A 62,476-nucleotide genomic window follows, 5' to 3' on the forward strand; every position below is an offset into this window, starting at 1 on the left:
AGAGAAGCACGTGAGATCATATATTAGCTTTTATCTTATTAAGGAATGGAATAAGGAAAACTGTACTGACCAGGGTTTAGTGGTCTGACAAAATATTTATTATGATGGAAGTAAAACTTTCTTTATTTTGGAACCAAAAAAGTATATACTGGTATTTAGCAATATGCAAAGTCATTTAAAGGGCTTCCACAAATTCATGGTAAAATGTCCATTTTGTTTATCAAGTAAGAAATATATTCATTAACAAAGGGAAAGGGCTCCCGCATACAAGAAGTATACACAAATATAAATAAATAGAGAACCATGATAAAATGTCCATTAAAAATTCTACTTCATTCTTTGTAAAGAAACTTTAGTTACAGAGGGAAATCAAAAGATCTCGAAATATTTTAATAATAACTATTAGAAGCACTAGACCCTACTTGTGGGATTACACACTAAGTATGTTGTTGTTGTACTAAGTATTATAAACATAAACTTTGGTAGTTGGAATGAAATTGCTTCTGGAAATTAATGACTCGTCGAGGCATTTTTCTCTTTTTCTGAAATGTATAAACGCTGTAACTACACCAGATTGCATGCACTTCGGCTGATTTACCTAATACCTACAATTTCCAGCCAGGATAACTCCACTCACCTCTTGGTTGGTTCCCAAGGTTGTTGTTCCAGCTCCTAGCCGCAAGGCCATCTTTTTGGAGATCAGTAACTAAAACAATTATGAGGTACTACATATACACATGCTCTCAATATTTTCTTCTCACAATGTAATAAGTGACATCCCGGATTAGGATGGGAAAGTTGGACTCTTGGTTAAATCTTTCTAAAATAGAGGAGACAGAGAAGACATGAGACAACATTTTTCCATTCTTCGTATGTAACATAGAACACCTGAAAGAGTTTGCTTCTTCGATAAGTTATCAACACAGGGGCCCTGCTATCTCCCACCCCATCTATCCACAAGACTTGGAATCAGGTTTATCAAAAGCAAAAAGTGCAAGAAAGCTCTAAGGTCCGTTGGAGCTTTAAGCGAAAAGCGCAAATAAGGCGTGGGCTTTAATGAAAAAAGGCGCAAAGGGAGGAAAAGTACAAATAATAATTTATAAGCATGAATGACAAATATATGAACAAAGAAATTGAAAAATAATTATGATAAAGTGAAATATCAATTGTTTAGTATTGTCTCTTCAGAAGAGATCCATTAGCGAGGAAAAGTATGTCTTAGAACCTTGATGACAACACTGAAGCGCACGTTAAGCGAGGCGAAGTGTTCAACACGTTTTGAGCCTCGCTTCAGGGCTTAAGCAGCTTAAAGCATGCCTTTGATAACACTGCTTCGAATAGATAAGAAGAAATCATCTAGTGTTTTTGCCTTCACTGAGAATTGAACCTAAAACCTCATGATTCTCAACCCACTTCATTGACCACTAGCCACACCCCTAGGTGCGAACACCTATTTATTTACCCCTTTTTTGCTAAATCATTTGGCTGGATGCTACTCTGGACCATCAAATAACAACCACATTTAGGAGTACCTGAACTAAATTTGAGAATTCCATATCGAGAACACGCGAATTGGCTCCACAATGCAAATTTTCTACCTTGAAACCAGCAGCAGAATCACTTTTATTATAAAAGGGAGATTAAAGGAAGATGAGTCTGGTGGACTGATGGAGCCTAACTTTGAGATATATTTGAAGGTTGAAATCATTACTAAGCTGTTGCAGTGGAGATTAATTTAGTGGTTCATAAATGTGAATAAAGAAAAAAAAAAGATGTAAAATGAGTACCATTAAAAATCAATATTTTAGTGATGGTCAATCAAGAACTCGCACATCCAGAAGATGAAAGAAGTGGAAGAGGACGATGTGACTTGTGATGGATGTGTGGGCATATTAGGAGAGATAGGATTATGAACGGGAATATTTTGAACAACGTGAGAGTAGCCCCCCGGTGGACAAGATGAAGAAGGCGAGACTGGGATAGTTGGACATATGAAGAGAAGATGCTCTGATGCCCCAGCGAGGAGATGTGAGAGGTTAAATATGGTGGGTCTGAGAAGAAGTAGAGGTACACCGAAGAAGTATTGGTGAAAGGTGATTAGACAGGACATGGCACACCTGTACCTTGTCGAGTATGAACTTAGATAGGAGAATATGGAGGTCGAGATTAGGGTGGAAGATAGTAGGTATTCAAGACGTTATCTAGTTGTCCATATCAATAGTATTATTATTACTCTCCTACTATCTTGTTGTTTGATTTTTTTTAATTACATGTTGTTTTTATTACCTTTTGTTTAAGTTGTCATATTATTTGTTACTGCTAATTTGCTTTTCTCCCCTTCACTATTGTATTCTCTTTTCTCCATTAGTGAGACTAAATTGGGTATGTTGTTTCTTGTTTATTTTAGTACATAAGCGAAGCAACTGAGCACAACTAACAAGTTGATTGAGATTTTAAACGTGACATTCATCCATCAAACAATTCCATTGAGGCAAGATAGGAGTGCAATTGATGATGGATCAACAGATTAACTTATTCCTAAAGCGGCTAAAGAACATAAAGGAGGATTTCAGCGACTACTCTACACCGTACCTTACGAACTATTGGAGGAATCATTTGGCCTTCTTGGAAGCTTATTCCTTAACGAGAATCATATACTTGCAAAACAAAATAAAATCCCAACCTTACAAGTTACAACTACTTTCTAAACATTCAAACCACTGGAAACCTTGTTTGTCAAAGTGGCATCATTGTAATTCCTTGTATCCGACTTATGGTGTCAAGGGACTTCGACTACTATACTTAGGGTGTACTTGGTAAGAAGGATTTTTTTTTTCTAGAAACTATTTTCTTGAGAAATAAGTGATTTTCTAATTTATTTTCTAGTGTTTGGTTAGTACAAAGAAATGCAAGGTAAGACTGCGTACTATAGACCCTTGTGGTCAGGCCCTTCCCCGGACCCCGCGCATAGCGGGAGCTTTAGTGCACCGAGCTGCCCTTTTTTTTATTTTCTTGAGAAATAAGTGATTTTCTAATTTATTTTCTAGTGTTTGGTTAGTACAAAGAAAATATTACCCAAGAATATTTAGGTATAATCTGGACAAATACTATGGCACAGACCCGAATCCCCACCCTTTAACACGGACCTAGACACTTTCTCAACCCAGACCGATAGGAAGCCAACATATATTCGAGACATGACTCTAACTTGAAACTCAACCCCTGAATCTGACCTCAACCTCACCTCAAAACTTGATCCTGGTCTAACCCTAACTCGGGACCCGACAACCAACACCAACCACGACATGAGATCCGAAGCTGACCCAAGACCCAACCTAACCCCGATCCCGAACCGAAACAAGACACTCGACTCTAAGCCGGGACCTGACCTTCACCCTAAGTTGGGGTCGAGGTCTGGTCAAGCTCTAAGTCAGGGTGAATCTCGGGTTGACAGTCAGGTAGTTAGGTCCTGGATCGGAGTCGTGTCTCGGCTCGAGGTTGGAAGTCGAGTCATGGGTTGAGGTCGGAAGTTGAGCCAACTGAACATGAGAAAATTACGAAAAAATGTCCTTCGTACCAAATACACCCTTAGTGTCCTCCCTTTAATAGTGTCTTTCCATCAAAGAAAACTATTTTGGTTCATCCAAGTAAATAGGGTAGTGTTTGCGACTGCGAGGTTTTTAAGCAAGTTATTAAAGGAGAGCAGTCCATATCCCTTTTCGTTCTAGTATACACGGAGAAATGGCAAAGAAAGTTTTTTACCTGTGATTATTCTAAAAAATCTCAATACAACAGAAACTCAAAATTCAATTGCCTTATTCGCTCAATATAAGGTATACTTTCTCATGCTTAACTTTGGCTAGTCAAAATCAATAAACTAGCAAAGGAAAACAACACTCAGACAAACAAAAGGGGAAAGAGTAAATTTAGAAATATTAAATTCGCATGAAGAAGGATGAATTTAAGAGGCTTGCCACATATCCAACGTTTATCACTTGTCCAAACTGAGTCATCTTTCTCCACACATGCAGGGTGATAAGCTTTCAAACATTTCCTGCAAAATCGAAAATATATTATTTAGTAGATGTCCATGTAGAGAAAGAATCACCAAGTCACAGAGTGAACGTCAGCAGCAAAGGTAATCAGTCACAGTGTACAGTGAACTTCTTTCATTCCTTTGAGTTACGAAAAAGAAAGGAAAGTAAATGCGAGTTAATGAACCCCACCAAACTGAATTGCATTTCGTATAAGGACTGTGTAGTGAAAATTACTCACATTTGTTAAATTAGAGGGCTTGCTTGTCATTACTTAATTATAGACTTTTTTATGCTTCATATAAGTCAAGTTGACATTAGTGAATCTATAGATTCGGGTTTCATAGAAGTCAAGTTGACACTAGTGAATCTATAAACTTTGTGTTCCATCAAAGTAAATGTCCCCACAATTCCAGGTGAAACGACCAAGGAGAGGGGAAATTTTGACCTAAAGTTGGAAAATGCGCCCTTTTCAAGCCAGAAAAAGAAATTAAAATGTTTCCAAATGATGTGCACGTTGTCTAGTTTATTCCATCAAATATACCAAAAATAAAATTGATTTTTTAGCGAAAGGACTTGCCCATAGTCACAAATCACGAGCTCTCCTCCATCTTTACATTCAAAACACCAATCTTCTGCCATTTCTTCTTTGTTGAAAATCTCCTTGCCCCTCTTCTTCGCCATTTCTAGCAGATGAGTTTTTTGAAATTGAATTACCAGAGACCCACTTCACTGTAATCAAGAAAATCCCCTTGATTAGTTCAGATGATCAAAACTAAAATGCAGATATGGCGATTCTTGGTGTAATTTTTTTTCCTTTTCAGAAAAAAGTAGCAGAAAAAATATATACATTAACAGATAAAGAAAATCAAAGCTTGATGATGAGCCGGAGAATGAAATACCAATTAGCAAAACACAGCAGAAAACCAGGTTCTCTTAACACAAAATTCTGAAGATATCCCAAGAATCAAAACAAAATTACAGATTTTCAAACACTTCTAGCACCCATTGACCTAAGAAACATAAATGTCGTTTTGATCAACTAAAAGATGTCATAAAAATCAAAACAAGGAAAAAATCAGCTTTACTGGTCCAACAAAATAGACGTAAATCACTACCTTCTTCAACAGAAAGCTGAAAATTTTTGCTCAGCTATAGCATCAGCCATTGAAGAGAGAATTGGGGGTAACGAGAAAAGGGAAAATTGGGGGTAACGAAAAAAAGAGAGAATAGGGGGTAACGAAAAAAAGAGATAATAGTGGGTAACGAAAAAAGAGAGAATGGGGGTAACCAAAAAAAGAGAAATCTTTCTAATAAGGTTTTTGAATAGAAGAGTCCAATTCAAGAAAGTTATACTTCTTGGATTGGAACAATCTATTCTTGGATTATAGCAATCAGTTACTTACGGATTTCTGACACACACTCAACAACTAAACAGAAGAATGGAAACACTTGTCAATTTGGAACTACGACGATCAAAACAATGTTTATTAGTAATTGCTTTAAAAAATGTTATACTTCAAGAAGGTTATGCTTCTTGGATTGGAGCAATCTATTCTTGGATTACAACAATCAGTTACTTGTGAATTGCTGACACACACTCAACAACTAGACAAAAGATGGAAAAATTTGCCAATTTGGAACTACGACGATCAAAAAAAATGTTTAGTAGTATTTACTTAAAAAATGTTATACTTCAAGAAAGTTATACTTCTTGGATCAACAATCTATTACTTATGAATTGCTGACACAGTCAACAACTAGACAGAAGAATGAAAACACTTGTCAGTTTGGACGTACAACGATCAAAACAATGTTCAGTAGTAATTGCTTAAAAAAAATTTATACTTCAAGAAAGTTATACTACTTGGATTGGATTAATCTACTCTTGTATTACAACACTCAATTACTTATGAATTGTGGACGCACACTCAACAACTAGACAGAAGAATGGAAACATTTGTCAGTTTGGAACTACGACAATCAAAACAATGTTTAGTAGTAATTGGTTAATAAGATGTTTGAGTTAATACCTCAAAATCCCTTTAAATTATTCACATTTTATCAGTTTAATACTTAAATAATTATTCTCTTTTTTGTTTGGTTCAGGTGTTCCTGCTTTTTGAAGTTGATGGAAATTGGTTATGCAGTTATACTTTTATCTCTCTTTTATTTATTAGACGGGACCATAAATCTCCATTCGTTCTCTTACATCTATTTATAGACAGATTAATGCTACTGTCTGATGGAAATTACTAATTTTGCGGGTTTTCCGAGTTTGTGCTCATTCTTTTTTGGGTCAAAATAAAGTGATGTTGTCCCAAGAAATTAATCAAATAAAAACAGAAAGAACCACAACTGTAAGTAGAGGAGCCAAGTCAAACAAAATAGAGTGCAAAGTACAAGGCAGCAATTGCAGCTCCAATAAATGGCTCCACCCAAAAGATCCACTTCATTTTCAAAACAAAGAAAAAGGGGAAATCTTTTAGCTACTCATAAAAGTTAAAATAATAATGAACAAATCAAGAAAATAGCTCATAATCGATAACTACGCCTCAATCTCAAGCAAGTAGCCACCGGCTCCATGAATTCTTACTGTGCATGTTGTTCCATTAAAACTCGTCTTAATCATATAGTATAAATATATTTTTTAAGAAAAATTATACTCCATTCGAATAATATAACTACATACATTGATGCATAGAAGTAGAACTTACATGGTCATCCATGCATGTTCTCTGTTGTTGACAATGGTAGCACCTAGGCTTCTAGCAGGGTTAATGCAGTGCCTATAATAGGGATAGTGTCCAAATGAACCAAGAACACTGCAAATACAATTGGGAGAGGAGCCAAAACCTACAAAACACATCCATGAGTTAGTATACAAATCCATTTAATTAGCTCAACTGTAAAATCTAAAGCACAAACTGAGAAGTCAAATATAAGTACAGGGACATGGGAGTCTCTGGCATTTCTCCTGGCATCAGTAGCAGAGAAGACTGTGTAGAGAAGAACAAAAGTGCCAGTAATATCATCTCCCTTGGTGTAACCATGGCTCACAACATTGGCACCTCCACCCTTAATCTTAAACAATGATGGCTGGAACCCTTTGACAACACCAGCACCACAAATTGTACCAAGGCATTGCATCACAATGTAGAACACTGCCCTGGTTAGGTACAATTTCCTTGCTAGAAACAGACCAAACGTGGTGGCCACCTGATGATCAAAACCAAGAATTTTCTCAAGTTCAGAACACAAAGAATAAATTTAAAAGTATTTAAGTTATATGCACTGGCGGTATAAAGATTTCTTGCACTATTAGTGTAATTTAACCTATATTAGCAAGTTATTTACCATTTTTACCAGGTTACCATTTAATTTGTATCGAAGAAATTTACTTGTAACTTCCTTGTGAGTATCTGATCGAGTGATAAACTTAAAACTCAATTTAAAAACCAATTCTCAAGGATCAGTCCATCTTTGGCTAAGGTACTACTTAGAACTTGATCCAGTTCTTGCAGAAGGAAAAACTATCTAGTATATCAAAAAAGACCATAACAACATTGCATAAAAAAAGATACACCAAAAAAATAATCTTTTATTCTCCGAATGGTCCAAAAGGGAAGTGTTAATTTTGATGTACTGTGAAACTCCAGAGGAATACTGTAGACAAAGAAACTCAAAAAAACTGGTAAAGAATGCAACTTGAAAGATTTTCCTTATTCATTAGTCAGAAAAACACATTAAAGTTCTTATCTTTGAAGCAAAATATCACTAATGAACATGATAAAACACTTAACTTTGAAGCTAAACACACAACTTTAGGTGAATGCATAAACTATGGAGGTAACGAAGTATACCCGAGAAACAAAACACTAAAGCTCTCATCTTTGAAGCAAAATATCACTAATGAACATGATAAAAGACTAAAGCTTTGAAGATAAACACTCAACTTTAGACGAATACATAAACTATGGAGGTAACGAAGTATACCCGAGAAACAAAACACTAAAGCTCTCATCTTTGAAGCAAAATATCACTAATGAACATGATAAAAGACTAAAGCTTTGAAGATAAACACTCAACTTTAGACGAATACATAAACTATGGAGGTAAAAAGAGTCAGAAAGATGTATACCTGAGATTCCATCAGTGCAGTAAACAAGGGCAAAAATCATACCACCAAAACCCCAAGCAATGCCTTGTACACCAACAGCTCTACATTTGTTATTAGCCCTTTGGTAACCCATTGTGATGTAAAGGAACAAGAAAGTAGCGTATGAATTTATGAATATGTATTTGTAGAAAGTTTACTCAAGCGTCTTTTTGGTCTCTCTCTCTTTTTGCATTTCTTTATTCACTTTTGCTTTCTCTCTTTCCTATTAGTAAATAAAAATGGTGTCCTGCTTTTCGAACTTGTTGGACATTGGTTTATGCAGTTATATTTTATCTGTCTCTTTTTATTAATGATTTTTTGAAATCTGAATTTGACTACTATTATTATTTTATATAGTTATTTAATACTACGAATAGTCTGACAAGAAGTAATAATTTCTTTTGTAATTTGATATAATGGACAAGTAAAATAAAATATTTATTTTTGATAGAACGATCGAGTAAAATGAAACGAACAGATTAAACATGAGCATAAATCTCCATTGTTCTCTTTCATCTAGTTATAGGCAGATTTATGCTTCTGTCTAAATAAGTTTAGGTTGATAAATCTAATTCACATGTGGTGTTCATATTAACTATCAAGTCAATAGATGTGTAACATGTATATAAGTATAAACTTGTATCACTTAATCATGATTAATTAACATATATTTTTGTTTTAAAAAATTGCTTAATCATAGTAAATTGGTATGCTTCGTATGTGGTCAGTGTATTATATAATGTTATTGAAGGTACAATTTTTTTCCATCATTTGCTTTCTTAAACTTAATAGATGAAGCAATAGTAAATTAAGCTATTACAATTAAAGCAATTGGATTTCAATGATATTGAATTATCAAGATGAATTGTTTTTTTTTTCAAAGAGAATTTGTTAGATGATGTAGGCTCACTTTCACTTTCACTTTCATTACTTCTTGGACAGTTTATTCTTAAAGTCAAGAGTCTATTAAAACAGTCTCTCTATACTTCTACAGTAGGAATAAAATTTACATACACTTTATCATCTCGAGCCCACAAATACTCGATATGTCGTCGTTGTAGGCTCACTTTTAGATGTTAAAGAATCCTAAAGAAGATTTGCTTCCCACTTCTGGAGGCAATGTTTTTGAAATGTTCAGATCGTTCAGAGTAACTGATTAAGCTAGTTGGGGTACTGTTCTGAGAGAAGGATACCACACTGAAGTTCATTTGAAATGTCTACATGAAACCGCCCAACGTGTGCACAAGGGAAGACATGCAAGTTCAAAGACTGTAAATGTAGATACTATTTAGTTTGGATATTTCACCCAGGTAAGGCATGCAAGTTCAGAAGAGAAATTCTGGAAAAGGGAGATAAGTTGCATTAAGTTGAAAAGAATACACCATCTAACCCTTGATCCATTCTCATGAATCATGATATAGGGTAAGAGCAAATGCAACTTCAAAATGACTACACCTGTTTTTTCTTATATTAACTAGAGCGGTCTGAAAAAAAGTCTTAGCTGGTTAGACCTGCAACTAATAGAAGCATCTTCCTCCCATTAGAGACGAGCTACTAACGTTCTCCAGGAAAGGCTTGACAACGCCAATTTGACCAAGGAAGGAGAAGACGGGAGTTGCACGAAGCTACATTACATCTACAAACTATCGGAAAAAGGTGCTCCATCTTTCGGTTCACATTTGACAACTCCAGTAGGAGGTGTCTCATCCACGCATTGATGCATCTTATTGCCATCCCTCTCATCTTTAAGCAGACGTTCAAGCTCTACTTTTTCGGGAATCACACCAAGAATATTTTTCTTTGTAGGGGTTGTCTCATCTAAGCATTGGTGCATCTGATTGACATCCTTCTCGTTCTTAGCCAGAGGTTCAAGCTCTACTTTCTTGGGAGTCACTCCGGGAATATTCTGATTCATAGGGGTTGTCTCATCTGAGTATTGGTGCATTTGATTGTCATTCCTATCAATAGATTCAAGCTCTACTTCCTCTGGAATCACTCCAGGAATATTCTGCAGCACAAATGACAGGTACGAAGGTTGCTGTAGGAGCTTTCTTTTCTCCAGATGCTGGAAAAGTGTAAAGACCAAGTGGGTTAAGGAAACACTTTCCTTTCTTTGCAGAATGGACCAGGATGAAGAACAGCGAGACAACAGTACATAGGGACGAAATTAGGGCATCAAGGATGAGATGATAAAAGAGGAACATAGGGGTTAGGATGAGATCGGTGATCATAGAAAGTCATGCTGGTAACCAAATGTAGAAGCTTACTTCCAATCTGCACAAAATTTTCCATCCTTGGGACTGGTTTGGTGTTCTGTCAAATGCTATTAATTAAGTCACCAAAAGAAAAAGGAAAAAAGGATATTCATGTCTCCATCCTTTCTCATTTGCCCGATCAATGAGTTTCTGCAATAATTCCAGCTCTCGAGCAATCCTCTGACATTAAAAGTGAAGGTGTCATCAGATATTTGGTTGTACCGCAAATATATTGATTCAAGATAAAATTAAACAGGTCACTAATATTTTCATGTTACTGAAATGGAAGTTGAAATCATTTTAGTACATTTGATCCATATTGCTGGATAATATTTTGCAGTATCATGCATGTGGAGTATAAATTCATAGAGCTACAAACAATCCAAATCAACAAGTAGTTCCTAAGGAAATAAATTATCCTACTTTAAAAGTAAGTAAGATTGAGACCGTACATGCTTTGTGATGTCCTCGTGAAGGATTTTAGCTTTCTGTTCAAGCTCCACCTGCAAATAGGAGTTAAAGTTTTATGGTAGTACTAAACGGAATTGGAATTCAGCTCAATCTGTAACCAGAAAACATGATGAATTGAACTTATATCTTTTCAGAAAAAGTCACTGCTATAATATAAATCACAAAGCTAGAACTGAATAATCTTTGTAGCAACTAAAATCAAAATACCAATGTAAAGCCTGCAACTGATAGAAGCATCTTCCCTCCATTAGAAACGAACTACTAAAGTTATCCTGGAAAGGCTTGACAACACCGATTTGATCATCTCCTTATGAGAAGTTAGGGAGGAAAGGCTTGACAACTCCTTCCTTGGCCAAATCAGTGTTGTCAAGCCTTTCCTAGAAAACTTTAGTAGTTCGTCTCTAATGGAGGGAAGATGCTTCTATCAGTTGAAGGTTTTACCTTGGTATTTTGATTTTTAGTTGCTAGAAAGATTATTCAGTTCTAGCTTTGTGATTTATATTAAGCTCCACCTGCAAATAAGCGTATCAGCTCTCTGATAGCTCAAACATTTAATATAGAGGTGATTCACACAATTCAAAATGGTAGCACAGCAAGGATTTTTTTCCGATTTGAGTCTCACCACAATGCATCACTGAAAAATCCCCCGTGGCTCAGGGATATACCCATGCCCACAAGTGAGGAGAATGAAAAAATCCAAATGCAAATTGTATAAGAAGTATTCCCTTTCTAGTAGCTTAACCCTGCATTACACAAAAGCCCTATCTTCTCCATCCCATCCCACGCCTCCCCCTCCCCACCCTTCAGTCGCCGCCATCCCCTCCCCTTCTGTCACCGTCACAGCCGTCGTCACCACCTCCACCACCACCGGTTCTTCCTCTTCTTCCTCCATCACCACCACTTCCTCCCCATTTTCCTCCTCCACCACCATCACCACTTTCTCCTCCACCACAACCATCGGTTCTTCCTCCATCACCACCATTTCCTCCTCCTCAATCACCACTGTTGCCACCTCCTTCTCCTCCACTGTCGCTGCCACAACAACCTCCACCTCCATCTTCGTTGTAACCACCAACACCAACACCTCCTTTGCTGCCATGATTTAAAAAAAAAAATGGTTGTTCTTGGTGAATTGTAAGTCATTTGTTGCAACAGGTTAACAATCTATTGCAACCTTGTTGCCATAGGTTAGCAATATGTTGCAACAAATGTCCTATCTGTTGCATTCAGGCAGAAGTTGAATCCAACAGGTAAGTCATATAGGTAAGTCATATAAAAAAAACAAATTGTTAACATGTTGCAACAGATGGACTTTCCTATTGTATTCAACCTTGGTTCTATCCAAAAGCTATATACAACAGGGTACACATCTGTTGCAACAAAATTATACAAAAAATTGCTAACCTGCTACAACAGATGACTTTCCTATTGTATTCAACCTTGGATCTATCCAAAAGCTATATACAACAGGTTAGACATCTGTTGCAATAAAATTAGTATCTACTACAACAAATTACTATATCAGAGTCCTTTTCAGAACTGGCTAAGAATTGGGTGCCACTAACCCAGCCAAGATCTACCCAGGTTCTAATAGTTCCTTCCACCAGAGGGATCAGGACTTGAAAGATAGTCACTTGGGAAAGGATGAATCCTAGAACAAGGCAAGAGAGCATGTGGTATGTTGCAAGCAGCATGCTGCCTGAAGATCTGAGAATGGTAATGAAAAAGAAATTGGGTTGTTCTAGAGGCAACCAGAACTTGCACTGAACAGTGCAAACAGAGAGAGCGCTTTTTGGACAAGTCATTTATATGCTGGAAACAATAATTGAACATATTAAAGCTTTCAGTCAAATAATAATATCTAGACTATGTTTCAACGTAATGGTTATGTCAAACTGCAAGCAAGAAAACCTTACAATTGTAAGCTTTTTAAGCAGGCTGGCTTTCACCTTCTCTCTCAGATCATCACATTCTTCCTGAAAACCAGAGAAAAATGTCAAAATACATTGAATTGAAGGGTTAACCACAAAAGCTTCTTGGTAGAGCTTAGTCACTGGATGGTTCCGCACTGTTAATATGCTTCTCAAGTATAGAGGAATACATGTGACAGCTTCAAATCAACTAAGGGTGAGATGCTATGTCGTATTCTGAAGAAACAAAAGACTAGATTCCATTCAGATATAGACTACTAGAAACGTTCAATCAATTTTTTCCTCAGTTCAAGAAATATTTAAAATGATCCTCAGAATTCTCAACTAAAAAGTAAATGGAAAATGGAATAATCTGTAGGAACCTTCGTCTATCTTTTGGATAAGCAATTTCCATTGATGCAAAAGCAGCAACAGTTGCTCAAAACACTGCCCAATAACATGAGTATCTACAATTACATGTGCCAGTCCAGCAGCTCTACAATGCTATCAAACATTTACTGCTTAAGATATTTTAAATTATTTCCAATTTGATGATCACGCGCAACAACCTCAGCGTTCACAAAGTTGAGAATATTGGTAACCCAAATGAAGCCACTCTTCAGTCACTGAATTTGGTTTTTACCATAACTAGAAAACATGTAGGGGTAATAAGCTCTGCATACACTTTACCTTCCCCAGACCCCGCATAGGGATTACACTGGGTATGTTGTCGTTATTGTTGTTGTACCGTAACTAAAAACATATGAAGTTACGATTTCTGTGATGCATATTATACCTAGTAGACGGGTTAAAAAGCTATTTTCTTCTGTTCAAAATAGAAAAGGATAGCTATCATTGGCTGCAATCGGGATCTTTTCCAAGAGTGAAATCTATTTTGACGCTACTAACACAAAAATCTGAGACAGCCAATGATGGCAACTTCTCAAAAAAAGAGAAAAAAAGATCAAAACAAATATAGTCTAGAAAACAACCAACATCCAAAAGTAACAATTTTTTTGCAGTCTGCTTTTAGTAGTTTGGAATTTTACACTAATTTAGAAGAGCAACACGTATTTGAACATGGCAAGTCTCTGATTAACAACATTTAATCTCTATATGTGAAGAATGTATAGGTAGAATGATCATATAAGTGTTGTGTATATCAACCTCCTCAAAATGAGCAGTACAGCAGACTTCTGAGCAGGCATATGATATATTCACAGCCGTTTGCTATATATATAGCTGATTAGCTGCAAAATCATGTCAATTATAGGCAGAGATTGCATCGACAGATGCCTCAAAAGATAAAGTAGGTTACCTTAGAAAACTCATCATCAGAAAGCATGGTCGAGCAAACATCTCCGGCCATATGTGAAACTTGAATTAAAATCTCGCTGTTGCACTTATCGCTTGATCTGAGCTTGATCCCTGAAACACTCGCTTAAACAAGAAAGATGTCAGTTTGGAAGAAATTGGTGCTCAAGATTAAGATTTCAATGGAAGATAATATTCAATAATAAGACTTGAAAGATGAGAATAAGATTATGTTCATTGCCACACTCTTTCCATCCCATTTACTTGCTTTTTTCTATTCCAAATTTACTGAGGTTCTTTAATAGATCGACTTATCTTCTTTCATCACTTCATATCTATTCATCTATCTATTCCACTCTATATTCACATATCAAATTTCTACTTCCAAATATCTCCAAATCCTATTAAATTTAATCATAGTAACCTATTTTAATTTTCTCTTTCAACCTTTGGTGCTAATCAAACTAGGTTTTCTAATCTTCTTCTTTGGGTTGGAGAGAGTAACTTGTTATAGTTTGGCAACAATCATCTTCCGTTCCGAAAAGAATGGTATGATCCGGAATCAAATCATCTGATTCTCTCTATGTGAATTCTGATATCGATACTTTACTAGTTTAAAAATAATACTTACGTATATGAAAACTTAATATTAATTACTGCTAATCACAATTATTTTGGCAAAATCTAACCAACTTATTTTAACATATCATAGTCAAAGAACAAAACAATTTGACAGCCCAAATAGTAATAATACCATACAACAAGGGCAGACAAAGTATAATAATTTGTAAAGAAGGTTTACATATTCCAAACAAAATATAGAGGGTGTTAAGAATGAACTCTTCTCTCAATAATAACAACACAACAATGACTAACCCAAAGGAAATTCAGTTACTGGAAAGATGAAAAATGAGTTTTGAACAGATTATCAATGTCATGTTAACAACAAAAAGTGCAAAGTTGGTTGAGGAAACCGTAAATCATTTATGTTAGAGAAAAAAACAGGTGTTCTGGCTAGTTAATGTCCAATCATCCAAAAACTTTTTACGGAAGACATGAGCATAATGCAGAATTCAGGCATATTCAAAGCAGTGCACACTCCACCGAGGGATGTTAGCAACTATTTCAAGACAAATCAAAGAATGAAGTCATTTGTTAAAACAACCTCCAATTTGCACAAGCTGGTGAGAGTTACGCTGCTCATAATCACGTGGATCTAACTTGACCCGAACAAAACTTCCTATAATCTTGGTTTCAATTGACTCAGGCTGCTTGATCATCTGCAGCAACAAGCTCCTTTTCAAGTAAACGAGTTTGATATTTTCAGGAATCAAGGCTGCAAATTGACTTTGTGCTGCAGTTGAATACCAAATTGAGGATATCTTCTTTTGTTCAACCTTTTTCTCAGTTTTCGGAGCCACCAACATTTCTGTGTCATCATCTTCAAGATCATGATCATGCTCATCCTTTTGTAATTGCTCCTCATTTTCAATAAAATGGCTTTCAAGGAGGCTGAATATTCTGTGTCTGTTTACCACTTTCTTCCCAAAAACAGCTTGTAACCGAACATCACAAAGGATCCTTCTCTTTTTAACTGGATGGATAAGGTTATGTTCTTTTATATATTTGGTTACTATTGAAGTCACATCATATTGGGATAATTTTTCACTGGTATCATGACCAATAAACTGAAGAAAGTCCATAAGAGCTTTTGATCCCCATCCAACGAATACTTTTTTCTTTGAATTGACACTTCTTTGAATCTTTGTTTTCTGCTGTGTACATCTTTTCTTTTTTAGCCTTTTCTTCTGAGATTCTCCTTCACTGAAATCTCCATTGTCCGAAGAAAGCTGTTCATCCTCTTCTTCACTGTGTCCATCCTCTTCTTCACTATGTTTATCTGAATCAGAGCTAATTTGGCAAATCTTCTCCTTGTCTAGTTGAGCCTTACCAGCAAGAAGACTATTTTTGTCAAATCCTTCTTTTTCCTTTACTATCTCGTAGTACTCCCTGAAAAGGCCCTCGTATGTTTCCCGATCTCTGAGGTCTACACTTTCCTGGAAAGCAACAATCATTCATATGAGAAATGGAATAGATTACTAATCAACAAAAGGAAAAATAAAGCAAACAAGAGAGGAAGATATATCAAGCAATAAAAGAAAGACTCCTCTAACTGAATATAGCCAATAAGATAATAGTGACAAAAACGCAAGACGTGATCACACATGCTCAAACAGAGGAACGTAAGCTGTTAATAGAGTTGGTGACACAACAAGATCAATTGTGATAATATCCATCTCACATGTTGCTAGAATAAACTCAATCTTTAGAAGCCTAGAGGAAGTATAAATTCAGTAAACAACAAAATGATGGTTACAACCACATCTATGAAATACAACTAAGATTTTCTGCCGAGCTTATCTCATGTTAAACCCGTGCGAAGCTACTTCCTAAGAGAAGTTAACTTTTTAAATGTTAAGAGAATCATAAAGTTATCTCTTTCGTTGTGTATAATATTCTAGTTGATCTTTACGGATTTAGATATCTAGTCACTTTAGCTAGCCTTTTCTTTATTTTATCAAATGGGACAAAGTCGAACAACCAAAAAACAAGGGAGGTTTAGGCATTAGAGACTTAGCTTCTCACAACAAAAGCTTGCTCATGAAATCATTATGGAGGTTTAGTACAAACGACTCTAGTCTCTGGAAAGAAGTAGTTGCTGCTAAGCATGAAAGAAGGGATAAATGAAGCACAAAAACTTCCAATTCACCCCATGCGGTTGGCACCTGGAAATACATTAGCAAGTTGTGGATTGAATTTTTTATAAAGGTCTGGTTCAAAGCAGGGGATGGTGCACATATTAAATTCTGGAGTGATGGATGGCTAACACTCCACTCATGGAAGCTTACCCAAACCTTTTCCAGATAGCTCAAGACAACAAACCCACAATTGCACAGAATAGATGTGGCAACAATTGGGATGTAATGCTCGAAAGAAATGTGAAGGATTGAGAGATGGGAAGTCTTCTTGAACTACTTGCTGGTGCGGAAAAATGTACTATGATTGAGAACTGGGCAGACAAACTGGTATGGGGAAGAAACAACACTTTCACTGTGAAAGATTGTTATCATCAAAAATGGTGTCAGAACCAGACCACTGATCTCTGGCTCTGAAAACTTATTTGGAAGACCAAAATACCTACCAAGGTCATCAGTTTTTGTTGGATTGCTCTCCACGAAGCATGTTCAATACAAGTTAATCTCAACAAAAGAGGCTTCGATCTAGCTAATAAATGCTATATGTGTCAGAATACACAGAAACAGTCAATCACCTGCTCCTTAACTGTGCAGTGGCCAAGGACCTATGGAATATGTTCTGCTGCATTTTGGCTTACTATGGGTCCGGCCACAAAATGTGAAAGAAGCCTATGCAAGCTGGAACCCATAGAGAGTTGATAAGTCCATCAAGAAAGTCTGGGTGATGATCCCTGCAGTTGTTTTTTGGTGTTTATGGACTGAAAGGAACCGCAGATGTTTACTTTTGCTTATGCTCTCTGTGAGAGCTTTTGTCTATTCTGATTTGATGTTTTTTAATGAAATACACTACTTCATTAAAAAAAAAGATATATATATATATATATATATATATATATATATATATATATATCACAAATGAATTTAATGTTTTAAAGAGAGACAGATAGCACATCTCATACTTTCCTGTTGTCAAACTTGTTGCCTCTCAAAGTTGTTTAAAGACTTGGCTTCATTTATCTCTGTGTATCATGAGTATTAAACATAATTAATTCATGATACAAAATTATATGTCAATGCTCTAAAGAGTCATGCTATTAACTTTCACAAGCTGTTTTCCTGGGAGAGTAGAATGTATGCAGACTTTTTACCGCTACCTCATGGAGGTGGAGAGGTTGTTTTCAAAAGACTCTCCTGGGTTAGTTCAGTTAATAGCTTTCACGACAAGCTCTCTTCATATGTGCCAATAAACATTTCCAAAATAGTAAACTAATTATCCAGTTTGTACTGAACCAAAAAATTACAGTTTCAGAGTAACCATAATAATCATGCATACCCCATCAGAATCAACATTCCTGTCTTCTTCCACAAGCAATGCGAGCTTTAGGCAGTTATTGCAGAATCCATACTTCCCTTTAAGTAGGACAAAATCAACACGACCAATGCAGCGAGAGCATACAGCTCTATCACAACAATAGCATTGATAATTTGAACTTCTCCGGCAAACTAAGCATGTATGCCATCCTGGAACACGGTAATACTTATGTTACTTTTCTCACAACTATTTTTATTCTATTTACTGAAAAAGCAACACATGGCCAGTGAAACTAACAAGAAAAAATAAGTCAACAATATATTAGTACTCAAAAGTCAACAATATATTAGTACTCAAAAGTCAACATTATATTAGTACTCAGACTTATAATATTTGAATGCAATCTATATTACAGCCCCTTGGGGTGTGGCCTCCCCCGGAGCCTGTGTGAACGCGGGAAGCTTCATGCACCAGACTCTAATGCCTTTGAGTGATAGATATAATCATCTATTTCGGCAAAAGTTACCACAGACTATGAATCCTCTTAACATTGTGGTTCGTCATTCCAAAAAGTGGTGCAGTAACAATTTGGAGCCAAATTAAACAATAAAATTTATTCAATTATTGTTTGATATAAGGGACTTCGACGACTGTATAACTTAGGATCCTCCCTTTAATAGTGTCTTTTCATCAAAGAATACTGTTTTGGTTCATCCAAGTAAATATGATTAGGTTAGCAACACCTAGTATAGTCTATACAACTGCGAGGTTGTTAAGCAAGTAATTGAAGAAGAGCAGTCCATATACCTTTTCATTCTAGTCTAAATAGAGAAATGACAAAGTTAATTTTCCAGTGATTATTTTGAAAAATTTCAATATTACAGAAACTCAAAATTGAATTGCCTTTTTCTCTCAATATAAACTACGTTTTTTCATGCTTAGCTTTGGTTAGTCAAAATCAATAAACTAGCAAAAGGAAAAAAACCACTCAGACAAAACAAAAGGAGAAAGATAAAATTTAGAATTATTAAATTTGCTTGAAGGAAGATAAATTAAGAGGCTTGCCACATATCCAACGGTCATCACTTGTCAAAACTGAGTCATCTTTCCCCACACATGCAGGGTGATAAGCTTTCAAACATTCCCTGCAAAGTCAAAAATATATTTTTTAGTAGAAGTCCGTGTAGAGAAAGAATCACCAAGTCACAGGGTGAATGTCAGCAGCAAAGGTAGTCAGTCACAGTGCACAGTCAACTTCTTCCAATCCTTTGAGATACAAAAAGAAAGAAAAGAAACTGCAATCGTGAACCCCACCAAACTGAATTTCACTTTGTATAAGGACTATGTAGTGAAGATTACTTACATTTGCTAAATTAGAGGCCTTGCTTATCATTACTTAATAAAAATACAGAAGTGCTTTAGTAGCATAAGTAGTGTGCCAGTATTTCTCGGAGATGCATAATTTATTGTCTGTACTTTCGCTTTCTCAATTGCACATGGCCTCAATTGTTCATTAGAGAGAGAGATTGGTTTCATTTTCTGTACCATATTAGACCAGCAAGAAGAGACAATTAACTGGAACGCCTAATGAATACCATCGCCGAGTACCTTTTGATGAAGACCATAGCAAAGTACCTAACCAAAACAAAGACTTCCTAGCCAATTTCTAGGCCATATACTGTTTATATCATTGATTTTCACAGGTCAGAATCCACTCTAGGAATTATAGATTTTTTTGTGCTTCATAGAAGTCAAGTTGACATGAGTGAATCTATAGACTTCGTGTTCCACAAAAGTAAAGTTCACATGTTTGCAAGCAACTGTTTCAATTTTCTTTTATTCATTATCTTTTTTTGGGATTATGAGGAGCCTATTTTAACAATGTTTGCAAACAAGCTTGATTTTATCCAAGAATCAACCAAGAAAACAACATTTCCCCAGACAGCCAACAGTGGCTATTAAATAAGAAACAGAAGATGTTTTTTTTTAATAATCGAGAAATTCTGAAGAGTCGGCTAATGCACAATTTCGAAAAAAAATTAAGACACAACAAACAACAGATAACCAAGAACCTGGGATTCTGAGAAAAAATGTTGCCCACCACTCCAAGAAGAGGGGCAATTTTGACCTAAAGTTGGAAAATGCGTACTTTTCAAGCCAGGAAATAATAATTAAAGTTTCCAAATGATGTCCACGTTTTCATCGAGAAAACAAACAATATAGCATATTTTTATATTCAAAAAAAAATTGTTTGTTCCAAAATAAAAATGAATTTTTTAGCAAAAAAGGATTTACCCATAATCACAAATCATGAGCTCTCCTCCATCTTTACATTCAAAGCACCAATCTTCTGCAATTTCTGTTTTGTTCAAAATCTTCCTACCCCTCTTCTTTGCCATTTATAGCAGACACCCACTTCACTGTAAATCAAGAAAAGCCCCTTCTTTAGTTCACATAATCAAAAACTAAAATGCAGATAAACCCATTCTTTGCAGAAAACGTATATACATTAAGAGATAAAGAAAACCCAAGAATCATAACAAAAAAATCTAAAGAAATCCCAAGAATCATAACAAAAAAATCTAAAGAAATCCCAAGAATCATAACAAAAAAGTGTAATGAAATCCCAAGAACTCGTAACAAAAATTTCTAGAGAAATCCCAAGAATCATAACAAAAAATCTAAAGAAATCCCAAGAATCATAACAAAAAAAATCTATAGAAACCCCAAGAACTCATAACAAAAATTACAGATTTTCAAAGAATTCTGGCACCCATTAACCTAAAGCCCATGAATGTTGTGTTGATCAACTGAAAGATGTTCACAAAAGAAAAACAGATTTACTTGGTACCTTGTTCAACATAAAGCTGAAAACTTTTGCTCTTCTATTTTCAAGTTGAAGAGTCCTATTTTCAAGAAAGTTTCACTTGCACTGGAGTAATCTATTCTTGGATTTTACACTAATTGCTGACACACACTTAACAATTAGACAGAAGAATGAAAACATTTGTCAGTTTAAAAAGACGACGATCAAAACAATGTTTAGTGAGTACTAATTGATTTTTAAAAAGTTTGAGTTAAAACCTAAAATCCCCTTTAAAATTTTTATATGTTAGAAATTTAATACTTAAATAATTATAGAGTAGTATTGCTATTAAGTAATATTTTAATTTAAAATTTAAAACTTATAGAAAAGCTATACATTAAAACCAAAAACAACTTTTTGTTATTTATTCTTTCTTCTTGACATAACTAAATTTATTGATTTTCTTTTTTTCTTCATAATTTCTAATAGTAACTTTTTTATAACAATACATTCAATTGAAAATTCATATTTTTAAGAAAATAGTAAATTCAAAAATTGATCAATAATAATGGGAAGGTGGCGGTTTTAATTAGGAGTTTTGAGCATGTGAAAAAGAGATTTGCAGATGTCATGTGAGAAGGTGCGAAATAATGGATATAGTAGTGCGAGGAGAAGCAGAGGTAAGCTGAAAAACTATTGAGAAGAAGTAATTAAATGGGATATGATGCATCGCCAAGGACATGACTATGGGTAGATCGAGGGGGTTCATCGTACCCACTTGATAAAAAATTACACTGTATATATAAGGTAATTTTTTTATATTTACGTACATATAATCAGTTTGAACCCCTTGAAAAAGAAATGAAACTTTGTGGTATAAGGTCTTTCAAATGCATCCTTATGTCCACGGTTTGAATCTCACTAACTACATTATATTATGTTTAACTTTTATTATTTTCACACATTTATATTTTAATTTTTTGAAGTCCTTAAGTAAAAATGAATCCACCACTAGACATGACATTAGATAGAAGAATTCACGGATAGGGTAGAGGATCAGTAGATAATTGAGACGTTTTCTTATTACTAGCATATTCTAGTCTTGGGTTCCGTGGAGCTTCTCGTTGGCCATAGTATTAGCATATTATCGCAGTCGCTGATATTATTTTTTATTATCATATGTATTTTATCGTGTTTAGATGTTACGATTGTTTGCATATATGCTCTGCAATATTTTGTTATTAGGTGTCACATTTTTCTTTTAATTACTGCTTTATTTTATTTGAGCCGAAAGTCTTTCGAAAAATAATCTATGTACTTCAAAAAGTTAGTGGTAAGATATGCATACAGTATCTTTTTCGGACATTACTTAACAAGATTTCATTGAGTTGATGTTCTTGTTGGTCTAGACTAATTCTAAATTACAAAAAAAATTATTCCGTAATAATAATTTTAATTTAATCTTTTTAAAATATTAAAATATACTTAAAATATAAAATATTACTTCTATTAGGTGGCATCGGAATTTGGTTCAACTTTATTCTGGCTATTGACATAAATTGATATCGATGCAAAGCTGCCTCCTGCCGTCACTTGTGTATGGTACGGGAAAAATATTTCCCCAACTTTTTTATGTTTTGGTTATTAAAACTTTTGAAAAATATTTTTTTAAAATTAAGAAAAAACTCTATTTTTAATAAAAATATAAAAAATAAGTTATACAAATAATGTCTTCATACCCTACAAGCACACCTCATTTTTATCTTCATCCCCACTATCACATATTTTATGTGACACCATCAGTTTGATCGTTTTTATCTAAATTATATATAAATAACTTTTTAACTTGCATATTAAAAATAAAAAAATATATTTATTTTTGTATAAAATATTTTTCATGCGAGCAAGATTTTCCATCCCAATGTGTTCAAAATTCATTTTTCTTGTTCAATTAATTCAAAATTTGTGCTTTATTTATCATATTATTTTGCTATTACTAATGTTCTCTTTGATATTATTTTTAATAATAATTTTTTATTATTTTATTTCTTTTTTTATATTTGACTTTGATATATATATATTTGAGTCAAAAAGTCTATCGAAAACAATTTTTTTTATTTTCACAAGGTAGGAATAAAATACAATTACATATACACCACTATTTTCAGACTCCATTTATAAATATAGTACTAAATATGTTATTATTATTGTTATTATAATTAATTTAACTTTGCACAAATAAACATGTTTCTTTGATAAAGCGCTCTTATCAACTTCATTTCCAAGCTCATAATCGAAATTCTTAATAAAGTATCCCTTTGTTATTTTTATTTGTCTATTATTTAAAAAATAAAATTTTTGCTTTTACTTATCATATTTAATATATTAATTAATATAATTATTATTTTTGATATTAATTGTTTGTTTTTAAAATTATTTTTCAAGACTTAAGATTTTATTAATTAGTATAAATATTATGATAAAAAAATTGTATTAATAACTATTTTTTAAGAAATATTAAAAATTCAAAATAAATAAGTAAAGTAGACGAAAGAGCGTATAAAAATGCATTGATCAGCCATCAAAATTTCTTGACAGTATTAAATATGATATTCATTACACTTAGCTTTCACACATATAGTTGACGGATTACTTCTTTTGGGGTAACACAATTTGCTCCTAATTTTCACAAACTACCATTTCATTGAAATACGTCAATTTTACTACAGTAGCATTTTTATAAATTTGAACGTTATTTAATTTTAAAAACTATTTAACTAAATTGATGGTAACTATAAAAAAATAGTCTGATAATGGAAGTAGAAGAATTAGTAAGATACTCAAGAGTTAGTAGAAATTGAAGTAGAGGAAAATTCAAGATTTGAAGACAATGGAAGGCATCATTGCTTTAAAGGAAAAAAAAAATTGCCCCTTGTCTAGGCTCGAACTTGTAGTGATGCGAGATACGAGGAGCACGTGCACCCTCACCCAATCAGGTGGGTTCGCCTTTGAATTGAAGGACAAGAAATTAGAGAAGAAATACTACCACTACTAGTAGGGAAGGATAAACAAGACAATGTTCTACTATCTACTAACCTTCTACCATAATCTATATCCTTCGATTTTTTTTTTCTAAGGTCATGTCTTCGATAAGTTATATGTTGGTGTAATATATCAAAAATACAATAAATAAAATAAAGAAAATAAAATCCCTTCAGGATAAGACGCGAATATCTCGCTCTCTTTAAGGAGATTCAAGTCTACTGCGACATAATCTACACCGATCCATTAATATATCTCTTGACTTGTTCCGTCCAAGATACAACAATCCAACAACATCGCGTAACTCAAACAATTCTGGATTAGTTGAAGATCCCAAAACTCACAAAAAGAACGTCTTCCTTCAACAACTAATTACTCACTTTTGTATGGTGAATTAGTTAAAGATTTAGAATAATTTATTTGTCGCAACTCTCTCTTTCACTATACTAACCTTACTACACACTTTTGACACAAAATTTTGGCATGACTTCGTAAAATTAATACTTTTAATTTTTATTTTGTTAAATAGTTCAAAAATGTATTTTTTATAATTTTAAATTAATTTTATCGATAATTATCCTTAGATGAGGATTTTATCAGTTTATTTTTTAAAATTTTTAGTTATAGCTATTTTTTTTATCATAGTTCGTTAATTTGCATTTTTACACGGCATTTGTTATATTTGTTAATATTCATTTTAGTATTTTTAGTACAGTCTAGAAATGCATTAAAATACAGATAAATATTAAAAATTTCCACAATTATACCTACCCCACTAATCACACAAATATTTTTCACAATTTTACCTACCCCACTAATCACACAATTTTCTACACCTATATAACCATTTTCAAACTCTCTCAATCTCTCCTCTCTTATTCTTCCTAAAAAATTACACTCATCAACAACTACAACAAAAGTCCAACACCTATACACTACAATTTTCTATACCTATACAATCATTTTCAAACTCTCTCTCTCTCCTCTCTTATTCTTCCTAAAAACCACACACATCAACAACTACAACAAAAGTCCAACACTTATACATTACAAATTTCTACACTTATACAATCATTTTCAAACTCTTTCTCTCTCATCTTTAATTCTTCCTAAAAAAAAAACACCCATAATATTTATTCTTCTTCTCCACTTTCTCCCTCACCCTCACTATAAATAACACCAATTTTAACTCTTTTTCGCTACTTTCATCCCTCTCCTTCCCATTTCTCAATTAAAACCAACCAACATCCATCAAATTTTTCTTCTTTTTCAGTCAAATACACTTCATTTTGGTGAGTTTTGAGCATTCACTCCCAAATCTAACTAGACATAAAAGTTGTTTCACTTTGTTTATGCTTTTGTTGTTCTTGTTGCTATGTTTTGTTGCATTTCCACGTATATTTTATTTTGTTTCAGATCTGGACGGAGGGGTTTAAACTCCAAACATTGTTTTTTGTGTTTTATGTTCTCCGGTCATTATTCATGATTCTCCGTTAAGTTTTTGTTTATTATTTTTGTTTGGGTCATTTTTAGGTAATTTTTACGTCTTTAATGTTATTTTTTTACCTCAATTTTGTTTGTTTCCTTTTTAAACTATTTGCAGGTTCATGGCCAATGAAAAAATCTCTCTGTCGATTTTTGAGGTCTCCCCATTTTATAAGACAGAAATTTAATTTAAGTTTATATATGTTAAATTGTTTGAACGGACTAATTTATGTTTTCATTTAGTTATAACTTTTGCTAAGGGATTGATTTTAGATTTTCTTCTTTTTCTAATGAATTGTCTAGTTATAGAGCATTAGTTTTGTTTTGTTTTATGTAAAGTGATATATGTAGTGGGTAAAATTATTAATTAATTCATAATTTCACATATATGATATTTTTATTGATACGTGTTTATTGTATCATTGTTTGTTCTTGTTTTTTTATACTTACTGCTATTACTTTCAATATTGTTAGATTATTTATTAAAGGGTTTAAAATTATTATTATTATTGTTGTCCTACTATTAATGATATATGTATATTTTATTGCTATGATTAATTTGGGGTTGACCCACTTTGGTTATTGCTTTGTATTTAGGAAATTGTTTACCCTTTGGAATTTTTATTTAAATTAACCGTGAATATATATTATATTTTTGTAAGTTAAAATTGACCAATGAAAAAAATCCCTTCGTCGATTTTCGAAATCTCTCCATTTTAAAAAATGAAAATTTTAGTTTAAGTTTACATTACATATTATATATTACAAGTTGAAATTGACCGATGAAGGAATTATCGTCGATTTCCAAGGCCTCCAATGTTCATAAGATGAGTTTTATTTTTGTATTATTATTATTATTATTATTATTTATTCATTATTAACACGTTTACTAAGTGTCTTTACAGGTGTTAGAGCACAAACCTAGTGATATACAGTCCATGAATATCTGATATACAAGAAAACTGGTGGCTGTATACGCTGATATACGATGTATATACAGCTGTGATATACAACAGAATTGGGCCAAAAGCTCAAAACACTGGTGGCCCAACAACTTAGTTCAGGCGTAAAGAAACGAAGTGTCGAGCAATATTTTTATGTATTATTTATTGTTTATTTATATTGATTCTAGTTGTAATAATTTATTTATTTATGTTATTTATGCTTGCTTAGATATTAATTTTAATTTATTTTAACTTAATTAGATTCTCCTAAAGATAAACCAATTCATGTTAATTTACTCTTTAAATGATTTTGTACCTTTACTCAGTCATTTGATAAACTTTTTACTTTTTTTTATACACATGTATATTATTTTCAAATGTTTAAGTTTGATCATTTTTCTAAAAAAAATAATAATTTTAAAGTTTTCGTCCTTTTAAATTAATATTTTCAAAAGTCAGTCAAATAATTTTTCAAATCGTCGGATAACCATGCGTTAGCGGTCATTTTGAATGCTTAACACCTTCTCAAAGTGGAAATAAAAACCTCGTACCTTTTTCTCTGAATTTTTAAGATTTAAATATGTTAGGTTTTTTAAAATGATTTTTTCTTAATTTCTTTAAAAAATTAAGTGACGACTCTTTTTTTCTAAAATTGATTTTTTTCTAAAAAGTTAAAATTAATTTTAAACCGTCTTTTTCCGACAAAACACACACTACAATATTTCTCCACACTTCTCATCTTTCTTGACATACCCCTCACAAAGGAAGAAACATCATTATTTATAGATGAGTAGTTCTTTCTAGTATTGAATAGAAATAACGTGGATAATAATGTATGTCAATAAATAGCCAAAAGGTTACATATTATAAGACATAATGAGGTAGAATAATGGATGAAATGAAGAGTTGATAGTTACAAAAGTTACTAACAACTAATGACCATATTCTATCACAATTGATGAGAGTAAAGAGGCACTAATGTAACGCCCACCAATGGACATAACATGATACATAATGTGGCATATGATATATTTATATTAATATTAAAATGTCACACTAACACTATAACCGCGTCATGTCCTATCTAATCCCTCTTTCCAAAAATATGAAGGTAAACAAAATAATAAATAGTTTAATGCTCACTATGCAAATCAATTCAAGTATTTACATTTACTCACTGATTTAGAACAAGAAGTAACGTTATTCAATGATGAAGCAAACTCAGCAGTGTGCCAATAGTACAATATTTCACATCCCTAAGTAGCCTCCTCAACAACAACAACAACACATGGGTGTGAAATCCCACAAGTGCGGTCTGGGGAGGATAAAGTGTACGCAGACCTTAGCACTACCTCATGGAGATAGAGAGGCTGTTTTCGAAAGACCCTCGGCTCAAAAGTACCTGTCCCGAGAAAGAGAGAACAACAATATATATATACCATATCGGATAAAATAAGAAGCGCTGCAAATTCTACAAGACAAGAACAAAACCAATATAAAAAAAGACAGTCAGAGGGTAGTAACAACACAACTAAACTGGCACGCTTAGACCTAAGACCAACCCTAAACCGTCACAGAGTAATACAACATTCTACCCCTGCTAGCTTTTTATCCTTACTAGCCTTCTACCCCAATACGCGAATTCCACTCCTTTCTATCTAAGGTCATGTCCTCGTGATACGAAGTTGCGCCATATCCTGTCTAATCACCTCTCTGCAATACTTTTTCGGTCTACCCCTACTCCTCCGCATAGCCTCCAAATCCAACCACTCGCACCTCCTAACCGGGGCATCGACACACCTCCTCTGCAATGCTCAAATCATCTCAATCTCGCTTTTCTCATCTTGTATGCCACAGAGGCCATTCTCACCTTGCCCTGCTGCACCAAAACCAGCAGCAACCAGAGCATTCAAAGTAGCTTCAACATTTGCATCCTCATATACTACAAAGAAATAATAGTCCTAACATATTCTAAAAATAAACCAATTAAGGCAGCTCACAATTTCATACACATGCAATACAAAATTCACCTAGTTTATTTACAACTTCCTCAAAGGAAAAAAAACACATAAAAACTTGTTGATTTTATTGAATTTTTTCTAACTAGTTCCTCACATTGATCCAACTTTCTGATGATTCCAAATCCATTTTGCCTCCTCTTATTGAGATCCAAAACTCGCGATCGCGTCTCGTTGATAATGCATTTCTACTCATTGATTCATCTTCATCACTTGATGATTGATCATCTGAGAATTCCATCCCAGAGAAAATTCCACCATTTAAAACACTAGCAGGTGTACTAGCAACTTCTAAATTCTTGATTTTTTCTGTACTCTTTGAGACAAATGGATGATCAAGCAATTGTTCAACTTTCCACCTTTTTTTACTGTCCCTCTCCAAACATTTAGCCAAGAAATCCAAGCCAACATTAGAAAAATGTGATGGAAATTGTGGCATTTCATTACTACAAGCAATTTTCAATACTGCAGCCAGAGGATTTGTACATATATCGCCTCCCCATGGTGTTTTCCCCATCGCCATTTCGATAATTGTGCAACCTAAAGACCATATATCAGCAGCAAAATCTAACTCTTCATTTCTCAAAATCTCTGGTGCCATCCATAAAGGAGTGCCACCAATAGACTTTGATAAAGATTTTGTACATCCCTTTACCTTATTGTCTTTTATTCTTTTTGCACATCCAAAATCTGCCAATTTGATTTCTCCACTAGTACCTAACAATATATTCTTGCACTTTAAATCACAATGCACAATCCCATTTTCATGAAGATATTTTAGACCTTTAAGAATTCCTTTTGTATACAAACAAATTACTTCTTCATCTAATGACCCTCCAAATTTCTCTGTTACATCAGCTAAACTTCCTCCTGTCATATATTCTAGAAAAAGATTCAACTTTCTTTTACCATTTGCCTCAAAAGACAAATCTTTACCAATGAATTTGACAATATAGGGTGAATCCAAATTCTCAAAAATTTCAACTTCATTCTCAAGACACTTAAATCCTGCCTCTGAGTCTGTAGATTTTAACACGAAAAGTCCTCCGGTCGCCTTGTCCATGGCCAAATAAATACTCCCAAATGATCCTGATCCAATCATTTTTCCTTTCAACCACTTAGTAGGCTGAGGACATGAACATTTGGAAAATTCAGCCATATCTTTTTCCTCACTTTATAGTTTGCACTCAAGATCAAATGATCAATCTTGATTTTGGTGGCAAAACCAAATTCACAATCTGGACTAAAGATCTCAACTTTTTCAAAATTTGATTTAAACTGCATAATGCACAAGTATATCATAAAAAAAAAACTAAGGAAGTCTCAAACAATTTTTAAAAAATCAAAAAGTAGGAATCTTGATAGCAAAAGTCCTTGTATATTCACAGAAAATTCAACAGAGATAATATTGAAAGAGCGGTTTCCCATGGGATGGAAAACCGCTCTATTCAAAATAGGAAGATTGATTTTTAGTTAATTTTTTTTTTTGCAGTGTTGATGAAACAAAAAAGAATGAGGGAGTATGAGTTTTGGATGAAAAAATCCAACTTATAAAGGGGTGTCTGGTGATCCAAGAATTTTGGAACTTATGTGGTTCTATTGGATTGGAAATAAACGGACAGTAACTGTCACATTAAATTAAACTAATTTCATGTTCTTTGCATTTTGTTTTGACTCATAAAGGGGAACTTTCTTTAGGGGATGTTCCTTATGTCACCTTTAAACTTGATTAAATGTGTCTAAACATACAGTAATAAATTATTACAGATGTATTTGGCTAACTGAATTTGTTTTAGAAAAGCAAGAACCATTTATTAGCTTTTTAAAAAAAAATTATTCACCCTTAGTACTTACAGAATGTCAATTAAATGAGACGTGTCTTACGATTAATGTTATTAAATGTTTTTCTTTAAGAGTGTGCGAAAATTTTTAAAGACATATATTATATAATATAAACCAAAGATAATATTATTACAATATTTATCTCCCAAAAAGCAAACAATGGTCAAGAAGTCGGAATTTAGCACTAAATCTAGATCCCTATTGATGTGAAAAAAGAAAATCAGTTATTATATGTGTATCATTTGGAGTAATGAATAAAAGAGACTCTCAACCACTAAGATATAAGTTGTGATCAAATTACTTGTTAACAACTAGGGATTCTTTACCCCATCTTTAGTTTTGTTATTTTTCCCAGAATTGGTTATAGCGTGAACCAGTGGCGGAATCTGAATTTTTAATAAGGGGGTTCAAATTCTAAAAAGGTAGACACACGAACTAGTCGAAGGGGTTTCAACATCTATTATTTATACATAAAAAAATATTTTAATCATGTATAAATAGTATAATTTTTCGCCGAAAGGGGGTTCAGATGAACCCCCTGGATACATGCTGGGTCCGCCCCTGGCGTGAACACAGGACTTATCCTTACCTTGTAAAAAAATCTTCAATGGATAGACGAGCAGTGTTAGTTAATTTTGTGAACATATTTTAGAAATTACTATCTACATGGATACAAAACTGAGAAAAGTGAGAAGTATGTAAAAATATATGAATCATTTTCTATGAAACACACAAATTGTCAACTGCCTTTCGACATGAATTCTGTCTAGTACAAACAGATGCAACATTTCTAACTTGATTTTTTCCACCCCTTATTCAGAAGAATAACAATAATATGTGCTCAAAGAATTGATCAAGAATATTTGTTCTGGTATATGAGAATGCAGGTTCTTTCAGAACGCCTCTATTAGCTTGTCATTCTTTTACAGGTGTAATCGAAAAGGACCTGAAAAACACTTCTAGCATCTTTCTCTTTGGGCAGCTTTAGAAGACGAGCTACCGCTTGAAAACCAGCATGTTGCCTAAACAATGAATCTGCCTCCAATTTTGGCTTCACCTCTTGCTTGGGAATCTTAGGTGGGTCTAATGCCCATTGCATTGCCCAGATTGCCAAAGGACGCATGTAACCCAGAGCTCTGTATCGGCCTTCAGTGGTCCAACCTTCTGGGGTCTGAAAAGCATAGCTGCGAATGAGGAAGAACAGATTTAGCAAGCAAGGAATAGGGAAAAATCTCACAACCTCCGAGAGTTGCCAAATACTGATGTCAATGTTATTCCAAAATTTACAATGATATAGTTGAAGCCTTCTTGAGCCGAGGGTCCATCGGAGACAGCTTCTCTACCTCACACAAGGTAAGGGGATAAGGTTTGCGTATACCCCAATTGTGGGATCACACTGGGCTTGTTGTTGTAGAGTTGGAGCCTTCTAAGAAGAATTGCTACTGAACAAAAGCTACTGGAGATCTATATCATCAATCAATTGGAGAGGAAGAATTTTAAAGAGTTCTTATTTCAGTAACCAAATGATTAGAAGTACAATTCCTACTGCTATTTCACAACTTAAAATGAAGTTATCATGGTCAATTCCCAAACTAATGATTTCACAATTTGCCTCGTAACAAAAGACATTCAACTTGGCCTACGAGAGAAATTGAGCATAGGTTTAATTGAGAGACAACCGTAGCAAACAAAATATAGAGAGGAAACAACAGTGAAAGTGGGCCTACCAAATTTTCGCTCTGATACCATGTGAAAGAATCTGAACTCTAATCCAAAACCTTAAGGCAATGGGTGGAGTATCCCAGGAGATTAAAATACCCTCTAGGGACAATCATATGATCTAACAGCCTCAAATAAACACGACAATTGACAACAAATACCCTATGGCCTATACCACTAGCCAGGGTTTTTGCTCGAATTCTCGTAGTCCAATGAACAAAATCACAAAACATGAAGTTACCTCAAACAAATGCAGGAAAGAACAGAAACTTCACTTACCCAAAGCCATCTTCAGACCAAACGGTTTCATAGACTCCAGCTGCAGTTTTAAATCCTGTATCCGCCATGTCTTCATGAATCATGGCTGCAGCTACAGCATATGTAACTCCAGACCATATTTCCCTCGACTGCAAACTAGATAAATCTGGTTCTCCATTGGGCCGCATCCCATTCACTGCTCCTCGCCTCCCATCCTTGACCTTCATGACATTGAAATTGAACACTGTCTCAAGTGCAGTTTTAGCTTTTTCTTCATCAACAATTGGTAGAAGACCACATGCTCGAGCATACCTACAAATAAAGAAAATGGCGATCATGAAAGAAGAAGAGGTAGCATTAACATAATCAACTGCATTACCTATATTGATATAAGCAGATGTTCAGTGTGGAATGCACCTAGGAGATTGCATAGGCATGCACCGTAGATACGAGAAGAAGGGTGCAGAAGAATCATGATTTGAGAAATGCAACGACATAAAAACAAATGTTTCAAAAGGCTCCAGCTATCTTGGGACAAGCAGGCTAATAGATGTGATCTGATCCACAAGGCTATCTCGGTTTGCCAACCAAGATAAAGAAACTGAAATAAATTTACCTTGCCATTTTGCCATATACTCATAAATAGAAATATATGTTTATCTTTGTGTCTGTATATTGTATAATTATAATTTTCAACCTAAAATACAAGGACTGGAAGCTGATAGTAAGAAACTGAAGTAAAATAAGGGTATTTATGTTTCCAATATTCATCCTTCGGTCTTGATATATATAGAAGCACTTTGATGCATACCATTGGCCAGCCAATTGATCAGCTTGAATGGATGAGCTTACGGCACTGCCACTATTGTCATAGTTAAAGTAAGAACCATTCCACAATTTTTGATAAACTTCCTTTGCCTTTTGAAACTTAAACCAAAAGTAGTCTTCAGAACCCTTGTCACCTACTTCTCGAGCTAGGGCTGATGCAGCCTGCAAAGCTGCCACCCATAGGCCACCACAGTAAGCACTCACACCAGAGACAGACCATACATCATATGTCTGATCAGGAAATCCTTCATTTTCTATCATCCCATCCCCATCCTTATCAAATTGGTCCATGAAAGCTATTGCCATATACACAGATGGCCAAACAGCTTCGGCAAACTTTTTGTCACCTGTCGCAACAAAATCCCTGTAAACTTGAAGAACGAATTTTGGGTTCAAATCTTTCCACCTATCTGTGTTATACAGGCAATAGTAATTTACTTCAAACCATGGATCATCCATTCCAATATCATGAGGAAGAGCGCCAAGAACATTCCTTGTCGCTGACATTCCATCATCCAAGAGCCTTCTCTTACTAGGATCATGCATCATCACAGCAGCTGCAAAGTCTCGTTGTATGCTAAGTTCAAGTTTTGGGAATAGCATGGCCAAAGCAAACGATGCATAAAAATGAACATCATATGTGTTACACAGATGATATTCAATTCCTTCAAGGTAGAGGAACTGGCCAACATTTTCCTCTCCCTTCTGAAGAAGATTTGTTCCGACAGCAGCATTTACTGAGACAGGAGTTTGAAGTTCCTCAAACACCGAGCCCATCCTTTCAAGAATGCTAACAGCAGTGCCATCAGAATGGGTTAGATGAGCATTTTTCTTAACATCCGAACTAGATTTATCTATGGAAAATCTTTTCCCAATTGTTGATACACTTTGAACTGGTGGCAAACCATCTAAAAATAAAATAAAATAAAAAAAAAGGATCATGAATCAGCTACACTTAGCTTATTAAAGCACGGTTAAAGCACATGAAATCAAAACATACCTGTCCAAATTGTCCCTCCTGCATTTAAATAATAGAGCTCATTGAAGAGAGTTATTGGGTACCTGCAAAAATCCACAAAAAAACTCTCAAATATGGTAATACATAGAAAGCAACATAGTTTAGGATTATGATGTAGAATCCTAACGTTAATATATTTACAATAAATTAGTTTGATATAATCTATGATTAGAATGCAAAATCCTAATACTATAGTACAATAGGTACTCAGAGGGCTATATGAGGACCACCAATGTGCATGAGTTAACTGAGAAGAGAAAACATAAAGAGTTGTATTTTTACACACAATATTGTTCTTTTATCTTCTTCATGGTATCAGAGCTTTGGTTCTAACCTAAGTTATTCTGTATTCTGAACCCTATTCCACGTTCTTTAATGGCCAATTCATATTCCTCCACTCTCCCTTTGACCCGGATCTCTCCATCAATTCATAATTATATGTCCCATACTCAAACTGTCCAGTTTGGAGAACCCAGATAAGCTAGTTGATGCAGACCCTGACGATTGGTGATTATTGTGAAGGAACAGCCATCTAAGGTTGTGGTAAATAAAAAGGGCGATGAAGAAAACATCAACCCTAAGTTTACAGAATGGGAAGAAAAAGACGTCTTGGTGAGAAATTGACTAATTGGAACCATGAATGAAGAGTCAATGTTTTTAATTATTGGCTGCAGTTCAACCAAACAAATTTGGGAGTCTTGAGGATAATTATTTACAAGCTACTAAGGATAAGGAATTTCAATTGAAGCAACAAATTCAAAGTATCAAGATGAGATTAAAATCTGTAGATAAATACACAAAGGAATTCAAAGGAATTTGTGATAGTTTCACCGCTACATGCAACCCATTAGACGAAGATAGCAAGGTTATAAAATTTGCTCAAGGTCTTGGAAATAATACAAGACCTTGAGGTATGTTATGTTGGGCAAAACTCCATATCCAACCTTCACTCAGTTTGTTAATGCACTGAGAGGGTACGATATGCGAGATGAAGATAGCGAGAAGGATGCCATGGATTTTCAAGCCCATAAAACACAAGGTTCGTTTGGTAGAGGTAGAGGCAACTCTTCCCATGGAAGAGGACATGCAAACCCATACAGAATTTGTGGAAGAAACAACCACACTGCTATCTCTTGCTTTTATAGGTGGGATTACTCCTACCACTCTCAACATGAAACTCCACAAAAGACTCTCTACATTAACAATCAATGAACCATCAGACAACAATCTTTAGATGGACTCTGGAGCAAACTTGGAGTTTCACAATAGATTAGTTTGATAGTTTATAATTAGAATGTAGAATCCTAATACTATAATACAATAGATAGTCGTAGGGCTATATAAGAACCACTTATGTGCATGAGTTAACTGAGAAGAGAAAACATAAAGAGTTGTATTTTTACTCTCAATATTGTTCTATAATCATCTTCATGGTGTACCCCACTTGTGGGACTTCACTGGGTATGTTGTTGTTGGTAATGCATGGTGCACACAAGAAAATGAAAGCTCACCATTCGGGAAGCCTCTTGTCTTCAATAATAGGTTTTTGCCATTCTTCTATTTGTGACTCCCATTGAGTATGCTCTGACTCCCATCAAGAAAATAAAATTTTAAAACAATGATTTTTGGATATGTACACTCTTGAGGATCTTAGGTAATTGCATCAGTAGAAGAAGACAAGGAAAAATATTAAATGGAACCCTGTATATCAGAGAATCCATGTTCAAAATGTTAGGAGCACAAGCTTTACCTTGGATAGCATCATGTGCAATTTTTGCAGCAGCATGACCCATAGTACCATAAAACTTTGTGTAGCGCCTGTTCATAGAGCAACATTAATCAACATGCTATTTCATGTGTACAAATAAGGTCGAGAATGTTATAACAACTTGCCTGTGATAAGTTCTACCACCTGCAAAATTAATTTCAGGGCAGGCCCATGCCAATGAGAATGTCGCACTTCGTACATCATCTGCTGGAATAGTTAGTGAAGCTGCAACCGCCGCCCCAACAAGTGATCCCGGTTCAGAAGACATTGACTTTTCCTCAGATTGAAGGTGGTCAAAGGATCCATGCTATCAGAGCAGAAACAGGTCAAAGTCTGTCAAGAATGTTTTTATTTTTATTTTGATAAGTTCTAATTAATTTTATTAATGATATCGCTTGTATACAATCAGTATACTGAAAGTAAGATAACCTACAAAAGAATGACATTAAAATAAAGACAAGGAAAATCAAATGAGAAACACATTTTTATTAATATTTCAATATAGAATGGATTCGAATCATGTATACTTCCCCTTCAAAGTGGATATAAGAAGTAATATAACCGAAAAGAAATTCAAATTAATACCATGAGGAATTCATTGCTTGCTGAGTCTATATTCTATAAATTATTTAGAACAGCTGATAGATGTTCTCAGGAGTTCTTCAGAAGCCTTAGTAATAATGATGTGAAAAACTGCTTTAGGTGCATAGAGTAGGCAACTAGTCATCCAGCAGCAGCGGAAACTTCTAACACCAGAAGCAAGTTTAAGTTACCGTTTGGCCATATTTCATTGTAAAAATTGAAAAAAGTAAATTTTGTTTCCAAAGTGAAAAATGAAATTTGAAAATTGGAGTTGTGTCTGGCCATAAATACAAATTGGAGTTCTTTTTCAATTTTTGTGAGTAATATGGACTTATGGAGTGAAAAAAATGATTTTTCTTTATCAAAAAAATGAGAAAAACTTTTTTGTGTTTTTCAAATTTCTGAAAATTCAGAAATTCAACTTGAAGTTGAATTCCGGAATTTTATGGCCAATGTATTTTCCGGTGTTCAACTCCAAAAAAAACAACATACCCAATGAAATCCCACCTAAATTTACACAGGTCCTCCAGGAAGATATCTTGATGGAGACAAAATATCAAAGAGCCACACAGAGGCAAGTATACACAATTTCAAAGAGTATGATGCAGAGAATGGAATTGTTAAGCTGCTTTTGCAAGCACCAAGAATAAATTTTAATCTGCAATTAAAATAGGGTTTGGACCTTCTACACTAATTACACACTTCCTTTCTATTTTTGGCACTCGTCAACAACAACAACATACCCAGTGAAATCCCACAAAGTGGGGTCTAGGGAGGGTAGAGTGTACGCAGACCTTACCACTACCTCGTAGAGGTAGAGAGGCAGTAGCTGAATAAATTGAGATATGGTAATCAATGAAGCCCTTTGGAGGTGTCGGGTGGATTGGCAACACACAGGATTTCTTGCCCTTTTTAGTTTTTTTCTACCGTCTTTGCTTAGGGAGTAGAATCTATGATCCTCTCTCTCTCTCTCTCTCTCTCTCTCTCTCTCTCTCTCTTCTATCAGATTTGGAAGTGGTGAAGAAAGAAGTATACCTTTAATAAAAAATCAAATCAAAATCTTCTTTCAGGGAAATTCAGTAGTCAAAATTCTGAGATATCAACAATGTTACGACATCATAAAAACTCAACAATTTCTCACAACTTAGGGGTAGGAAATCAAGAGTCCCATCAAATGATCAAAAGATATTTTAAAGAAAAATAGTATCTTAAATCACGAAAGACATTAGCTAAGGATAGAAAATAAACATTATAAAAATAATACTCTCTCCATTTCAATTTGTTTTTCCTACTTTGCCTTTTAGTCCGTTTCAAAAAAAAAAAATCTTTCCTTTTTTGAAAACTCTTTAATTTTAACTTTTCACATGACATGGACATTATGGTACATTCTACGTATCTTTAATTTAAGACCACAAAATTCAAAAGTCTCGTTTACTTTTTAAACTCTGTGCCAAGTCAAAACATGACAATCAAATAGAAACAGAGAGAGTAGCTCATTTAGTGGGCAATGCATGTGTAATATGCTGGTAGAAAAGGTCCAGATCTGGCACCTCCGTGAAAACGAATCTGAAAATCATAAACAAAGCTAGTCCATTTTTAAGCAATTGCAAACACCTTTTTTACTTCATTCCACATGTCTTTTGCTGTAATTCCCTGGGAGTTTCCAGATATCACAAAGAAAGGGCACTCAGAGACATGAACTGCATCATTTTCCTCTGCTGCAATTGCAAAAGTTACAGAAGGCAGTTCTTTGGAAGTCCTGCATTCACGGAGTATGATGATACAGATTTTCTAGAAAACTCTAATTTTATTGTTCAACTGTGAAAAAACTCGAAACCAAGTCTCTCATTTTCTTTTTCATTTTTGTTTTTTTTTCCTTTCATTTTTTTCTTTAACAAGAAGATGAAACTTACATGTGGTGTAAGAGTATGCCTTGGACTCCATCTTCTGTTCTAAAATCCATCATTAAAGAACAAGTTATTGTTATTGACAACAAATAAAAGAAGATTTCAGAGAAAAGGTTAAACATTTCCTTTAAATTACCAAGTCAAATATTCCCAAGAAAACAGTCACTTTTCTGGTTCCTATTATTTTTGTGTTACATTAATGTGCACACATTTAAGAAGAAAGCTTAAAGTTGCAAGTGAAGTGTCTTTAAAGCTAGATTCCAGATTGATGAGTGAAGTGTGTCCTGTGTACGGTGTCCCAAATCGTATTATCCTATAGGATTTGGCAGGATCTTTCAGGGTAGACTTCAGAATGTCTACCTTTTGTTTTAATAGGGAGCATGTCGGGGCCACAAGCTACTTTTTGACTTTTCACGAACGAAAAAAGGATGAAGCCATACTGAGAAATGTAACAGTAAGTCCATCTAACTACTTGAACATGAATTATTAGGCAAAGGTTTCACTTTCAGGAGAGATCTCATAAAAGAAAGCGCACATTTACTTTAGGACATGGCAAAACTGACTAGCAATGTAATAAATTCATGAAGTAGCAAACAATGTAAAGTTTCAGCTTCAGAAAAGCAGACAATATCTATTGGTGAACCAAAAAAAGAAGTACAATAACATATTACTAAAAGTGATCTGACCTAAACTTTGAATTGAAATGATGGCCTGAAATTCCAGAATCTCCACCAGCAGAATTCTGGGAACACAAAAAAGAAAGAAGAAAACAAATGTTCTACTCACTATCTTCCCATTCTTAAGAACGAGTATATAATACAAGAATTCTGAAAGATGGATTAGCAGCATTCATAATCTGAATTCTGAAATACTGAGTAAATCAAAGTCACGTGAGAAAACTTACTGCCCAGGTGAAAAGCAAAGTGACATCTGCAGACGTCTTTCCCAAGTTATGCAGCTGAACAAAATCAAATTCAACCCGCAAAGGTTAATGCTACAAAATGCATCTCCACTAGAAACAAATGGAGGGCTAAAAAGATATTTGAATATTTCCAACCGTGAAAGTAAAGACTGATGTAGGTAAGCTGCTCTCTTTGTAGTTGTGGGGGATAAAAGGAGAGATCTGACGGCATACAATCCTGAGTGCTGGATCAGGTTCCCCTTGATAAAAATTGAAAATATAAGACAACCCCTTATGAAGCACATCAAACTAATGAATATATTGGTCAAACATAAAATTACCATCGTATACAGTCCACGCTCTCGGATAAAGACCATGATACGTAGAATTTTGGCCACCCAAATTCCAGTCCCAAGATCCTATTCCGGAAGCTGAAGAATCACTGTTTACTCACAAAATATTAATGACCTTACCACTGAATCTCTTCTATAATATATAATATTGTGAGCTATGTTGCTCGGACTCTCCAAAAATGCACTAATCTTGGAGGATCCGACATGCACCCTTCAACATTTTTGAAGAATCTGAACAACATAGATTGTAAGAAGGCAAGACAACAGTGAGAAATTAAAAACATTTATAACCAAAGAAAAGAATAGCTCCTTACTTTGGAGTTCTCGGGCATAACACAGTAGAATATTTTTCACCATTTGGACGTGTGACAAATATCTGCAATAGAAATCCATACTCAAATGAGGTCACGTGCTGAAAAAAAATAACAGCAAATAATTTTTTCCTGCTTCTATCTTTGCTCTCTGTCTCTTCTCCTATGCTTTGTTAACATTGATCAGATTTAATCCTGCTATTCCTCTTTACAGCACACGCAGGCTCTTAATGACTGTCAAAATTCATACAGCATTACTGCAGATGCTTTTCAGTTTTAAGAACTTTTAGAATCTTGATGTGTTGAGTAAAAAATGTTATATTCACAGAGGAAATCCTTTGAACAAACATAGACCATTTTATGTGTGAGAAATTCATCTTTTCTCTTTCCATCAAAAAGTGGAGCTTTGAATTTCATATTTGCTAGACCTTCTTTGTCATCCAAGGAACTGTACTCATGCATAGAACTGCTTAACTCGTTGGTAAACTAATTTTTTTGCATGATTTTTCAAAGTTTACTTCTGCATGTATGTACATTGGATACTAGTAAGTAGAGCAAGATAAGAGTATATCCGAGTATATTTAGAAGCGAAAGTGCCAAAAAATGATAAAGTCAATGGGGCTTGAAGTCGAAAGCAAGAAGCGTTTGAAATGAGCCGCACAATTTACAGGAAATTAAAAAATATCTAATTTCAAAAAATCAATTGAATATAACTAATTTCAGCATCCAATGCTCTCTCGAGATCTTTCTATAGCTAGAATTGTTTTGAACCATCTGAACTAATCTACTCCTCTGGACGAAAGCAAAATAATTTCTCAAGAAAAAGAGTCATTAACAGCGGAATGTTACCTTCTATAGGTAGCCGACGCAGATACATTTGGTCCATTTAAGTAGGCATGCTTTTCTGAAAGCATGCGAGAGGAGTATTTCTTTTGGTGCATTATTCAAACGAATCTTGAATAATGGACAAGATTGTGGTGTGAGCAAGTAAGACTAGAACAACGGTGATAGTTTGAGTGGGGGCATTTGAGGGGGAAGGGGAGAACGTTGAAGGAGTAGAGGAATGGGGGGTAAGCTGAAGTAATAAAATAATTTTTTTGACATGCGGCACCGCGTGTTAGACACACACCTATCTTATAGTGGTCTTTGCTATATAAAGGGGTCAATGATTCACTTCTTACAAGGATAAGGGGATAATAGGTCCCCTACAAAGTTAAGTGTTCTTCTGGAAAAATCAGACAAGTCCAGGGGGGGAATGTAGTTTATCCCAACAAGATCACATAAATCAAAGTTGAGTGTGACCTGCTCATTTGAACTCCTTTGTGAAATCTTTTCTTGTTAAAAAGTTGCTCATCTGAAGTATTAAAGGAAAAGCATACACTTGTGAAATGCAAAGCACTTGACAGTTATATAGTCATCCTTCATAGAACTTACAGAAAATTGGTTTGCCAGAACCGGTTTATCTTCACATATCCTAGGAAATATTTGCCAGCGCAAAAATTCACCTTTGAAACTTCTTCCTATGCTTCCTGCACTGAAAGTTTTTTCCTTTTAGATATTAGATACCAAATAATTCAGTTGAACTGGCTTTAACACATTAGCAATAGATCACATATCTTCTTGATCAAACAGTACGCAGCCACGTAGGATAATTAACCCCTTTATATGGTGAATCGAAAAAACAAATTCGTGCTGATCTATCATATGATATGAATTCATTAACATCTTAATGAGGGCAGAATAAAGTGTATCGATAACATGAAAATGTATTATAATTTTGTACAGAGAGAATGGATCATCATGCAAATATGACAAAAATGTTAATAACAGTAGGTGCAGCAAATTTTTTCTTTGACTAAGCAAAAGATTCTGATACTACAGCAATTGCATCTCTTGGAAAAAACTGTTTAATATCTAGTATCATACCCTATACCACCAATAGGAACTCCTTGGCATGATGAGTAGACCCTTTTTATGAAAGGATTGATAAACACAGCATCCTACAAGACAAAAATATAGGTGACAAGTGCATCTGATAATTAGAAAGATGATGATACTTAAACTTGAAACAAAAGGAAATCACCTTTCCTGTGGTTTTTTCTTCTTGTAGACATCTCCATATACGGAAACCTAATGGAGCCTACATGAAACAAAAAGTACCACAAGATAACAACAATGAGTTTAAGGTATAAAGTGACAAGATTTTCACAGGTATCACAATACCAACTTAGGTTCATGGTGCATGCATTTTCATGTAGCTATTTTGTTATTTGATAACACGTCTAACTAGCTCTAAGTTAATGCATGGAATTCAATTACAGTTCACGCAAATACTTCTATAGACAGGTGTTTAATCAGCCTCATAGAGACATGAGTAGGATTGACTTAAACAAATCTAGGATTACTGGATTAGAACAGCAAAACTCCCAAAAAGCTAAAATGGCTATCAGTTGGCTCCTAATTGATCTAACGTCATGAAAACAAGCTTTTTGACTTAATTCACAAAAGTATAGAGCTCCTGAAATTCTAAAGTATTTCTCAATATGTTCAACCACTATATCTGGTAAAATGAAGGTTGGCGCGAACAGTGAAACCAAAATCAGAGTTTATTCACATACCATAGAAACCATTTCTTTCAGCTTAAGATTGAATTCTGACAGGGAAATATCCTCCCAGTTTAACTTGCGCTGCCAAGTCAAAGATGGAAGTTTCGCTGGGTCAACCTTGACCTGGAGAAAAGGGGGGAAAGGAAAAAGTCATCAGCAGTACATTAGGTTCCATGTTGGTGCTACATACAAAAGCTGCAAAGAGCCGAGTATCTGCGTTCTATAAACTGCACGTAACTATTTTTTACGTTTTTGAGATAAACTGCACATAACTATGTCACCATACGGTTGAGAATTTGTAGTAGGATCCATGTTGGTGCTACATACAAAATCACATTTTATTTTCAATGTTGAATATTATTGCGTAAGTAGCTTCTCATAGGCAATGGAAATGCAATAGATAAGGCAGTCATTTTCATGGGCCCAAGACTTTTTTATGAACAAAATTAAAAGATAAATCATGGATAGAACCTTTGCATTTATCATATAAATCAAATAAACAAGTCAGACAATTCAAAACCAAAAGGCTTTAAAACCGGTGTCCAGGTACAATTTCTTAAAGAGAATGAAGCAATAAACAAAGAAAAGCTCCTCACAGCGCACACTATAGCAGGGAAAACAAGTGGTGTACCTCGCGATGTTTACAACATTCTCCTTCTCCTTTGTCGGATCCATTAATCAACATATCTCCTGTATTGAACAAGGAAATATGATGTCAGTATATTCTAAGTATCCTGATTTTCTTCTCTTAAGTTCCTTTACAGCAAGAAACAGTATTTAAATAATGCCACTGATAAAAATACATATTTCAATAAGATTCAAATTTATCATCATTTCTCTGTCTTGTCTATCTTAAATCTAAGCTATATTGTCAAATATGCACATCAGCTGTTTTAAAGTCTTAACAAGTTGTACAATTCACCACTAGAATCTAGTCCGCAAGAAGAATGAATTACCCACTATCAGCTGGTTGAAAAGTCTAACAAGTTTCACACGTACACTCTACTCTCTCTCTGGACCCCACATGTCGGATTATACCGGCTATGTTGTTGTTGTTGTACTCTTAACAAAGAAAAAAAGAAAAATTATCGCTGCAAAAGATTGAAGTTTTAATTTCATTTTCGCTGATCAACAACAGTGATCAATTCGATTTTCAGATTTATAGCATCAAATTCGAGAAGTCAAATCAAAAGAATGCTGCAAAAGATTAAAGTTTTAAAATTGAGATTTTTATATATCAGCTTTGAATTGAAATGCATGAACAATAGATGAAGAGTAAGAAAGAACCCTAACCTGAAAAAGTATCTGAATCAATCATACTTCAGAATCCAACAAGTATGAAATAGGCCTTGTCTAATTTTTTTGCAATCTGCTACTGGAGATCTTTATAATCTTCATGTACTCTTACTAGGGACTTTTTCAATTTTTAGGAAAATAATTATTTTAAAAAAAAAATATTTTAATAATGAAAGTAGTGAAAACAAGTTGAATATAAATAAATATTATTATGTAAAAATAAATATCTCATAAAATTAAAAATAAATTTATGAAAGCTATATAATTAAATCGTATTGTTTAAAAAAAAAAACTTAGCTTATTCGTGTATTTATATATTTGTTATTTTTAATTTAAACAAATGAGAATTATCACTGGTTATGATGTTTAACAAGTGTCATATCTTGATGTCGAGATGCATTATTGAATAACAGACTTGAAAATTACATTTGAAGAAAGAAAATATTCTCACCAGAAGAACAACATGAAGTGGTCCCTTTTCTTTTTTTATTTCCTTCCGTTTTAATTTATTTATTTTATTTTAATCTGATACGGAGTTTAAAAAAAAAAATGAATTTAATAGTTATAAACTAAAGATATGTCAAATATATCAAAATACTTTATAATTTGATAGTCTTAAATATGTAAAAGTAAATTTTAAAAAAATGAAAATAATATGACAAATTAATTCAAAAGATGAAATATCTTTTTGCTTTTTATAGAATGATTTAGTTTTTTTTTACTTCTTTAGACAAGACGATTCATTACATATTGTAGTTTTCTTTCCTCCTCCTTTTTTGGAGGCACGTGTAGTAGTTAGTACCCTCAATTTTATTAATTTAACCTTTTTAAAAAATTAAAATTATAGGAATATTTAGATTAGTTTAATTAAATTAAATTATTAAGTATATATTTAGTTTAAAACATAAAGTATATATTTAATTTTTAAAAAGGGAAAAAAATAAACTAAATAAAACTATGCACGTCCCATAACGCACGATTACCTAACAGGCTAACACGTTAGATCCGAAAATCTTTGCATGGACGAAGATATATAAAATGGATATTTTTTATTTTAAATTTTTGTAGATCCGAAAATCTTTGCATGGATGAAGATTATAATGGATATTTTTTATTTCTCCAAATTTCTTAAAAGACAATACGTAAAATTATGCTCTACAAATAAGATTACTTTACTCATAGATATAGGACTGTTAAAATAGGTTTGGCCCGTGAGGCCAATCCAATCTAATCTTTAAATTAAGTGAGTTTGGGCTAAAAAATTTCAGCCAATTTAAGAACGAGGCTTTTTAGCCCAGCCTCATAGGCTCAACCCGCGAGCCTCAAAGGTCAGTCCGTGGATCATGAATTTTAAAAATATTTATTATATATATTTTAAATAGTATTTTATTTTGCCAAATCTTTAGCAACTAAGTAATTGAAGTTATTATAAGTTTAATCTTTGACCTCTTTTACTTTTGTGTTTATTCCTAATTTTTCATTTGTCCTTTCTTATCTAGTTTATGAAAAAAATAATCATGTAATATATATTGTTCTGATGAATCCTATGAATGTTGACTGTCGTATCCTATCTATTTTATTGTTTTGTAAGTATTCCACTAAAGTATGTGCAACTCATGGACATATGAATTTTTAACATATTGGTGTTGTGTTCAATGTTGTCCATCTTTTGATTGAAGGATCAACCCGTCCCAATCCGTAACCCGCTTAGGGCTGAGTTGAACTGCTATTTTATAGGCTCTTTATTTAAAAAAGTCAATCCATTTTAATTCATTTAACTCGCTAGTTCTTTAGAATTGAATTAGATTGGATCAAGCAGTAGGTGAGAGTAGAGCAATAATGACTGCTAATCAGTTTAGCAGCAAAGATTCACATAATATTTATACCGTCCTAAATGTACAACTTAAAAACTTGTTTGACAGTAAATAGAATGGCATCACTATCTTCAACTTTTTCTTCTCCAAATAAGAGTCATATACAAAAAAATTGAAATAATTTTCCAATACTTCTTAAAATTTAAGCTCAACCAATTATTGTGCATACAAATAGATTATAGGACATAGTAAGACAGTTTTATACTTGCATTCTAGAAACCAGTAAGTAGACAGATTTTCAGACAGGCGCTTGAAATTTAAGCTGCTGGAATGTCGATTGGGAGGTTTTGTCAAACATAAGCACGTATTGAAACCCAGAGAAGTCATGAACTTAGATGGAGCCAGAAGAAGCCTATTAATACCAAGAAATAAGCAACTGGTGACAGAAAAAACAAAAATAAACTGGATAACAAAGAACTAAATCAGGCATTCATAAGTACGTCACAATTTTATGTGGCAATAAATGACAAACTCTTAGACAAAATTCCTCCAAGACTGGCTTAGCTCAACCAGAAGAATGGCAGATACTGTATGTGGTTTTATTTAAACGGGCAAAATATGCCTTTCAAAATATAAAATGTGAAATGCTACCAATGGGCGACTCCTGACCACTAGCAAAAGTATTATAATGTTCCAAAAAGATCTTCATGCAGTTGCTTCCTTGAGATAAGCTATGAGATCTGCCCGCTCCTGTGGCTTCTTCAACCCAGGGAAAACCATTTTTGTCCCAGGAATATACTGTACAGAAAATGCTTCAGAGTCAGCAATTAAGCATAGTGAAGATGCAAGAAAATAGTACTCCTATCAATATGATCCTAGCACATTCAATTGTGGCTCATATTGTACCACAAAAAAAGTTAAAGAGCAACGAATCGTGTGGCTAGTGTACAGAGCGAAAACACAAGTAGTATGCAAATCAACACAAAGGGTTGATCTAAAAAAGACTATCATTTGTGGACCTGGAGAAATTAAGCTCAAGATCATTTGGAAAAAAAGTACATTCCTGTTTGTAGGTGTGTCATCATGCATGCTTTGAACTCATACATAGCTTTTCCACAATGATATTCATTTCTAAAATAAGAAAATAGCATAATCCCAGTCAACTCCACTAAATGAATACAAGACATCATGACAAAAACACATAACTAGACTCCACTCTAACCATCCCTCTTCTAACTTTTACTTGGTGCACATTTTCATAAAATCTGACCACATACTTAAAGAGGCTTTGAGTCAAAAAGCTAAAGATGATCAAGGAGCTAAGGTTTTAGCTACTTGGGTTCATGGTGAAATTCTACCTTTGATTTTTCAAGATAAACCCTTCCGAAGACGCAAATAAATAAAAATGTGTCCCCCCTAACCAAATAGGCTTTTTGATTGGATGATCACACTCTTCAACATGGTACCAAAACAAGGCTACGATTCAAGCCAACTGCCACCATTATCAAAATAATGTTTACATGCTTAGCCAATGAAAAACAAAATATCAGAAGTCACTTCTTTTTTTGGTTGTGTTTGGGGGGGGGGGGGGGGGGGGGGCTCCACACTACAACAAATATATTTAATGTCATACACACTACAGGAATTGAGTTACTACAGATTAATCCATCCACAATCTCACTTAAAGTGAAAAGTCAGATGCTGCTATCTCAATGCGGAAAGCAATATCAAGGTCAGTGCAGCAGTATCTACAAATTCCTACCCAAATTTTCTTAGGTCTACTTGCCTAGAGGGGCAATCATCTCGTCTAAGACTTGCATCTTTAATTGATTTGATCATTTTACGGACCCAGTGGTTATTTCTTAAGATAAAATTTCACGTAGAGAACCTTGCATTTCTCTACCAAATTGTTGCCTATTTCCGCAGCTCCGTCTGGTAGTAGTTTTTCTCCATCTGATCTACTTTCACTTCCAAGAGTAGGATCTCACCATCAAATTTCGGCTGAGAGGGCATATATGTGGACAGTGCAGCCATATTAAGGTAGGGTTTCTTCAATGCTCCATCTACCTTCCCATCCCATTGTTCTCGCACATCTTAGCAGTATCTAGATATACATCCGTCTGTCCATTCAAGTAGGAAATGGGAATTCAAAAACCTTAGATCATGACTTCTAAGAAAGTTGAATTATCAAAGACAACTTGTCATTATGATCTTTCTAGTCTGAAGGGGGAAAAATCCAAGTTCCATACTTAAAAGCAGACTTACAAGAACTTACAGTTTTCCAAGTTCCTCGAGAATTTATGGTCTCTAAACCCTAAAGATCAACAAACAATATGGAAGCTTGATTTGCCTAATGAAGTCCTATTTTAAGTAGGATAGTGATTTCGCAAGCATAATCTACATTTAAATGGCTAGCACCTCCACTCAACAAAAGAGCCCAACTTTTACTACATTATTGAAGCGCTTTACAGGAAGGGAAAAAGAAAATCAAAGGGGGGTCATTTTTTTAAGCGAAGAAGAGTATTGTCAAAGGCGAACTTAATCCCTGAAGCGAGGCCCAAAACTAGTTGAGCGCTTTGCCTAGCTTCATGTGTGGTTCGGTGTCGTCATGAGGGCTCTAAGACATCTTTCCTTCCGGTGTCGTAATTTTTTTTTCAAATTCTTTGTCCATATATTTATCTTCCATGCTTTATAATTGTTAGTCTTAGACTAAACATTTATATTTGTATTTTTCCATATTTATGCGTTTTTCCATTAAAGCCCATACTTCATTTGGGCTTAAAGCCAAATATTTTTCCATATTTGCATGTTTTTTGCACTTCTTACTTTTGATAATACTAGCGAAGAACATGGTTCATTCACTTGCTTATCAACTCGAAGCTTCGCCAAGAAGTGACCAAGAGAAGCAGAGATTCCCAATTTTGTACAAGAGGGGGAGCCTTCCAAAAGCTTCACCCCTTGGTTAATTCAGGTTAAACACCAGGACATGCTTCTAATTCAGTTTCTCTTCCTCGCTATCACTTTCTTGCTCCCACATAATCAAGCTGGATCTTTCCTATCAGGACCTCTTTCATTCATATCAATTGGTATGGTCTAGAGACTCGAATGTCATAAGAAATAACAAATGATACAAATGAGACCAGGTAATAACTTATAGCAGCTTCAGATGATGAGGAATATCTATTACTTTAGTATCTTAAGCATACTTGAACCGTTAAAAAAATATACATTGTCCACCAGGAGCCCAGAAGCCATTCAGTCCTGATTGCCTTCACAGACAAATATTCAAATGGAGAACTCGATATAACCAGGCTGCCAAGCCCCAAGTGGACTTGACTTGAGAGACGAACCAAAGAATCCGTGAATTGTAGGTGAGACCCATATCAATTGGACCTCAACGAACAAATCATGTCATGCACGGCAACTGACTAAGACCAAGGGAAGAAGCACAGAGTAAAGAGCTAAAGTTAGCAAGACAAACCCGGATAGCATACAGAAATATATGGACAGCTGAAATCCACCAAATTAAATTATTTCCAAGGAGGCCTCGTAAGCAAACAGAAAACACATACAAGTGAAGCACTAAAAACCACTCTTCATACCACAAAACCAGAATCATACACAAGCATAGATGACTCTTACCTTCTTAGGGTTGAGCAAGTAGTCATATAATGTATTCTCTCCCCAGGTCACAGCCATGTTTTTGTTTGCAGCAGAGTATGAGTAACCTGCAGTTGTACCAGATTGTCTTCCAAAGAGCCCGTTCAAGTTGGGTCCTGGATTAAGAATAAAATTGGACATGTAAGAAAATTTTGAATGTGCACAAAACAGGCATATTCCCCGACTCTTTTGCAATATTACACGCACAAGGAGGAAAAAGCATAAAGTAAATTGCATGCTGAAGTACCAACCATATGAGAATACAGCAAGAACAGAAGAGGGAAATGACGGACAGAGACAAAAATTATGAAGACTGAAAATATTTAGAACAAGCTTAAAAGGATCTACACATTCTACGGTGATGTGAATGCTACACCTCCTGAACTACTTAAACTATCATCCATGCACAACCCGAGCACTTGTAGCCAATTCAACAACTCATGCACACCCACGGACAATTAACATCTTGCTAGCGCAAATAAATTTTATGTTAAAAGGGTGACCCACTCGCCTAACACTTAAGGAGGAGAGAATAAGAGCAAGTCTCATACCCTAACACCACCATTTTCTTTTTTACTACGCTTTTTGATTTGTAACCTCACAAGTATATCAAATCAATGAAGAGTTACAAATGATAACATGATATAAAATTGAATTAGAGAAGGGCCACGCGACGCATTGGGTGTGGTGGCTAATGCACAGGTTCGACCCCATGACCAATACAGAATAAAACTTTGACCATTGCTCCAAGGCTCACCATCATATAAATTCCTTAAATATAGTTGAAAGCAACTTGCAAATTAAGGAAGTAATTTCCAATTGCTAATTCCCTCAATTCTGCATTTTATTTTAATATACACGTCTGTGAGTAAAAATCATGCGTGTGCATCTCAAATAGCACAAGTTAGCACCTTGTTCGACCTTTGACTTCTAATGACTACAGATTTACCATTTCGTTAAAATTATGTGCAACAGTCTCATATTATCACCACCACCTTAAATTTATTCTACAAAAGTAATGCACTCACAGCTCTATCAGAAAATCTTGCGTCTTATGGATTAAAAGGGAGACATTCTAGAAGCAAAGGCATTCAAAAATGTCAGGCTAATCAATATACTTGAATTTAACGCCATTGAAAACCTCATCGAAGGAAACTGATGGACCAAATATATTCACTAGTTACATCTTCTATTGTGAACACTGAAAAGAAAAAAGTTATTTAAGCTGTATCCCATAATCTTCTGGAGTTAATACCTCCCTCTTCTCCTCTCACTACCTAAAACAATTTAATCTCTTCTCTACAGGTCAGGTCTCAATAACACCACCGCTTCAGAAGTACGCATAAACCCATTGAAAAACAAAACAAACACAAGGACTAATCCAATCAAAGGCGTCTACAAAATTAGTTTCGATATGTGAATCCACTAATAAAAGCTCAGATCCGCCCGATGAATAAGAAGCTGAAAAGTAACAAAAGAGCAGGTACCTCCGTAGAAAATCAGAAAACAAAAATTCATCAAAATCAAAAGATCATGATCTTATACTCAAAGAGATCCAAGGCAACCGAATTACTCATACATGAAGGCAACGATAAAACGCGCCAAAAATTCGCCTGACATGTGAATCTAATACACGGAAAACTCAGATCCATGATAAATAATAATCGATGAATAAAAACTAAGAACAAAAAACACCATAAGAACTCAGAAAACATAAATTCGCGAATACAAACAGGAAAAAAAAGGATATATATGCGTATAACCAAAAAAAAAAAACCTTGTTTGTGACCAGCTCCTTTATCGACGGTGTGACACTGAGCGCATTTGGTCTTAAAGATCTTCTCTCCGGCTTTAGGATTACCTGGTGGTGCTTCCCCGAATGATGCCATTTCTCCGACTTTCTACACGCGAAGATGAGAGAGAGAGAGAGAGAGAGAGAGAGAGAGAGAGAGAGAGGAGTTTGGTGGTGAGAAATAAAATAGGGAAATTCTTCTTCAAATGTGAGGGCTGGTATTAGGGTTCAATAAATATAGCTTTTCGGGTTACTGAAAATGAAAAGTGGAACGTGTCTCGAGGGCCGCGGCACGCGTCGACTCTTTTAAAATGACAAAAAAGCCCCTCGCTTGGATTTATTGACTTGCTTGAATTGTCAAAAAAATTGAATCGTAAGAACTCCTTTGCCCTAAACTTTTTATTTTAGGAGCTTTTTGTCACGAATTTAGACTTTTAATAAGATTTTCGTGTAATATTTGATAACTTACTCATAATTTTTTTAAGATTATTCAAGATTAAGTGACGAGTCATAATATTTTGCTCCATTAGTAATTTAAAAACTTATAATCTTTGAATTAAATGAAAAATGTTTATCGTCTAAGCAACTCAGGACTTCTCTTCTCTCTTCTTCATTTCAAGTGAAAATAATTGCAACTTTCACCCTTTTTCCAAATCTTTCAAAATATGGTTTTAAAAATAGTATGACTACTTAATTTATGTCCAAATATAAAACACTTGGCAGAAAACATTTTGGACAAGTTCCTCTTCTTTTTTCTCACATGTGTTTTTAAATAAATAATTTAGAGGTATCTTTTGTGAGAAGAACATGATAGAGAAGATTAAGATCATTTTAAGTAACCACTTTCTTAAATTTAAACAAACAAAAAAAGATAATGTATAAGACTGAGCATTAATTAAAATATGTTGAGGATATATATTACACGTCAAATGTATAAAAATCATCAGTCTCATCATTTTGAAGTTTTCTTTGTTACATTTGAAATATTTTCTTAAAATGATTTTGATAAACTTTAGATAAAAGTTGTTCATTGGCTTCGCCTTCTTCTTCTTTTACCATTACTACAAAAATCCTTGCTCATAATTGATTAATTAAAGAGATTCTACAATAATAATTGTTATGCCGAATATATATATATAATATTATTCTGAATGACTTTCACTCTATTATACAAAATTCTATATTACCTTATTAGTCAAACGTTAACATATAAAAAGAAGAATATACAATTCTGAAAGACACTCACTCTATTTTTGTTTAAATCTTACCTTAGTAAAACAACCTTGAGCTTAACTCATGCTCTTCTAGTAAATGATTACGTATTATCAAAAAAACTTGTAAATAAAAATGTTTATGGTCAGAATTATTTTATTATCATGGATCTAGAATTGTCAAGTATGTTAGGAGGCTATTGTTAGGTTATGTATGTCGGCAGCAACTTAACCAGTTACTCCAAGGCTTCCCTTCCAACAAGCAACTTGTGTTAAATATATTTAATTGTTTTGAGTTGTCAATTGATTTTTATTTTTTTAAAATAAATAAATTGTGTTTACTATTTGGAAGAGATATGGTCAGCTGTTCACATTAGTTTCTTAATTACTCATTCTTCACCAGATTTATTTGAACATTATTTACGGTGAAACTGTCACGCTCAAGTTAAAAAGGAGATATAATAAGGAATGATAAAAGCTATAAATAGCACTCGTAGTTAAAAGAAAATATTAAATACATAGGACGTTTTTTAAAACCATGTTAGTTGATACGTCTCTGCAAATTAAAATAAACATACAAATCATTTTTTATGATTAAGATTTAGATTTTATTTTTTATAGGTCGTGGATTAATATTCTATTTGGTTTTCCTTTTTTGTTTCATTGGTAGTGGATCAAATTTATGAATCTTAAGGTACTTTACTGCCATATTTACAATGACTTTAATAAAAAAAATTAACAAGAGTGATAATTATTTACGTAAACAGTCTGATACATGCCATGATGTATCTTGTTTATAAATTAGCTTCTTTTTTTTTCCTTCATAAAACCCCCTTATTATATGCTGTAAAAATAAGAAATGTTTCTTTTCAAGAGTTTACATTTCAAATTTTCAATTATCCAAATGGAGCTTTTGAAATCGGAGTTCACACTAAGACCTGTTTGGATGTAACTATTCTGAAAATTCAAAACAGCGTTGATGTTATATTGGATTGATTTTTTTTTCCCATTCATAAAACTCTTTTTTTTTTCAAATTAAATGCGGATCCAAAACAACATCAACTTCCAAAATGCCCCTTTTCGATTATTATTTTTTTGGTTAAATATCACTTTTTTTTAATGTTCAAATGCCTATTAAGAGTTGCAAACCATGTCTTGTCTGGTGGGAATATTTCACTCTTTAAGCAGAGGTCTCGAATTCGAGTCCCGATATGAAGAAAATCTTGTTGGGAACATCCCCCTACAGTGCGCAATTTGAATCCGCATTTAATCGAATCTCCAATGCAAAATTTCAAACAGGCAAACACCGTCTGCGAAACCAAAAAAGAGAGTTGCAACTCCATCTTGCACTAATTAATTAGCACGTAATGCTTAAATTCACTTAACGTTCACTATCTACCTTAGTTCGGAAGAAAAGAACGGTGAAATGGAGGCAATTATCTTCCCAATTTCTCTTCCATTTTTTTCCCTGAACCAGAAATACCATATATAGAGGAGCCCGCTTGGATTGGCTTTAAGTTGGTCAAAACCAACTTAAAGCCCCTTTTCAGCTTTTGGACGTGTTTGCCTAATGCTAACTTTAAGTCAGAAAGTTCTTAAAGCCAGTCAAAAATGAAAAGTTAGGATTCCTAACTTTTTTTTTTCTAAGTGCTTAAAGTCATTTTCTTTGACCATTGAAATTACTTTTATATCCCTTATATTTTAACTAAATTCCCAAACTACCCTTTTTATTCTTTTAACCCTAAAATTCACATAATTTTCTTCATTTAAGCACTTTTATCCAAACACTCAATTGCTTATTTATAAAAATAACTTTCAGCACTTTAAAGTTTTAAAAACACTTCATACATAAAAGTTATTTTTTTTAAGCCCATCCAAACGGGCTCATACTAGTTCTTCTACTTCCTCTCTTTTTTTCTCATCATTTTTTGTCAAATATCCCTACCAAACATTTCACTTGAAAAAGGTAACATAGAATATGTGGGGATTTAGCATATGGATTTAACGAGTAATCAGTTGATCCGGAAACCTTGATAACTGCCTGGGAAAATGCACCCAGTTTACTAGTTATATAACCTTCACTTAAAGCAACACAAAAGGGGTGAAGAGGCAACAAAGGTGAATTTGTAGTGGTTTTAGTATCCTTCGGAAACAGCCGTCACACCTTAATTCCTTTTGGAGCAAATTTTGGTTCATATAATAGCCATTTTCCATAGGGGTGTATAATGAATTGAAAGCTACTAACTATTGGTTGACATTCAGCTACTAGGAAGAACACACAAATAAAAGAACACTTTATACAAACACCATTTTGTTAGATTTCTCCTCTCAAATCTTGTTGGCAAGTAATAGTTATTAATCAAAAATGTACCAAACATCAAAATCACTCAGATATAATGAACACAAACAATTTTTAAAACCCAAAAAAGTGACCTTTCAGTTATCCACCACATATGAAGTAATAGGAGAATACAAGAAAGATACAGCCCAAGAAAACTATAAGGGACCTTGAGCTTGTGAGGGTGGAAGCATAGGCCAGCCAAGAAGTTGAGGTGAACCAGGAGGTGTTGAGTGCTGACTAGGAGAGAATACACTTAGTTCCACAAAGGCCACCCCTGAGGTTGCATCCTTGTCAGTTGTTCGAAAGGAGATTGATCCTCTCTTCGTTGAGGCAGCTGAGTTTCTCCCAGGACTGCTCACCATACTTCCTCCGAGGGTGCTTTGGTTAACAATTAGAGAAACAGTATCATTTTGTTCATCAATTAACCTTCTCCTAGCCTCTATATCCCTCTCTGAGCTCTTCTTCAGTGCTAAACAATCCCGCATGGGCATGATAATGAGCATGAACATGCCCATCCCAATACAAAAAAAGAAGGAAACAAAACCCAAAAATGCAAGAGCTTGAAAAGGTAAATGTTCTGGTTGTGTTTTAACAGTTAAACCGAGTAATAGAACCCTTATAGGAAAGAAAGCTGAAACGGATACCACTAGCATGTATACTCTCTTTTGCAGACTCCTATTGATAACCAAATGGAGGATTCTTCCACCAAGCCAGAATAAATACGAAGTTAGCATGATGGCAAAAAGACCAAGGCAGAAAGTATTGAACAAAGGGTAAGTGCACAGTGCAACATCAACATCATCTCTAGATCGCGCAACCGGACTAGTGAAATAATGTGGCAAGTGGACCATGTATTTCTTCTTAAATTGCGGTCCAGCCAAAATAAGCACGAGCTGTAGAGCAAAAACTGGGAGGCAAAAGAGAAGTATGTATCCGACTGTTTTGCCATTCCATTTCTGGCTTAAAGTTCCTGACTTCTGTAAGGACGCCCGAAGTAGAAACACGACGGAGAGGTACAGACAAGGTTCTGCAAAACCTAAGCTCGAAACAATATAACACTTGCAAACAATTTCCTGCCATCTGAAGCTAAGAGCATTCAACAATCTTCCGTCACCTCTAATCAAGTTAAGCCGAACAACCTCTCCAAATCCCCACCAGATTGCAAACAATATAAATGTAATCCTGATGATCCAAGGACCATGAAAATAGCCAAGCTGATTGTACCCTTGCCCACGTATCTTTGTATGAAAGTAGATCAAGTACAAGATGCAATACAAGCCAACAAGTACCAAAATTGAAACAAGAATAATAGTAATTACACCTAGTGCATCAACAGCAAATCTCGAATAGGGCATTACCCAAACCACAAATTGCACGCATGCTCTCTGACAGCATGGAGACCTGAAACCCCTCTACCACATGAACCCTCACTCCTCCTCCACCTTCTCCTCCTCAAAACATATGAAATCACAGATTTACTCTTGATAACTTCTCTCAACCTCAAAACTACCATATATTAACAGTCTCGAGATCTGATCACCAATTCCACTCTCCTTTTTCACAATTGTTCAACAATGAACTCTACCTATGTTCACGCCAATTCAATGTTCAACGTTATTTCCTTAAAAAAAAAAAGCGTACACAAATGATCACAATCTACACCTATACAAAGTAGGAACAGTGCATTTATCTTTATACAAACCCTAAAGCAAAAACCCAACAAAATAGAGACAAAAACATGCAAAAATTAGATCAATAGAAAGCTTACAAGAGGGAGAATCTTGATCTGGAGAGCTCAAATTCTGAATCTTCTTGTCTCCAGAGAGAATCGGGGAGAAGAAGAAAGAACCCTAAGCACAGAAAGAAAAAAAGGAAAGAGAGAGAGAGAGAGAGGGGATTGATGGAAGAGAGGAGTGAGGGAAAATGGGGGAGAAGATAGAGGGGTGGTGGGGGTAGTGTGGTAGGGAGCTTTGTTGGAAACAGGCTGTCGCCAGCGAATAAACCAAAACCAGAAATGGAAATTATTAATCAGATTTATAATGTTTAAAAATGAAATTATGAAAAATGAAATACTAAAAATAACAGGCTGTATACAGCTGGATGATACCGAGCCTATAGCTTTTGTAAGTACTCCCGAGCCTATTTGGCAACCTGATCATGGCGGCGTTTACGGTGAATGTTCTAATTTTTATTTTTCCTCTACTTTTCTTTTTCTGTAAAAAAGTAAAAATTAAGAAGAGTGACAGTTGTTGGTTTTGAAGATTATGCTAACATTTGACCGTGAATTATGAAAATTTATTGGATCGTGAAATTTGATTACATTTTAAAATTTGATCGTTGTCAAAAACTAGCACATCAGTTTATGGATTTTTAAAAAACTCTCACTCATGAAATTTCTGCTTGATCATATTTTTAAAATTAAATTTTCAAATTCCCAAAAATTAGCAAATTAATTTTGATTTTTTGGGATTTTCAATTACAAACTTTTAATTTTTTTCGAATAAAATACATGTTCAAACACAACTTAAAATTATAAAATCACAATTTCAAAAGTTCAATTTTTAAGGAGCGATTAGTCATAATTTTTTTTTCTTTTTACGAAGTTGAACTGCAATAAATTGTAAATGCTTTTGTGATAAAGTTTAAGTTCTAGATAAATACTATAAAATCAGTTTACTCATAAGTATTTAAATTTATTAATCTGTACATGATAAAATAATGACGAACCTATTATTATAAATTAAATTATATTGGTGGTGTAAACAATCGTTGCACTAACTATGTATAACTTTAGATAAATACGCTTATAGCTAAATGAAATGTTTTTTTTTTCATTTTGAATAGTGAAAATGGCATTATTGCGTTGATTTAACCAAAAAAATATATGATATTTTATTTTCTTACATATTTTTTTTATATATTTGACAAATTCTCAAAAGTCAATTATGCACGTATTATGATTCAAAGCTCAACATGTAATATACTCATTTTCAGTAGAATTACAAGTTATCGGTCCATTTTCTAATTGAATAATAGTTTTTTTGTTACGACAAGTTATCGGTCCAATGTCAAAATTTGATGAGTTAAATTTCTACCTTTCCGTCACTGAACTCATTGCATTCTTGAAATTATATATGGGTTTAGAATTCTATAGATATTATATATCTTATCCTTTGTGTAAAAAATGAGTTTGACCTGTTTAACTTAAAAATTTGAAAAGTTCAATAGATTCTGTTTAAGCCATGAAAGTTTCTCTGTAGACATGTGATATCACCAAAGAGACCCACAACACTTGTCCTCTATAGTGCTGCCCTTCAATTTTTCCCAATTTTGACATCTTATATTTGTTTTTTTATCAATGCCTATTCCAGAACTGGTGTTAATTTACCAGTTGTGAAGAGAACAAATCTGGAAGTCTAAGCTTTTCTTTTCATAATATTATTCGAGGAATACAGTCATTTCTCTTAAAAAGCACAATCTTTTTTACTTAATCTTTTCTACACGATTTTAGATAAAAAAATTCTCCCTTTGTGTGTCGCAACAGGAAGAGTAATACTGCTCACATTTTTTTATTTTGGAAAAAAGCTCAAATATGTCATCGAACTTTGAAAAAAGACTCATCTATGTCATCCATTAAAAATTTGACTCATTTATGTCATTTCCTTTTAAGAAAAAGCTCATCCATGTCATTATTTGTAAACTAAGAATATTTTTCGATTTGCAAAACTATTTTATACACGTGGTCAATTATGATTCCGCCACGTCATTAACTAAATTATTATTTAAAATGGAAAAAGTTCAAATATGCATCGAACTTTAAGAAAAGGCTCATCTAAGTCATCCGTTAAAAGTTTCGCTCATCTATGTCATTTCAGTTAACAAATAATGGCATAGATGAACCTTTTCTCAAACGAAAATAATATAAATAAGTCAAACTTTTAACGAATAGCACAATGAGCCTTTTCTCAAAGTTAGATGACATATTCGAGCCTTTTCCCTTTTATTTGTCCATTTAAAGACCACATTGGTCATCCTACATATAAACTTCATAGTACATTTTTGTGGAGCAAATTTTTGGCAATTGTTCATCCAACTGGCCATCAACACAAGTTTAGAATGCACTCCAGGCTCCATGTTCCAAAAAAGACTTGGCTTACAGCCTTGTATTAGAACAATTCACATATGCTTTGTCTTAAAATATCCTAACAAGATCTGTGTTTTTTCTCATAACAAGATCTATGTTTTTTCTCATGTAGGACCTTTTCATCTTTTCCTTTCCCCATATTAGTGTCTTTCCAAACCTCAAAACAGATAAACAAAAAGGTAGGATAAAACTCAAAAGAACCAAGTTACTGTGCCTCTATTATCTTTTTAAAACTTGTGTGTTAGGTCAGCCTGCGCACATCACGAATAACACTATGGGGCACCTGCCACCTCACACCAACACATGAACCTTCTATCAATTCACATAATCAAATTAGTATTTTGATGTTTGACATTTTTCAGGCATCAAAATTGAATGGTCTGATAAGTTGCTCCTGTAATTTATCAATTCTTGTGTCTATACATCTTATTTCACTTTAACAAACTTAAATCCAAAAAAACATCAAAATAGATGAACGACAATTCTATTCACCACTCTTTCTCCGATAAATTCCAGCCGTTAAATTTCCCTTAGTGTGTTGAAACATTGCACAACAGTATCTTGAAAACAAACCTATTATAGCCGTCAAGATTGCATGTCAGCAATTTCCTTCCTGTAAGCCTGGAGCCTCTCCTTAAACTTCTTGCTCTGTTCAAAATTTGCTTTCCTCTTTATAGCTTTCTGCAGGAAGACATCTTACTTCTTTTATGGCTCATACATGAGGAGCATTACAACAACGATGACATACCCAGTTTAATCATGGGGGATGGGGAGTGGAGAGGGTAGGATGTATGCAGACCTACCTATATCTTTGTGAGGTAGAGAGGCGGTAGGATGTATGCAGACCTTACCTATTCCTTTGTGAGGTAGAGAGGTACATGAGAAACATTGAAGATGATATTTTCAAAAACATAAAATTTCCTAATAGGTAAAGCAAGAAACCTTACTTCCTGCCTGAAGCACTGGTCAAGCTTTATTTTCAGATCTGTGCATTGTCCAAGGAATTTCCCTAGTGGGTGGTCTGTATGACACTTCTGAAACTCTTCAATTATCTGCACACCATTTGAGATATTTTGACAATTATTTCTTGATATTTACCAATAAAAAGAACAAACTAATCTACAACTATGATATACACACGACGAAACTATATGTCAATGCGAATAAACACATGCAAAAACAGTGCTTCAAAAGCACAAGATGAATCTAATTTAACAATGTGAAAAACTTACATCAGCACATAAAGGGTGCCTATGTAGAGTCAAAGGTGGATGCATCTTCTTCCTTGAGTTCAAAACCTATAGAAGTAAGAAAAAATTTCAAATAAATATTTCCCTTCTCCATGAAGTAAGATAAAAAAATAAAGAAAAAGAAACAATAGAAAAGAGTAAAGCATCAGGAAACAAGTTTGCATTTTGAAAAAAAAGAAGAAAGAATGTAACAAAGCCAGCTGTTGTTACAAATAAAAGTCAGTTACCGGAAACTTATTGAGAAATAACGGATAATGATGAAAATTCTCAGGCATTAAGTGAATTATGATGGAGGATAGTTACACTTGCAACAACAAAAGAAAAACATCCTTTTCAAAGTCTAATTACATCTCCATTCCACCTCTACCTCCGGTCTTCTCCGATCAGGTAATTCTTATTTTGCCTTCTATCAATAAGTATTAGAGATTTCAGTATGTGAAATTTCAGTCTCTTGAACTTGATCACATAAGCACCAGTCTTCATTCATGGAATCTGAAATTCTAGGCCTTTTGGCTAAGTTTTTCTGTGACATTGATGCGACATTGATGCTAGAATTACAGTTGAATTTATTGGTAATAAATTGTTGAGGTTATTTCCTTCGTTCTCAAGGCAATTTTATCTTTCATTTGGCTCTGAGATGTTGTGGAAAGGAAGTAACGTTCCAGAACAAGCAATAAGTGTAAAAAATGTTTGCACAATGGTACACAGTTTAGTGACTGCTTGACTGTTAAACAACCCTGGTAATACTTACTTTTAGAAGGCCTGTGGGTTAATGTTGCTACAGTTGGACAATTGCAATCTATTTTTGCTAACGTTAAACGTCTTCCAGTAATACTTACCTTTAGAAAACCTGTGGATTAGTGACTACTTGACTGTTAACCAACCTTGGCAATACCCAAAGCATTAGCTCATCTCCCTATGATGCTGCTAATTCCTAATGAGGTAGTTTATGATCTTCCTTAGTCAAATAAATTCTGACCAATTATATATGTTTTATTCAAGGAATTAAATGTAGGGAAAATCATTTCAATCAATGGATGTGTTGAGTGAAAACTATGGCAATCTGGCATGATTATTTTGAGAGAATGAGTTACAACTTTCACTGTGTTCCTTTAGATATTTGAAAAGGTTCGATAGATTGGACTAGTCAATTTGCACGTCTTTGCTTTAATAATTGGTTGCATTGTTGATCAATGCAAAGTAAGCCATGGTTGGATGCAGAAATTTATATTTTAGTTAAAAATGAGCTGCAAAAATGAAGATAGGTAGAGAAAAAGACAGAAAATATGATGTGCATTTACAGAATCTTTTGGATTTGAAATATATGATGCACTGGGTTAGTTAAATCAGTAGGAAAGAGAGGAATAGTAGAAAATAGGGAAGGAAATCTGGGATGTATTTACAGAATGGCTATGCTTTGTTATAGAAGTTTTTGTTACTTAATCGCAAATGCTATATGGATTTAGGTGAAAGGAGATGTAATTAGACTTTGAAAAGGATGTTTTTCTTTTGTTGTTGCAAGTGTAACTATCCTCCATCATAATTCACTTAATGCCTGAGAATTTTCATCATTATCCGTTATTTCTCAATAAGTTTCCGGTAACTGACTTTTATTTGTAACAACAACTGGCTTTGTTACATTCTTTCTTCTTTTTTTTCAAAATGCAAACTTGTTACCGGATGCTTTACTCTTTTCTATTGTTTCTTTTTCTTTATTTTTTTATCTTACTTCATGGAGAAGGGAAATATTTATTTGAAATTTTTTCTTACTTCTATAGGTTTTGAACTCAAGGAAGAAGATGCATCCACCTTTGACTCTACATAGGCACCCTTTATGTGCTGATGTAAGTTTTTCACATTGTTAAATTAGATTCATCTTGTGCTTTTGAAGCACTGTCTTTGCATGTATTTATTCGCATTGACATGTAGTCTCTTCGTGTGTATATCATAGTTGTAGATTAGTTTGTTCTTTTTATTGGTAAATATCAAGAAATAATTGTCAAAATATCTCAAATGGTGTGCAGATAATTGAAGAGTTTCAGAAGTGTCATACAGACCACCCACTAGGGAAATTCCTTGGACAATGCACAGATCTGAAAATAAAGCTTGACCAGTGCTTCAGGCAGGAAGTAAGGTTTCTTGCTTTACCTATTAGGAAATTTTATGTTTTTGAAAATATCATCTTCAATGTTTCTCATGTACCTCTCTACCTCACAAAGGAATAGGTAAGGTCTGCATACATCCTACCGCCTCTCTACCTCACAAAGATATAGGTAGGTCTGCATACATCCTACCCTCTCCACTCCCCATACCCCATGATTAAACTGGGTATGTCATCGTTGTTGTAATGCTCCTCATGTATGAGCCAT

General features: G+C 34.2%; 9 protein-coding genes across 16 annotated transcripts in view; 1 reads left to right on the top strand and 8 right to left on the bottom strand.

The window, feature by feature from the left end:
* Positions 1-7,068, bottom strand: part of LOC129885921 (uncharacterized protein At5g08430-like) — a 14,512-nt gene extending 7,444 nt beyond the window's left edge. For both annotated transcript variants that reach the window (XM_055960402.1, XM_055960401.1), the window contains exons 1-4: positions 6,984-7,068; positions 6,752-6,890; positions 4,615-4,766; positions 3,975-4,054 (exon numbers count right to left, since the gene is read on the bottom strand). In XM_055960402.1, the coding sequence (XP_055816377.1) occupies positions 3,975-4,054; positions 4,615-4,718 (184 nt within the window). In that variant the 5' untranslated portion in view covers positions 4,719-4,766; positions 6,752-6,890; positions 6,984-7,068. The remainder of the gene's footprint in view (positions 1-3,974; positions 4,055-4,614; positions 4,767-6,751; positions 6,891-6,983) is intronic.
* Positions 6,795-8,287, bottom strand: LOC129888017 (probable aquaporin PIP1-5). Its single transcript, XM_055963273.1, has 4 exons — positions 8,176-8,287; positions 7,401-7,456; positions 6,984-7,253; positions 6,795-6,890 (listed from the first exon to the last, which is right to left on the bottom strand). Exons 1-4 carry the CDS (start codon positions 8,285-8,287, stop codon positions 6,795-6,797), a joined length of 534 nt encoding a protein of 177 aa, XP_055819248.1.
* Positions 8,288-9,530: 1,243 nt separating this feature from the next.
* Positions 9,531-21,280, bottom strand: LOC129885918 (zinc finger CCCH domain-containing protein 44-like). 2 transcript variants are annotated; one of them, XM_055960397.1, is made up of 10 exons: positions 21,063-21,280; positions 20,507-20,631; positions 19,277-19,356; positions 18,233-18,420; positions 15,309-16,200; positions 14,148-14,257; positions 12,836-12,895; positions 10,901-10,951; positions 10,557-10,628; positions 9,531-10,267 (listed from the first exon to the last, which is right to left on the bottom strand). In XM_055960397.1, exons 2-10 carry the CDS (start codon positions 20,608-20,610, stop codon positions 9,830-9,832), a joined length of 1,995 nt encoding a protein of 664 aa, XP_055816372.1. In that variant the 5' UTR covers positions 20,611-20,631; positions 21,063-21,280; the 3' UTR covers positions 9,531-9,829. The 2 variants fall into 2 exon arrangements, with proteins under 2 accessions (XP_055816372.1, XP_055816373.1); XM_055960398.1 differs by lacking the exon at positions 21,063-21,280 and adding an exon at positions 20,962-21,048.
* A 7,311-nt stretch (positions 21,281-28,591) lies between these two features.
* On the bottom strand, positions 28,592-29,665 carry LOC129884615 (mitogen-activated protein kinase kinase kinase 18-like). Its single transcript, XM_055958897.1, has one exon. It carries the CDS (start codon positions 29,663-29,665, stop codon positions 28,592-28,594), a length of 1,074 nt encoding a protein of 357 aa, XP_055814872.1.
* Positions 29,666-31,043: 1,378 nt separating this feature from the next.
* LOC129885923 (uncharacterized) lies at positions 31,044-44,052 on the bottom strand. 5 transcript variants are annotated; one of them, XM_055960406.1, is made up of 20 exons: positions 43,893-44,039; positions 43,231-43,289; positions 42,612-42,722; positions 42,077-42,133; positions 41,920-41,993; positions 41,428-41,527; positions 39,997-40,058; positions 39,671-39,771; positions 39,486-39,589; positions 39,333-39,386; positions 39,115-39,170; positions 38,435-38,473; positions 38,136-38,280; positions 36,065-36,246; positions 35,922-35,989; positions 35,683-35,755; positions 34,154-34,215; positions 33,137-34,061; positions 32,347-32,637; positions 31,044-31,532 (listed from the first exon to the last, which is right to left on the bottom strand). In XM_055960406.1, the coding sequence occupies exons 1-20, from the start codon at positions 43,915-43,917 to the stop codon at positions 31,256-31,258; spliced, it is 2,865 nt and encodes a 954-aa protein (XP_055816381.1). In that variant the 5' UTR covers positions 43,918-44,039; the 3' UTR covers positions 31,044-31,255. The 5 variants fall into 5 exon arrangements, 4 of the variants coding, with proteins under 4 accessions (XP_055816381.1, XP_055816384.1, XP_055816382.1 ...); XM_055960409.1 differs by lacking the exon at positions 43,893-44,039 and adding an exon at positions 43,556-43,596; XM_055960407.1 differs by lacking the exons at positions 43,231-43,289; positions 43,893-44,039 and adding an exon at positions 42,838-42,853.
* A 2,097-nt stretch (positions 44,053-46,149) lies between these two features.
* LOC129885924 (cytochrome c) lies at positions 46,150-51,371 on the bottom strand. Its single transcript, XM_055960410.1, has 3 exons — positions 51,147-51,371; positions 49,352-49,485; positions 46,150-46,507 (listed from the first exon to the last, which is right to left on the bottom strand). Exons 1-3 carry the CDS (start codon positions 51,256-51,258, stop codon positions 46,415-46,417), a joined length of 339 nt encoding a protein of 112 aa, XP_055816385.1. The 5' UTR covers positions 51,259-51,371; the 3' UTR covers positions 46,150-46,414.
* A 3,280-nt stretch (positions 51,372-54,651) lies between these two features.
* Positions 54,652-56,766, bottom strand: LOC129885925 (uncharacterized). 2 transcript variants are annotated; one of them, XM_055960412.1, is made up of 2 exons: positions 56,482-56,766; positions 54,652-56,298 (listed from the first exon to the last, which is right to left on the bottom strand). In XM_055960412.1, exon 2 carries the CDS (start codon positions 56,066-56,068, stop codon positions 54,869-54,871), a length of 1,200 nt encoding a protein of 399 aa, XP_055816387.1. In that variant the 5' UTR covers positions 56,069-56,298; positions 56,482-56,766; the 3' UTR covers positions 54,652-54,868. The 2 variants fall into 2 exon arrangements, with proteins under 2 accessions (XP_055816387.1, XP_055816386.1); XM_055960411.1 differs by having other exon boundaries at positions 54,652-56,334.
* Positions 56,767-59,228: 2,462 nt separating this feature from the next.
* On the bottom strand, positions 59,229-60,155 carry LOC129885930 (uncharacterized). The gene is made up of 3 exons (XM_055960418.1): positions 60,090-60,155; positions 59,805-59,909; positions 59,229-59,538 (listed from the first exon to the last, which is right to left on the bottom strand). The coding sequence occupies exons 1-3, from the start codon at positions 60,132-60,134 to the stop codon at positions 59,443-59,445; spliced, it is 246 nt and encodes an 81-aa protein (XP_055816393.1). The 5' UTR covers positions 60,135-60,155; the 3' UTR covers positions 59,229-59,442.
* Positions 60,156-61,906: 1,751 nt separating this feature from the next.
* The window catches only part of LOC129885931 (uncharacterized), a 692-nt gene continuing 122 nt past the window's right edge, over positions 61,907-62,476 (top strand). The window contains exons 1-2 of the mRNA XM_055960419.1: positions 61,907-61,951; positions 62,132-62,236. Of these exons, the coding sequence (XP_055816394.1) occupies positions 61,907-61,951; positions 62,132-62,236 (150 nt within the window). The remainder of the gene's footprint in view (positions 61,952-62,131; positions 62,237-62,476) is intronic.

This window comes from Solanum dulcamara, chromosome 4 (genome assembly GCF_947179165.1).
Source record: "Solanum dulcamara chromosome 4, daSolDulc1.2, whole genome shotgun sequence".
Classification (NCBI taxonomy): domain Eukaryota; kingdom Viridiplantae; phylum Streptophyta; class Magnoliopsida; order Solanales; family Solanaceae; genus Solanum; species Solanum dulcamara.

What these genes read in the sequence shown, in the direction of transcription:
- LOC129888017 (XM_055963273.1), bottom strand. Translation starts at nt 8,287, where the DNA reads ATGGGTTACCAAAGGGCTAATAACAAATGTAGAGCTGTTGGTGTACAA. An exon ending in CTGCACTGATGGAATCTCAG is followed by an intron (nt 7,457 to 8,175) that starts GTATACATCTTT and finishes TCACTCGATCAG; the next exon opens with ATACTCACAAGGAAGTTACA. An exon ending in ACAAATTAAATGGTAACCTG is followed by an intron (nt 7,254 to 7,400) that starts GTAAAAATGGTA and finishes TTTGATCATCAG; the next exon opens with GTGGCCACCACGTTTGGTCT.
- LOC129885923 (XM_055960406.1), bottom strand. Translation starts at nt 43,917, where the DNA reads ATGATTGATTCAGATACTTTTTCAG. An exon ending in TGTGGAATGAAGTAAAAAAG is followed by an intron (nt 36,247 to 38,135) that starts GTGTTTGCAATT and finishes CTGCTCTGATAG; the next exon opens with CATGGATCCTTTGACCACCT. An exon ending in GGTGGTAGAACTTATCACAG is followed by an intron (nt 35,990 to 36,064) that starts GCAAGTTGTTAT and finishes CTCTATGAACAG; the next exon opens with GCGCTACACAAAGTTTTATG.
- LOC129885924 (XM_055960410.1), bottom strand. Translation starts at nt 51,258, where the DNA reads ATGGCATCATTCGGGGAAGCACCACCAGGTAATCCTAAAGCCGGAGAG. An exon ending in AGGAGCTGGTCACAAACAAG is followed by an intron (nt 49,486 to 51,146) that starts GTTTTTTTTTTT and finishes TTCTTAATCCAG; the next exon opens with GACCCAACTTGAACGGGCTC. An exon ending in ACTTGCTCAACCCTAAGAAG is followed by an intron (nt 46,508 to 49,351) that starts GTAAGAGTCATC and finishes TTTTCTGTACAG; the next exon opens with TATATTCCTGGGACAAAAAT.
- LOC129885925 (XM_055960412.1), bottom strand. Translation starts at nt 56,068, where the DNA reads ATGCCCTATTCGAGATTTGCTGTTGATGCACTAGGTGTAATTACTATT.
- LOC129884615 (XM_055958897.1), bottom strand. Translation starts at nt 29,665, where the DNA reads ATGGCTGAATTTTCCAAATGTTCATGTCCTCAGCCTACTAAGTGGTTG.
- LOC129885918 (XM_055960397.1), bottom strand. Translation starts at nt 20,610, where the DNA reads ATGGCAAAGAAGAGGGGTAGGAAGATTTTGAACAAAACAGAAATTGCA. An exon ending in CCAGCTTGTGCAAATTGGAG is followed by an intron (nt 14,258 to 15,308) that starts GTTGTTTTAACA and finishes CGAGTGTTTCAG; the next exon opens with GGATCAAGCTCAGATCAAGC. An exon ending in CTGATGATGAGTTTTCTAAG is followed by an intron (nt 12,896 to 14,147) that starts GTAACCTACTTT and finishes TCTGGTTTTCAG; the next exon opens with GAAGAATGTGATGATCTGAG.
- LOC129885930 (XM_055960418.1), bottom strand. Translation starts at nt 60,134, where the DNA reads ATGCATCCACCTTTGACTCTACATAGGCACCCTTTATGTGCTGAT. An exon ending in GGCACCCTTTATGTGCTGAT is followed by an intron (nt 59,910 to 60,089) that starts GTAAGTTTTTCA and finishes AATGGTGTGCAG; the next exon opens with ATAATTGAAGAGTTTCAGAA. An exon ending in ACCAGTGCTTCAGGCAGGAA is followed by an intron (nt 59,539 to 59,804) that starts GTAAGGTTTCTT and finishes GTCTTCCTGCAG; the next exon opens with AAAGCTATAAAGAGGAAAGC.